General features: G+C 42.3%; 1 long non-coding RNA gene across 1 annotated transcript; it reads right to left on the reverse strand.

Moving 5' to 3' along the window:
* Positions 1-22,758: 22,758 nt before the first annotated feature.
* LOC120575186 lies at positions 22,759-31,027 on the reverse strand. Its single transcript, XR_005641960.1, has 3 exons — positions 30,880-31,027; positions 29,621-29,683; positions 22,759-23,042 (listed from the first exon to the last, which is right to left on the reverse strand). It is a non-coding gene; the product is annotated as an uncharacterized LOC120575186 (long non-coding RNA).
* Between the last annotated feature and the right edge of the window lie 41,062 nt (positions 31,028-72,089).

Raw genomic sequence — 72,089 nt, forward strand, 5'->3', positions numbered from 1 at the left:
CCGCCGCAGTGTGACGGGGGGTTGCGTATCTGTCCAATTTGAGTTTTCTGTGCACATGTTCCACCAAAACAAGTTCCTTCCCAAGGCTATTTTGCAGAGGCACCGCGGCTTTTCTCCGGTGCTTAGCACCGCCCATGACGACTGTGATTGGATTAAAGAAATGCCAATAAACCAGAGCATGTTTTCCTCCCATCCCTGAATGCTATGTGGACTAGCCAGACTCTCCTCCAGCACGCTTTGGAGAAGGTTCTGGCAAAGCAAGACTAAGTCGGTCTCAACTTTTTGCTGCAGGCCCGCAGCGTTTTTTTGCATGTCCCCCCTTGCGGCAAACCCTGCCACGGCCTAAACGCACAACCCCTGCTCAAAATGAATGTTAAGACCTGACACAGACTTGAGTGTCATACTAGCATGTTGTCAAAAGAGCAAGAATGCACATGGTACTGCAACCAGCAGTTCAGCAGCTACTCAGATGAGATGAGAACTCAACATTCTTACCACGACATTCCACAGACATAACTTATCATATTTCCACTCAGAGCCACCTCCGAGCTCCAAAGTTCCAAAATGTCACCCTACTTGCTTTTCTGCCTGCTATAAAGGATAGGATTTCAAACTGTGTGTGTGTGTGTGTGTGTGTAAGTGCACACATGTGCCCATGTGGGAGTGTATGTATGAATCTGTGTGCATGCGTCGAGGCAGCAAGATCAAAGCTGCAGGCGTGGCACACAGAGTTTGAAGATCTTGACATGCCTGTTGTACCTGCCATGTTGACAGTTTTTGTCTGGGAGTCAGTTTTTCTAAGAAGATCAATTTAGGCTCTAAGATTTATTGCGTGATAATTAAATATGAAGCATTTTGTTATGTCATGTAGGAACACACATGAGTACAACTTTTTTTTTGCACTGAGAGTACATGGGCTGGTTTCTCACATGTTGTTGGCTCCTCCCATAGTGTAAGCCAAAGCAACAGGAATGTTTTGAATCACATGATTTTCCATTGAAAAACAAAAAAATGTAAATAATAAAAGAGTGAGTCAAGTAACTGCCCGGTCATTTGAGCTATGTTGATACAACAATTAAGCAATCCTCATATTTCTACAGTAGCAATTTTAAATGGATGTCAGGAAAACTGGTGATAATCAGTATATACTGCATCTTTGGTGTTTGTTTAGTAAAAGTTTTCTCTACTGATATACTGATGATGGCATTCCCTACATCAGTCCCACAATGAGCTTTCCTTAGTATGTGCCGTTTCTGTGTCTGTAGCTATTGAGGAGGAGAGAGGGGGCAAGGTGGAGGGTGGGGGTGTGGCCTTGACCAACTACCACTTTGCTCGTTTGAAAGCCATGATGTCTCTCTTTCTCTCACGGGACAGAGACAATAATAAGTAAAGTACGCTTGCAGAGAGGAGCTACAAAGGTAAAACCAACACATCTTTACGGCATCTGCGTCTGTTTCTTTGAGCCGGAGACATGTAATATAACCTGTTGAGGATACAAGAAATGGGTGCACCATTGTCTGTGTGGGTGTCATGACATCACCCAGGCTCTTCCCGGTCTTTTCCGAGTACTCAGTGGGGAAACTGGTTGTGAGACGAGCTTTCAAAAGCACAGATCAAAGGAGGAGGTGTGTTACAAATGAGGTGAATTACAGTGTAGGAAAGAGATAACCGGTGTGGCGACTGCACTCCTGCCAAAGAACCTTTCTCATAAACCTCTTCAAAGGTGGAAGAGAGGTTGATGCAACATCTAAAAATGTTCCACTGTGTGTTTACGTAAGCAGCTCTGTTGTTACCTTGTATGTCCAGCTTTAGCGGAGGATTATAATATGTCCTCGGTGGATTTAGAATTTTTTTTTTAAAGTCAAGACTCAGACAAACCTTTCAAAGCCTCTTCAAAAACGCATGGTCACAAAAGTAAAACTTAGAATAGCAAGAAGTTGGTGGAAGGTTTTTGACCCTGCAGCGGTGATAGCTAAATGTATGAAAGCAGCTTGGCAATGGTTTCAGACCCATTCTTTAGGCAGCCTCAAAAAGGTTGCTTATTTTTTTTATTTATTTTTTTTGTCCCTTTGGAATCTGAATGATATTTCAGTCAAAAGGCGAGAGCAAAAGCCTGTGGTTGTGTGGGTGAAATTCGGATACCATCCAATGTTCAAAGCCTTGAAATACATATGCCACACAATGTTAAAGCATTCCTTTTCACAATTTACAATGCATAAACATGATGGTTTACAGAGGCCCAGGGTGATTATTTGCACAGAGGTCTAGTTTCAGCTATTTCAGGTTTTCCTTGAGGCTGCCCCACCACGCCGCCTCACAAAGTGATTCTTGAAAGTGTTAAACCACAGCCCCCAGCCTCGGTGAACACCAAACACTGACTGTTTACACTTCAAATATCCAACACAGATTGACCAGACAGCACAAGCTACATAAAGCAACTCACGCCTGTATGAAAAGACAACAAACTCTTTGGGCTTTTATGTTTTTTTATACCATAACTCTAATATGACAGCATTTCACACATTTCAGATTTTTATGAATGAGAGAGGACTCCATGATATATAAAGATATCAACAAGTCCCCCAAACCATGTAACGATATGGGTCGTTTGTTCCCTACCCTCTGATACTCGAATACTTTAAAAGCGCCCCCCCGCCCTTGCGGTGGCAGAAAAACAACCTTGTATTTAGACCAGAGAACGCCAGGTGCGGTTGTGAACGTAAAGGTCGCGATTTTAAACATGTCTTTAACGTTGTGAAATGGTTGCAGTTTGGTTATGTGGTATGGTTAGGATCCAGGACTTTTGAAAATTTTAACATCGACAACTTCTCAGTCCCTCCCCCCTTTCTCCGCTAAAGCCCAAAACTGTCTCCTAAGCCCCTACCCCCCACAAGGGAGAATGAATGTGTGTGCATGAGCAGTGATTGACACACGGTTAGACACCAAAAAAAGAAAAAAAACGCCACAGTCGCAGTTTGGTTATGTTAAGGCACCAAAACTACTTAGTTTAGTTAAGTAAAAAAAACTTGGCACTTAATTCTATTTTCAAACAGAACACTTTAACGGCTTTTCGCGTAATACCGTTCGTTCACCGGTTTTTCGGTTTTGACCGATCAACACCCTTACTGCATCACCGTTTAAAAAAATCTATAATCATTGTTCGTCATCGTAATACGTAACATCAAGAATACAATCTTTCTGTCTGTATCATATAAACGTAAAACCTAAAAATCCATAAGGAATCCATTGGTAATGCTCTCTGTCCCTCTGTTACATCAAGATATCTGAATGAAATGTCTCTCAATACTCACGGACTGTAGAGTGTGTAGAGCTGCAGTTTATTGTGTGTTCATGTTAAATAAAAAATACATTAATGTAACTGCTTTGGGGTCAGTTCTTCATGTAAACATTGATACTTTTAAGAATGCGGCAGGTTAGAGAGAACTTAGTATAGTAACTGAAATGTTCCTAACCTAATTGATATCAAATCGAAAACAAAATCAAATTGGGTATGAAATCGATTCGCGACCTTGTGAATCGGAATCAAATCGATTTGAAAAATCACTGACGATACCCAGCCCTAGTACAAACTACTGGGAGCGTTTTCCAGGGGAGGACGGTCTCAGAGGTATGCACCACTCCTGCGATCTCATGACAGCAATACATTGTTTCTCATAAAAGAGATCACATAAAGCACACAGTCTGTAAATTGAAGTCTGACAAGTTGCACCTTAAAACTCCACGTTGCTCTGGGTCATGTATCCACGGCATCGTCTCTCTGCACATACGGAACATGAACTTACTGTCAGCAGCTCTGATAACACAAGACAGAATGCTCCAATTTCTCATTTTTCAAAAAGTTGTGAAAAACCTAAGCAGAGCAGCATCTCCACAAGGGCCCCACTGATGTATCTTGAAAGACTGTGACTTCTCAGTTTGCATTTGATACGGTGTCTTTTTAGCAGCCACGCGAGAAAAAGCCAGTTATGGGAAAAGCTGCAAAAAGGGAGAGACAGGACGAGCTCCTGGGCCTTCAGAAGTCTTGTCAAAAGCCTTTCCTTTCTCTGCTTTGTCCCACTGATATTCATCTTGCCAGTTGAAAAGTGGAGAGACGGCAAAAACTTCGGGCTTGAAAAGAACTTTTTCAACTTCTAAGAGACGCCGCGCAACAGGACTGAGTATTTGATAAAAAGAAAGAGGGAAAAAAAAAAAAAAAAAAAAACTGAAACAGTAGGAATGGAAGGGACTTTCAGACGGAGAGGCGCGTTAAAGAATCAGATACCGTGTTTGGAAAACGGAGCGACGATGAATATGGCATTGTCCCCTGGTGAGAAGAGGAACCAGGCACATGTTCATTCTGACGTGCTTTGTGTGCACACATCCCTAAATCAATTTGACATATCCCAATCAACATATACAGTACTTCTCTATATTCTCAGCCTGAGTGTGTGTGTGTGTGTGTGTGTGTGTGTGTGTGTGTGTGTGTGGTCGTTTATGTACCAGCTCTAACCGTCAGCGACACCCTGTGAGACAGGAATCTTCTCAGAACTGTCATCCTGCAGGGCGCTGTTAAAAGAAAACTTTAATAAAGTTTGATCACTATTTATTTCATCTCTAAAGATGAATAAAGCATTGTCCTCTGGTGAGAAGAGGAACCAGGCACATGCAGAGTGTGTTGATTCTGACGTACTTTGTGTGCACACGTCCCTAAAATCAATTTGACATATAAACATATACAGTACTTAATAATTAACTTTCTCTATATTCTCAGCCCGAACGTGCCTGAGTGAGTGTGTGTGTGTGTGTGTGTGTGTGTGTGAGAGTGTGTGTGTGTGTGTCTGAGACGCAGATAGATAGAAAGAGAGATTGTGTGTGTGTGTGTGTGTGTGTGTGTGTAGTTGTGTGAGAGACACAGATTGATAGAAAGAGAGAGATTGTGGGTGTGTCTCTGAGATGCACACAGATAGAAAGAGAGATTTTGTGTGTGTGTGTGTATGTGTGTGTGTGTGTGTGTGTGTGTGTGTGTGTGGTCGTTTATGTACCAGCTCTAACCGTCAGCGACACCCTGTGAGACAGGAATCTTTTCAGAACTGTCATCCTGCAGGGCGCTGTTAAAAGAAAACTTTAATAAAGTTTGATCACTATTTATTTCATCTCTAAAGATCCCTTTCAAAATGTGCCGAGCAAAAACTTTCACGCCACATTTTTTCATTTTTTTTCCCCTTCTTTTTTACCCCAGCTCTACTCGTCTCTGAGAGGAACCGCTGACTTCATCAGCGCACCTTCGAGAGTTTGACGAAAATGAACGCTAAGCTCTGGAATCCTTCCTTTCTTTCGCTCAGCGGCAAAATGAATAAATGATATTCCTGCCTTTAATCGACGCACTCAGCCATAACAAAGAGACTTTGAGACACTTTGAGGACACCTAACGATCACAAGCATCAGGAGGTGCTTTTTCGTTTTTGTTTTTTTTTCGTCGACGGACAGGCAGATCAAAAAGTGAGCCCCTTAAACGCTTCTTCCCACTTCAGAATAATCTCGCCTTCTGCCTCTTTCAAGCACAAAGTGGGAAGAGAGAACGATCGTCTCATCTTTACTCTCTTCGCCGGTTTCAAAGTTATTTTGCCCGTGATGAAGCGCTCCGTATTGACGACTTCGAAGGTGCCTCGTCGCTTGAAAGAAGTGACATTTTTATCTATATATAGTGTTGGAGTGTGCTTCAATTTAACTTTGTCTGGCGCGGAGCATGTCTGGTGTTGATGTGGCTGACAGCTGCTGGTTGAAAGACATGGTGGAGAAGAGTACTGAAGATTCAAATGAAGTTTTGCCATGACGACAGGGGCTTGATGTATGCTAATCAATCGATGGGGTAGAAAATATGCTTGCTGGTGGAGAGAGAAAAAGTGAAGAAGAAGAAAAAAAAAACAACAACACTGTGAGTGACAGAAACTTGTCAGACACCGAGATATCAAAAAAAGTCACAAAGTTCGCGCCGCCGCACAAGAGCCCCAAATCGCATGTGGTATACGCTACAAACGGTTCCACTAGAAACGCATCGCATTTGATGTAAAGGAAAAAGAAATTGGGACAATTCTGGTGTGGCAGCAAGCAAGATTCTTCTTTTTTTTCTTTTTTCTTTTTGACAAGGGAGGGGGGGCGAGCTTTGTCTCAGTGACACCTAACGGTGAATTCCTGAGAAAATTCTCTGTCTAGGTCTGTCTGAGCCTCTTCTATCCTTCAAAGGCCACGGGCTATAGGATGTTGAATTTACATCACAAAAGACCCTGAACTGTCTCAGCAAGTGAAGGTATAACAGACGATCAAACAGACCCATCGCATCAAATATATCAGACATCAATATCTAATGGAACAGATTGTGAAAGATGGACAAGACATCTGCTTTAAAAACACATTGAGCCAGGGCTAAAAATATTCTTTCGCTACAGTTTATCAGATGTCGTTTAGAAGCTTGGTAATGACGTCGCAGCCAGATGCTTACAAGTCAATCTCCAGGCGACCTGACTCTGAGAATTTGGGTTAAGAAACCACAACAACGTGAGCTGCTGCTGTTTATTTTAGCTTTTTAGCTCGGCAGCTGGAGCGTTCATAACGCAGTCCTGAAAACGATCCATTCCAGATGTGGATCCCTATGGAATTCCAGGAAACGCACTCCCATCTTTACTCATCTGTTCACCATCCACATGTATGACTCATATGTGTCAAAAACAACAGGTAAAGGCGGCTGAGACAGCAAATTCATCCCCAGCGAATAATCGCAAAGACACGCTTAGACACTCTTAACTCCTTTCGTTTTCATCTCTTAAATGTGGATTTATCAAAGTTATTTCTGGGCTCTCCTCTATATGGAGGGTTTTAATTGCATGGGGTTAAGCCTCTACATGTAAAGATTAAATCATGCGCCTCTGTGTTAACACAATTAAGACAAAACAAAGATGGGAGCGTCACACAAATGTTCAAGCCTGCAGAGGAGATTGAAAAAGGGCCTTTTTGGTTGGATGTCAGAGCCAGCGGGGCTCTTCATACTAACGCATTCTCATGAACGGGTTCATATGTTATCGTACGGAAACTTATGCACAACAAGTCGTATGATATCATAGGATTTTACTACGACGGCGGCGGCCATTCGTGTGACGACCGGTCACGTGACAGTTAAGTGTAGTGGTCTTTACAGTTAAATCTAGCCGAGAAAAGGGGACTGTGAGCTGGCCGCAGAGCACTGTGAGGTTACGGTCGTTTCAGAGGCTGTTACAGTTGAGTTTAGCCGACAAAAGGTGACGACAGACGACAGTTAAGTTTAGGCACCAAAACGACTAGTTAAGATTAGGAAAAAGATTGTGGTTTAGGTTAAAACACCAGTCTCTTAAGTAGTACTCCCGGGTAGGGTTGGGTATCGTTTGTTGTTTTTCCGATACCGGTGCTAAAACGCTACTTTTAAAAACGGTGCCGGTGCCTGAACCGATACTTAAAAAAAAATAAGGTAATAGGGAATAGGGTGTTTTACAATAACTTTGAATGCACCACGAGGCTTACTAGTTTCAAGTGAACGCACCGTCTGTGTGGTTTTTCCGAAAAAGGCAGCTGCACACTGCTTAACGTTATGCTGTTGGAATCCTCTACAGTGAAATACAGACACACTTTACACCGTTTAGCTGTCAGCATTGTAACCGTGTTTAATCCAGCTGCTAGCTAACGGTAAGTGAGGCACCGAAATCCACGTTGTGATTCGGTCCGGTAGATACCGGTCGTTTAAGCACCGGGTTTCGGTCCCCCAACACTACTCCCGGGACACAAACATGGTTTCCTGGGTGAAAGTCTTCTGTTTTCCCCTTAGCTTCTTCCGGGACACAAACTCCGCTCACCCGCTGGAAAGCTCTGTGTTATAGGACCTACCCATCCACCCGGGGTATCCACTCCGTATGCAGACCACGGCCCTCTTATACAGCAGCAGTCAGTGTGGTGCATACAGTAATAACTATGTGGAATACATACAGATTACAGTGCATTACTTTTTGTATATATTTGTACGAATGGTTCATGAGAACAAGACTGCACATACTAACAATCATGTCTGGCTCGGATTCACACATACAGAATAGATGTGTTCATGTTAGCACACACACACACACACACATACACACACACACACACACACACACACACACACACACACACACACACAAAGCTATGTTATCACCAAATGTGATACCTGTGAAACGATTAACATCAGGGTATTTATTCAAATCTAGACATCAAACACATTCTTTCTTCTTTTTTATCTCCACAGATCACAGAAGTTACTGTCAGGGGAGAAAGGCGCCTTCCGATCAAGTCGGCGTCCAGCGTGGCTGGCCAAACAAGGCTCGCGCTTTCAGCCCCCCCCCCCCCGCCGCTGTCTTTCATCATTTACAGAGGGAGCGTGCCGCTCCAGAGCCGTCCTCGGCCAGAACAAGGCCGCTTACTGTCAGGCGGACAATGGACAGTAGAGCTGGAGGTGGCAGTGGACTCATTGTGAAGCATGATGTCACCGACATCAGACCCTGACACTGCCAGACACCAAGCAGAGGGTCAGCGGGTCAAGATGGTGAAATGGTAACAGTGACGCAGGGCTGTAGGGTTGAGGGGGCTGAGGGGACATGAGTGGAGTTGTGTGTGTGTGTGTGTGTGTGTGTGTGTGTGTGTGTGTGTGTGTGTGTGTGTGTGTGTGTGTGTGTGTGTGTGTGTGTGCGCACATGTGTTCATGGTACAGCTGAAAGAAATCCACACTCTTAGCAAAAATACAAGCAGTCATGCATGGAAACAGGAGGAATGAAAGAGATCCAGACCAGAGAGACAGCAGCTGAGCGTTTGAACTAGTGCATTGTGGGGATGCCATCTGATGGTGAACTCTGCATAGGCACATTGTGTCAGTGCACAGCAACTATGTTGTCACCCTATTTAACTCTCACAAAGGCAGTTAACCCTTCCAACCAGGAGTTAGACGCAGTATTCACCACTCCACACCAATGTTCCATCTATGAGCAACGCCCTAGCATACCAGGTTCAAGCTTCTGCTTTTGTCACGTGAACAACAATACAGAAGTAGTCGTTGGCAATGGAAATCTTAGGTCTCAGGCACCTCCAACAATGCTCATTCAATAACTTAAAGGCCCAGTGTGTAACACGTTTAGTTGTTCATTATCAAAATCTGTGTTACCCGTTCACAAACTTTTTTTTTTTACCTTTTTCATGAATATTTACCTCCACCATCAATTCCAAGTATTCCTTTTGGCTTGAAATTTTACATTTGCATTCTCATGAACTGGGGTAGACGCTCCATATTCATGCTCCATCTTGAAATACGTTAGCCGGTAAGGGACATACAGGACATACTGCTCCGCCTTTCACGTTTTCTCTGTCACATGATAAACTCTCAGGTGCTGCTAATGCTGCTAATGGGTATCATAGCTTCCCGGCCCCGGCAAGTTTGAAGAAGGAAACATGGAGGACCACATGTATTCAAAATCCAAATTTCAGGAACAGGAGTCTTCTTCTTTGCCCAGAAAAAGAAAAAGGAGATAGAAAAGAGCAAGAGACCGGCTTTTTGAAGCGTGAAGGCTAGCGTAGCTGTAATACCTACTTTGATCTGCGTGGTGCGAGAGAGTTGATTGTGATATATGATCTCAACGCTAGATGGGAGAAATTCTTACACATTGGACCTTTAAACTTAAACTTAAAAAACACAAAAGTAAAAGCCAAATCTGATTCTAAGGCAAAACAAATAGTGCAAGTTAAGATATAGGGCTAAAATATGAAATGAGTAAAATCTCAAAAATAATATATATATATATATATATATATATATATATATATATATATATATATATATATATATACGCATTAATTATTTTTTAATCGCATGCCGCCATTTATTAATTTATTTTCACTTCACTCAGCTTCGCGTCGTGCCTAACAGGCTACTATTTTGACCCTTTGCCGCACTTTGCCATACTTCCTCGTAACACATCCTGCTGCTGCAGGAATAGCAACGCGGATTTTGGTGCCTCATTCCAGTGCCACTGATATGCCTGCGCTGCTCTCTGATGCTCTGAAACAGACGTTACAGGCAACAGAAACATTGCTGCACGTGACGCTAGTTAACACTACACTCAACAGCAGCTAACGTTAGCCTACCACTAGCTAGTAGCTGGAACGGTGTAAAGTGTGTCTGTATTTCACTGTAGAGGATTCCGACACTGGGATGTAACAATCTGCAGCTGCTGTTCAATGAAACTGGCCTCATGGTGCATTCAAAGTTATTGTTAAATGCCCTTTTCCCATCTGGTGGTTGATTTTGTAGTTCAACAGCTATTTACTAGTGAAATAAGTTATTGTTATAGTTATTAAATTATTATTAAATCATTTACTTTTGACCATATGGCCGTAGCAATAAACAAGGCGTTCTTTAATGTCACCAACTGTTGTTTAGTACCCTTCTTTTTTTTTACTTTCTTAAAAAGACTCGGTTCAGGCACCGTTAAGGCACCGGTACCATTTTAAAAGTACCGCTTTAGCACCGGTATCCAAACCACACAAAACCCAACCCTAATATTGACTCTAGATTCAAATGTATGACTATATTCACACATTTTTCTTTTGTTTACAGTAAATAAATAAATAATAAAAAAATACAAATCTTAAAATCAAGTTCATAAAGTAACTTTCTTTGCATTCATTTGATTCCCAATCAAGATACACTGGTAAGAATTGCTTTCCATTGTTAATATGTATTATGTAATATTCTAAAATGCAAAATAATAGAATTTTAATCATGTGATAAAACAATAATATATATATACTTATTTAACTAACTAACTAACCCTTTATTTGTATAGCACCTTTAAAAACAATAGTTTACAAAGTACTTTGACAGAGGGAACAAAAGCACATACAAATCAACACACATACCCATATGTACACATCATTGGAAACATCGTGGAACAGTGGAACATCGTGGATATAGACAACAAAGTGATTCAAAAGAAGTCACTGATTCAGCAAACCTTATATACATATATATATATATATATATATATATATATATATATATATATATATATATATATATATATATATATATTTTGTAGGTAAAGTAACATGTGATGAGTTCAGAGCACTGTGGGATAAAAAGGTATAACAAAGCTGTTCCTGAGCCTGGTGGTGAAGGACCGGACACTTCAGTACGGTCAGACCGGCTCAGCAGGCAGAACAGTTTGTGGCTGCTACTAATCAATCACTCAAACCCTTTCACGCATTAATTTACTCATAAATGTCAACACATAGTTTTGTTTGCTGGCTCCACCGTGGCCTATCAGGTGTAATAACCTCGACCTTTATAGCCTGTACTAGGCTGCAGGATGAGTTTTACATGTATTAGTTCCTTTCCCAGTTTGTCTCAGATAATAATAATAATAATAATAATAATAATAATAATGATAATAATAATAATGATTTTATTCATATAGCACTTAGAGCATTAAGCACTAAGATGACAAGGTTTACAGGACATGAATTAGGAATCAGAAACCCATGTAAGCCTCCCCTCCACCCCATGACATACAACAATTACATGAGATTCACACATTTCAAGCAGCACTTCATAAAACAGTGACAGTGTATGACAGAATATCAATAACAGACACATGTATGGAAATGCATCTAAAAATACTAAAATGATAATACAAATCAAGCATAATTTATATACGTAATGACCAAATAAAACCATTAAAAAAGGGAGCAAAAAGAGGAAATGTGCAGTGCTGTGAGAATGGAAAAGAAGACATAGTTAAGTGTAGGCCATCTTGTAAAAAGGAGTTTTTAGATAACACAATTGAATCATGATTTAAGACTTTGAGAGGTACATTGAACAGTTTTAGAGATTTCACGAAAGAGCACAGCAGGGTACAATGAAAGTGTCGGATCTTCTTAAAGGACCACAAAAAGCATTTTAAATCTGACTATGAAGGCCCTGGCCTCAGATGTGGGCCCCCTAGTGGCACTTGACTGTACTTTAGCTGTCATTTTAGGAGGCAGGAGAGCTGCTGACATGAAATAATTTACCACTGTGGACGTTTCATTCCACAGGAGCGATTTAACCCTTGTGTTGTCTTCCCATCGACCATGTACTTGTTGTCCTCCCTGTTTTGCCTATTTAAAAAGCATAACGTATAAATGATCACCAAATTCTATTTTACACCTTCAAGCCAACTTCATTTTCAACTGATCACCACTAGTTTTACAATTATTTTGTTATTAGAATTTATAGTCAATAAACCTCATTTACTGCCTTTATTCCTCATTTTGGAGTCAAATATGCAGAAATTATGATTTATTTTCACTACAGTAAGGACCTTATGAATATATTTTGATGGATTATCACAGACTGGTATATGTCATTGTATAGTCAGGACACTGTTTTGAAACTGTTTGTTTTATTATTTTGAATGGCAGCACATATTTCCGATGAAGAAACTTTGAAAACGGATTAAATTTGACCAGGGGACAACACAAGGGGTTAAGAGCTATCCTAGTTACCCTTTGCAGCTTAAAGAGTTAAATAAGATGTGACATTAGTTGCTATGCTGCCTAAGGTACTTCAACTATGGAGACATTACATGTGTGGGAACATCAAAACACTTTGTAATTGTGGCTAATCCTGGACTAAGATTATTTCTAATGGGAAATCTTCAGTGGAGATGCTGCGACTCAATTTCCATCTGGGATTATTTAACTCTTTCATTCACAGGCTTACATCTCAGTGTGGATAATCAGCCTTCATTGCCTTGACTTGCCATTCAAATTGTTTTTTATATACGATATGTATGGTGTAAACACACACACCCACCCACGAACACACACACACACACACACACACACACACACACACACACACACACACACACACACACACACACACACACACACACACACACTTATTTATCTACTGTAATGTGGTGATACTGTAACCTTGCTGGATGCAGCCTAGTGTGAATTGGAGATGTGTTCTTTGCTTTTTTGCTTTTTTTGAAGGGAACATGAGGCCTAGGACGCCCATGTAGGTCAAAAACAAATCCTGCGCCTCAAGCTGGGAAGCCAGAAAACTTCTTTGAGCATCTGAGGGAAAGGAGCAGGAGCACCGAGTTTCTTCCAGGTGCTGCTTTTCACAGTGGTAATCCTGCCACGGCGTGACTGTGATTTTTACAGAAAATCTCTCCAAACAGAGCCCAGATGGTGGGAGGTAGAAGCACACACATACATGGAAAACACAGTCATTCACAGACGCAGAGACACACACACACACACACACACACACACACACACACACACACAGGAGTACACTTGCGCTTATGAAGTACAAAGCTTGCACACACACACTCAGACTTAAGGTGAGAACTCACTTGTTGCTCCTGGGTGGTCTCTGTGTAAAGATAAGGGCAGGCAGGAATAAAGGCTGTTACGTTGAGGCACAAGTTTGGGATTGTTCTGTTATGTTCCTCTTTTATACACAAGTGGAATGTCTGTGGCAGAGTACGAGCTCGTTGCTTTCTAAGTTTAGCTCCGATTACAGAGGGCTTTCTTAATGACAACGAGTCAGGACTGGAGCTATACAAACCTCCTCCTCCTCCTCCTCAGCTCTATTTCTCCACTCATCAGCTCTGTTTGCCGAGGAGTTCTACAGTACGTGTCCTAATACAGGAGACACCTCTGCTTTGTAGCGGTGTTGGTCAGGCATGAAGATCCTGACAGTGGTTAGCATGTGGAGGATGTGGATATGGAGGACGTTTTGAAATGAAGAGATAAAAGAGTTAATCTTCTACCGTTTCTAAACCGATTCCCTCCATAGCTCCCTATTTATGTACAAGGAAAGAAAGAAAGAAAGAAAGAAAGAAAGAAAAAACTTGCTCCATCTCTCGCAGCCTTTCTCCATCTCTCCCTTTCTGTTTCATGTGGTTACTGGAACAACAATGTACATTCTGAGTGCTAGGCCTTTGATGTCGTTGCATTCACCGAGCCGTCTTAAACCGGAGGAGAAAAAAAAGAGAGGGCGAGAAAAAGACGCAGGAGATGTTCTGTGGAGTGCTTTCTCTCTCTCTCTCTCTCTCTTTCTCGCTCTCCCTCTTTCCATCTCGCTCTCTCCCTGGCAAGGCATCTGACATCTCCCGGCAAAAGACAAATTCGGTTTCGCCTGTTAAGTCGTCAGTCAAAGCTGCGCAAGAGGTTTTTTTTTTTTTTTTTTTTCCTCTTTCTTGCTCTCTCTCTTTCTGCCTCTTTCTCTCTCGCTCTGTCTTTGCTTCACTTCCGTGGATGCGGTGTTGTGAAGGCCGCTTACACGCTTTTCAAACAATAACAGTTCACCCCCACCCCCCCCCACCGCAAGTTTCCTCTCTGCCAGAACCCTACACATGCCAGCACATCCTTTAGAGAGCCTTGAACCGACAACAAACGCTAAGCATTTTAACCGCCGAGAGAAAAAGAGGGGCCCATCCGCAAGCCCCTGTGTAATTAAACTAGATCTAATACTGTTATATGTTTCTCTTAGTGAGAGGGAACGTTTCAGGGGCCTCTTTCTCACAGCAGTGAATAGATGTTTCCAGGTCAACACAATGCCCTGCACAGAGAGGAATAGAGCTATAGGAAAGGGACTTTTTCAGGCCTCAGAGAGTGAGATGTGCACTGTAGCGCTAAGCTCAAAGAATCCACCAAACTACCATGATGAACTTAACCCCTCTATTTGAGCTTCAACTTGCTGAGCTTACAATCACAGCAGTGACATGCACCTAAAGGTTAAGGCTGACAATATTTTATATTTTCTTGCAGCCAATAAATCCCATGATAACACCAACATCTGTCTTATGCTACGTTTACACGTGGCCGGCTATTTTCATAAACGGACATTTCAATCCCTCCGTTTTCAAAAATAACATCGTGCACAGCTGTCAGTTCTCAGAAAAGTGTTCGTTTACACGTCCCCGTGTATATATGCCGTCAATGCCGTCAAGAGCATGCCAAACCTGTAGGTGGCAGTGTAACGAGAAGCTAAACGAGTTAGCCAATCAGAATCCCGAAAATAGCAACAACAGCAACTAATCACTTCCTCTCTCTTCTCTTCCTCACTTCTTCGGCTGCCTAAACCTCCGGTTGTCTCAGTCTACATGCAAACGTGCATGCAAAGTTTTCCCAAATCTCCACTCTGGCCGGAGTTTATAGAAAGAATCGTTTTCAGAGGTGAATTCTCAGTTTGCGTGTAAACGAAGGGCACAAACCAAGGGAAATGTCTCCGGTTTTCAAACTAACCATGTACGTGTAAACGGGGTAATAGTCAGCGCTGTTGCTCTGGGCAGTTTTCTGTTTTCTCCTGTGTTTCCCTTCCCTCTTGTGCGTCTGTACTTTGTCTGTTTGTGGGCGCCAGCTTTTGTTCTGGGCTTCTGGCAGAGTGACACACCTGGCGATCATCGCCAATCGATGCACCTGACGATCATCGCCAATCAACGCACCTGAGAGTCTTTTCCAATCAACCCTCCTGCTTAAAGACTCCTGTTTTCAAGACAGAGGACGGCCAATTACTTCATGCCCTATGGGCCTGCGATAAGGTTTGGGAATTTTGGGACCGGGATACATGATAACCTATGTCGGATTGCAGGGAGCCAAGTTCCATTCAGCCCAAGATTATTTGTTCTGGGAGATGGGTCAATCCTAAGCGGGAAGGATAAGCACATAAGAAGAGATTTCCACTTTTGAGCAAAGTTGAAATTTTGAACGTCAAGCACTTTCTGCACCAATTTATGGTGCAAATATGGGTTTCACTGGCCAGTTTTGATTGGTTGTAACCCCATCCCGCCTGTAAATTACGCCTTTGACTAGACTCATCCTTTACGTAACGCTTGCTTTCTCCAATAGGTTAAAACTAGCCTCACGGTGAGCCAGTTCTTCTCTAGCACACACAGTATCACTCCACAGTGAAAGATTCCTGTCATGATGCTAATTGTACTTGACTTAGTTTTACCACCAGGACCTTTTGCAGCTCTCTGTTACATAGAAGAGACAGCCTGGAGTTCCTGAAAGCCAACATTCTTCCAGTGCCTCTGTCCATCACCTTGGCAGAAACTCATCACATCTCAATCTCTCTCTCCGCTGTGGTAGTCCGTTAGCCGTGGGTTCACCTCCACCATGGCCTTGCTTCTTTTTCTCAAGGCAGGAGGAGGACATGAAAGAGACAATCAAACATGAGGCATCAGAGCTGTCACTGGTGCCTGCAGAATGCAAAGTGTTATCAGAAATACAGCTGATCCTGATCCTCTGGTGCTCTGTCCTTCCCACAGGCAAAGTTATCCTTTCAACTCACTGTGGCTTTCAATAACACACAAACAAAAACATAACGCCGGTGTCGTCAAATTCAGAAATGGCTGTTTGAATATTCAGACTTGCGAATACTGCTAATAGTGTGATATCTAAAATGTGTTCCGAGTACAGCTGATAAGTGAAAAGAGTTTAAAATTCCAACACAAAGAAAACAAAAGGAAACGGACATCGGCCGAAAAGACATGCATCCGGTGGAATTTTCTGCGGCACCGGAGCAAGCCCTGAAGTGGAACATCGTGGATATAGACTAAGAACGCTTTAACCAGCAGCCGCAAATTGGGCAGCAATGTAACCCTCAGGGGCAAAAGTGATCGCCAATGTACGTCCACTAAAAGTGCTGTTTTTGCCACTGACAGACTTATATAGTTATTATTAGTGTCTGACTAAATTATGGTGAAGTCTTGAACGTCTAAAATCTCGTGAGGTGGCTTTCCGGAAGACAGGGGTGTGGAACCATGGATGTTTATATTGTGGAACGTGAACGGGGAGAGAGGAGTTCCGGGGATAACTTTAACGTTTTGGAGTACAGAGTGTAGTTTTGTGTTATCTAAGGGTCTTTTCACACCTGAAAGTCCAAACCAAGGTCCATTTTTTTGTTACATTGTATACATTTGATCTGGTAAGTTTTGGTTTCACATTGCAGTTATGCAAGCACACTAAAGAACTATACACAACATATCTACGTCCTGTCGTCATCACATATGTGAGCCATGTCTCCGGATACTTGGAATTGATTGGTTTGTGGACGGGTTTCCCCGTCCTGTGGTATCCTCTCTCTGGTGTCGGAATTCTTGTGATTGTTTCCAACTGTGACCAGAGATGGCAAAAGTACTCACTTCCCGTACTTAAGTAGTACAGATACTTGTGTTAAAAAATACTCTGGTAAAAGTAGAAGTACTGATTTAACTTCTTTACTTAAGTAAAAGTAACAAAGTACAGGCTTTGAAATGTACTTAAAGTATAAAAGTAAAAGTAGCCTTGCGAATGACAACCACTTTTTATGCAAAGCTACCTGGACCACACACGTTACTAGAGTGCAAGATGAGAAACTTCAGTGGACATAAAAACCAGGCTGTTTATATGCCATTGTCTACATTTTAAATGGATGTCTGCCAAACATCACATATATGATTATTTTGACAGAGACTGGGACTCCAGCTTAATAAGATTCTGACTGAGTAGCAAGATATGAATTCAAATGTGATTCTGTGAGAATTCACAGATCCAGTTTCTCTTTTTTAATCGTCCCCTTAACATTTAAAGGAATCTACATGTATGTGTGTGTGCTCAAATATAGAAAGAAAATAAAGGATACAATATGAATTACTAAACATAGATTAATTAAGAAGTTCCCCATACTTTTAGAGTTACACAGCACATTGGCCAGGAGTCATACTTGATGCCTCCTAGCCTATCTCAAACATCTCTCTCAGATAAGGCCAGGGATGATTGGGAATGTCTTGCTGCTTGTCTGCCTAATCTCTGGGATCTCTGTTTTCTTCATTTTCAATCATGTCGCCGTCCATACTACTAGTGCTAACGTTACCGCCATCAAGCTGCAATGATTTGCTGCAAATGAATGCAGAATGCGGCCGAATCTGTCGAGTCGTCTTGTAGTGGTGCGTTATATATAAGTATATCCCCATCCAATTAGATTGAATTCGGTATAAAAATAATAACGGTAACTCCAGTGAAATTATTTGAAACTTGCTAGTGAGGATTAGATTAGGACCGTATTTAAAGCTGATGCTGGTTTCAAACTTCGCCCCCCCCCAGGTGTGTCTGTAAAACACGGACAGAGACAACTTCTCTCTTTTGATGCTTTACAAGCAACGTGAAACTTAGCTAACAGGTGAAGAACACAAACAACTAAATCACTAGCTAACCTACTTTAACTGTACATGAACAGACCAATACAACAACAGGCTTACATGAACTGACAACATAAGTTATACTACTTACAGTTCTCAAGGACGCACACATACGATCTCAACTGATTATCCTCCGGACAGCAGTCTCTCTTTCTTTTTTCTCACTTTTTTCTGTGTGGCGCACGCGCCCGCTCGCGGTGTGAGGCGCGTGTGCGCGCTATTCTCCGACATTACGACCTCTTGTAAAAAACTAAAGTAACGAGCCAATTTTAAAAATGTAAGGAGTAGAAAGTACCGATATTCGTGTTAAAATGTAAGGAGTAAAAGTAAAAAGTCGCAACAAAAAAAAATAGTAAAGTAAAGTAGAAATATCCGAAAAATCTACTTAAGTACATCTCTGACTGTGACTGCTGCTCTCCCCGTGCTAATGCAGCTCTTTTTGTTTTGTTGCATTGTTGAGAAGCAAGACACGGGAACTTTACTTAGGTTATGAGGAGCTGCAGCATCTATTCAGAGACAAACTGAAACCTACACTATACATTTACTACCACTTAACAAGTGAACTGCTAATTTATTCTCTGCTCTGATAACCGACAGTTGTCTGCTCTGAGTGATAACATGCCTGCCAGAACTGCCTCTATTTGGTCCAAAAGTCTGACCATCCAAAAAATGCTTTCACACTTGAAGCAAACCGCACCATGGTTCAGTTTGATCCGGACCGAGACTACCTCTTTTGGTCTGACCAAATTTTGGCTGTTTGGTCCGGACCACGGTCCGGGGGAGCTTTCACACCTGCAATTGTGGTACGGATCAAACTGAAAAGTCAGAAAGTCCAAACGAGGTAGGTGTGAAAGCCCCCTTAAAGACTTTCAACTGCACATTTCTGAATTCTGCCAACAAAATGTCGAGCTTCCCTTTGCGCAGCTTCCATAGACGTTACCTTTGGATACGGACAGGTTGAAGTTGAGGCTAGCTGTGCTACAGCTACAAACGGATCCTAACACTCCGGTCCATACACTGCACCTTTTAGACCATCAGGTCTGCAGTGAACATTTTTTTGTGGGGATGACTACTGCCAGCCAAAGAGGAGAAGAAATCCTATACCAAAGCACAGTACTATTAGCTAAAGCTACTGTGTTGACCTGGCATCAGTAAGTTACAAAGGAACTCAATGCACCAAAAGGAAACTTCTCCGTCTTCCCATCAGACACTTAACAACACTCTTGACAGTTTGAGGCAAAAACAAGCATTCTAGTGGACGTACGTTAACGGACGCTATTTGGTACCTAATTGGTTTACATTGTAGCCTAGTTTGTGGCTTGATACGTCAAAACTTTGATCAATACTGGCCCAATTACAAAGATTGTTTTGTTCACATTAGTCACTTAGACACAAATGCGGGGGGAAAATAGGCTACAGGTTGAAAAATACCAAAATTACACTTTAAAGCCCCCCTACAGGCCTGCAATTTTAGTACAGTATATACTTGTTAATTTCACCTATAGAAGCATCCAAGTCAACACTTCTATGTGACAATCCACTGAGCTGAAGTTGTTCACAGTGCAGTCAGCCTATAGCCGCTTTGATTCGCTGAACACAGTGGTACTATTGTCACAATAAAGGGGATGTGTGAGGATGTGCAGAGAGAATACCCAGAAGCCTCAAATACCCCACTGTCATTGCACATGAAAGGGCCCACCAGGCCAAATCACTTTATCAGCCCAAACAGCCTCTCTTATTGTGGGATGCCTCTCAGACGGTGGCTGCTGAGATGTCACACCACTAATTGAGAGTCACAACAAGGGCCCTTGTTTGGCCCGCTCCACCGGTTGTGTACAGCTACTGTAATCACCACAATAATTTGGCTCCCTGAAACATCAAATGGCATGTTGGAAGCTGCAGGAATTTGCATTGCACCCTTTGATCTGGGAAATTTAAACAAAGCGAGCTCTCACTCTGTGAGGGGTGTGAAGGTTACAACGTCCTGGCCTCCCTTGTCTGCCTGTCATTCCTGCCTCCCTCTAAACCACCTCTATTGTCGTTATTATTTTGGTTACAAAAGCAACGGACCGATATATATAACCCAGATTTGACCAAGGGGCTTGTTTATCTATTACACAAACGGAGACAGACATAATTTTGGCGACATACAAGCATCAGTCTATAGCTTTTAGTGATGGGGGTTTACATTTCACAGGAAAAGTAAGGTTTGAGTCTGTAAGTCAATGTGGATTTCTGAACATCAATGCATCGGTGGATTTAAGATAATAGATTATGATGATTAAGATATTATGGTTTATATGTATACTATATATATTTAAGTTTTTATTTAAGTGTCTTCAATCTGCATTCTATGTAATTTTCAGCAGGGGGTGACTCCACATGGTTGGAAAAGGAACTCTATAAGAAGAAAAATTACCTTACTTCTGCCTTGATTTATTACCTCAATAAACATTTTCATAACGAGTTTATGGTCTCAATCGCTAGTTTCAAGTCTTCATCAATACAGAATGACGTTCATTTTTTTAATTATGGTCCCATTTATTTAAAAAATGACAAAAGCAGGGGGGTGCTTTAGGGCATGGCTAAGGCTTAGCAATGCTAACCATGGAACTGTGTACTATAAAACAGTCGTGAACTTGTTTTTGGGAGTTGTCCATGTTTTCGTCTTAAACTTTTACCTTCTCACTGTGTTCACTTTATCAATGTTGGTTGGAACATTTTGGTCGCCTGAAAATGTCTAGTGTCCTGCCAACCAAGCTAGCTAGTTAGCTGGTAACTTAAGGGAAAGTTTGCAGATTTTCTGTACTGCCGTAGCCTACATGCAGATGAACGGCGCCAGTACCTGGAGGTCTGCTTTTACCCGCCGGTAAATCTCCACTGAATGACCGGCTTTAGAAGGGTTGAAAATCGACAATTGTCACCCTTTAGCGTTTAGCTTAGCGCTGCACCATAGCAACCATAAACAACACTGGCTTGGCTGCGTCATCCTCCCCAGCTCTGCCCTCTCATTGAAAATTGTCAGGTACGGTTCCAAAAAACCAAGATGGCGACATCCAAATTGCCAAACTCGAGGCTTCAAAACGGCAGTCCACAAACCAACGGGTGATGCCGCTTCTGATACGTCCTTTTTTTGTTTACAGTCTATGGATAAAGCCACACAATGCTAGCATACCGATGTTGTTAGCATGCAAACATTCGCAAATAAACACTAAAAACAAAGTGCAGCTGAAACTGTTGGGAATGTCACTAGTTAGGTAGATATTTAATCAAGTGTTACTAACAAGTAAGGGGATCACCAAAATTATTACATTTAGTAGATGTTGAAATATTTCACAGGTCAAAGCGTAACTCTCCCCAAAATGCATCCTAGGGTATTTTTGTGAATGTACGTGAGTCAAACTTTAGTTTAAAAGCATATTTAGGACCGAATAGCCACTTTTAAGATTCACCGTATTCTCGTTTTTGGGTCAAATGGCCTTTTGAAAGGGAGTGGTAGGGGCACTCTCATGCTAGTCTCAAAATAGCTATTTTTGAAATACTAAGAAGGCTCGACACAACATGAAACTTTGCTTCAAGTATCACCAGCGGTTCTACACCTTAACGCAAGCATTGACAACATTGTTTGTGTACACAGATTTACTAAAAAGATTCTGTACTAATTATGCTTTTAAACTAAGGTTTGACTCACATACATTCACAAAAATACCCTAGGATGCATTTTGGCGAGAGTTACGCTTTAAGTGAAAACCTTGACCTGGTGGTGGCGCAAGAGGAAAAGTCAGAAGATTGACAAACTCAATAGCATTCATCCTCTGGGCACCGTGAAGACCTGTGCAAATGTTCATGGCAATCCATTTAATAGTTACTGAGTTATTTCAGCCTGGACCAAAGACACTGCACACCAACATCCCTGAAAAGTCATTGATATGTGATACATCAGATAAGAGAAATAATCCAGCATGTTTGAGTAGACTATTTTATCACCATGGTTGCCTTCTTTTCTTCATGGGCTGACCCGTTTTCAACCTCATTTGGCGCACAATTTGGGCACTGAAACAACTAGCCTACTGGGCTACAGAAATTCCACACAGAGGCAGATAAAACACATCCAGCCTCATCTACATTCCTTATCTGCTTCCCAACCAGCTAAACCCACCGAGGAGGAACACTTGACACTGATTTCACATCATTGTCTGTGAGCGACCTCATCCTTTCCTCTTCTCCCTCTGTGGTCCCCTCAGTGAGATCTGTAAGCTCACTCAGCCGTGCGTACTGACGTCTAATCAACAGCAATTAACCCTGGCCTCGTCCACGGCCTGCTGAGCTAAGAGATAATGAAGACACCACTGTGGGTTTTCTTTTTTTTTCACACCCTGCTTTTGTCACCCGGATGTTTCCCTCATGGCTGACTGACAATGGAATGTGATCAGCCGACTCAGGGAAAGTGTACCCTCGATATCGCTGTGGCTGCTGGGTCAGCGCGAGCAACGCTGTGATGTAGGAAATAAGATACCGTGCAAAGTGCGAGGCTGTTTTGATTTTTAGTGTGGGTTTTGTGCAGCGTAAGGATGTTATATACGGTACATGGGAAGATAGGAGCCAGTGCGGCTGGTGTGCGACAGACCTTGTTTTGGGTGTTTTTAATTCCATTTCTCATTCCTTGTTGCTGAGATAATAGGGTTCCTGGCCAATCCTTCCTTCCGCTGCATCTTTGGTTTTCGCTCCTATCGCACTGCAAGACTGTAGGCCGACCTAGAAAACAAATAAGCACAGGGCACATCCACACAGTGTTAAGGTCTTTTGTTTGAGACAAAGGTATTTTGCATAGCAGAGATAGCGAGCAGATCTCAGATGGGGATTTGGAAACCACCTTGTAATCTTTTAGCAGAAGGACGATTCAACTGTCAGTCAATCTCCCCTGTGAAAAGCAGTCGGGCTAGTTGGAGGCTTCGATGCAAAAATAGCAAGGGAGATAGAGGACACCCCTGCTCTTCCCCCACAACTGACCTTTGAAGAAAAATGTCTACATCAAATACTCTGAATTATCTATTCAAATGCCTGGAAACAATCTTTAGACAATGACACATCAATCATACACTCCCTGAGACGGGGATTGTTGTTTATATAAATGCTGTCCATCTGGAGGAGAGATCTCAGCAACGTTACATCTCTGTTTCTGTGGGGAGATGGCAGAAAAAAGAAATGAAGGAAGTTCATAGAAAAACTTAAAATTCTGCTTCTTTTTTTCCCCCTCTCTTCTATTTTTTTCTTTCTCAAATCCCAGCGTGAATGTGTCGGCGAGCTCGTGGTATGCACCAAGATGAAAAGTAGAGGCCATCCCTTTGAAATCCTCCTCAAGTCAAAATTACCATTTTATTTCAACTCCAGCCAGGAAACGGAGTGCGGGGCCACTGCTAACTGCTTTGGGCATATCGTTATTTATTGTGTGTAAACTTTGGAGGAACATTGTTGCCTGGGAAAATGTGCTGTGTGGGTGGTGGAAGTGAGCAGTTGGAGCAACCACAAAGGGAGAGATCAGGCCTATTTTCTCTGTAGGAGGAACACATAAAAGTGAAAATAATGCCCATTATTACAGAAAAACAACATCAGACTTCTTTGCTCATAATTTTCTAACAGCCAAGAAGTTACTACTGAAGCTAAACAACCAACCAGTTGACCCTATTTAGGTAACTGCATTATCATTTTTGTTCTGCTCTTTTAATTAGTAGGCTGTCTACGTTAAGTGGGCCATTATTGAGTTGGAACTAACTGCTTTTTTTTTTTCCATAAAGGTCACATTAAGTCTGTCATGTTGTTTTATTTAGTTAGCTTTATTTACCTCTACACGGCAGGGGGTTAGCGTTACCTGAACTACATACAGTGGACCTACTCACAGAAAGCTATGCTTTTCACACACAGTGACACACAGTGATACTTTGATTAAGTCTTTTAAAAAGCAACTCCAAATCAAACGATTATCAAATTATTGTCTTTAACTTGAGCCAGATAAAGGGCCAGGAACATGGCATCATTCCAAATCTTCACTCATGTCCTATTCCTGATATCAGTAGTGTATCTTGTAGTGTATTGTATTATTGGTCTTTTGCAGTCTATATCAACGACGTTCCACTTCCGGAATTGCTCCGGTGCCACCGGAAATGCACTGGAGCTGTTTTCGGCCGGATGTCTTGTTACCTTCCGCTTCCGTGTGTTGGCATTTTAAACTCCGGTGGATTTCTGAGGACTATGGTTAACTGCTCCTCAGATCTCTGCAGGGTAAATCCAGACAGCTAGCTAGACTATCTGTCCAATCTGAGTTTTCTGTTGTACGACTAAAACTACTTTTGAACGTACACACGTTCCACCAAAACAAGTTCCTTCCCGAGGCTATTTTGCAGCAGCAACGTGGATCTGTCCGGTGGTTAGCGACGCTTGTGATTGGGTTAAAGAGATGCCAAAAAACCAGAGTACGTTTTTCTCCCATCCCAGAATGCTGTGTGGACTAGCCAGACCCTCCTGCGCAGCGCTGTGGAGGTAGGTCTGGCAAAGCGAGACTAAGGCCACATGTACACTATTATGTTTTCATTTTCAAGCAGCATTTTGAGACAAAAATGATCACCGTCCACAAAAAAGGTTTTAGCTCTGTAGTCAAATTAATCTCTGTATTAATATGTCTGACAACACATATCACATGACCATTCGCATTGGACACTGGGCATGTGCGTGCCGGTGGAAAGAGGAAGCAGATTGTCTGACGTTACTCTGCGGTTAAAAACCATGGATGAATATGTTTAGTTTGGAGAAAGAACAACATTGGCGATAGGTAAGTTACTGATATGCAAGCCTGCCTAACCGGTAAGACTGACTGACGTGCGTTGTCGTTTTCAAAGGTCTCTGTTTGTGCCCGTCCAGACTACAAAGCAACCCCGCCGTTTCCAAACCAAAACGGGGGCAGCAGTGTTTCCACATGTCTCTGTTTTAGGGGCTCTGAAACGATGGAGCAGTATGGACGTGAGGCGCAAACGTAGCAAAAGATATTCGTTTTTAAACCAAAATGTAGTAGTGTAGATGTAGCCTCAATGTATTTGTTGCAGTTATGTCGCCTGGTAACCATTAGATTATATAAAGGTTCATTCACAATAATAATACCACTCACCCCTTGTCAGCTTGAGAGGTGGCAGTAATACGTACGTTTGTAGGTTTCTCCTTTAAAATGGGTTCTAATAGTGATACGTTTTGACAATGGAATAAAAAGTCGCAAAATAATTCCTTAAATATTTTAACTCTACTCATGTTGACAGATCACAGCGTCAAATGAATGCCAATGTTGCTCTGTGGCTTTTGGATGTATAAATGCGCATTTGTTAGCTAACATGTTAGCCATCAACTTTACAAGGTAATATGATATGTGTTAACAGCTTGATCTGCTGCCCCCTAGTGATCAGAAAATCAACGAATGCAGCTTTAAAGTTTGGATGACTCCGTATCACTTTAATCATTTGTAATTGCGATTGACAGAGGCTTCATACCGGATTAAATTCACATTGCAGTTGGCTGCTAGCTGCTTTACCATAGAGCAAGAGGTTAATGTCAAAAAGAGAGATGGAGATTTAGACATTTGCATAACGCATATTAACGTTCCAGACTGTCCTCCCCTGATAAATGCTCCCATAGGTCGTTTGGTCAAGCAGCAATTATGTCTCATATTTATGTTGATAGTGGTGGCGCCCTCTAGTGGTAGGAATTATGACTGAGCAAAGCAGGAAGTAAGGTGATGAAGTTTAAGAGCACAGAAGGTGGTAGGTTGGGATGGTTGATGGGTCAAACAAACACAGGACTTTCATCCATGAGCCCGGGGTTCAAGTCCCGTTTAAAAATTAACCGTAAACAGCGAGTTTTCTTTTAAAAATTACTTTACAAACGGAGCAATGTAACGTTCAGCGTCACATGCGTAACAGGAGGTCTGACTTGAACCCAAACCACAATGTTTTTATAAACTTAACTAAATAGTTTTGGTACTTAAAAGTCCCATGACATGGTGCTCTTTGGATGCTTTTATATAGGCCTTAGTGGTCCCCTAATACTGTATCTGAAGTCTCTTTTATATAGGCCTTAGTGGTCCCCTAATACTGTATCTGAAGTCTCTTTTATATAGGCCTTAGTGGTCCCCTAATACTGTATCTGAAGTCTCTTTTATATAGGCCTTAGTGGTCCCCTAATACTGTATCTGAAGTCTCTTTTATACAGACCTTAGTGGTCCCCTAATACTGTATCTGAAGTCTCTTTTATATAGACCTAAGTGGTCCCCTAATACTCTATCTGAAGTCTCTTTTATACAGACCTTAGTGGTCCCCTAATACTGTATCTGAAGTCTCTTTTATATAGGCCTTAGTGGTCCCCTAATACTGCATCTGAAATCTCTTTTATATAGACCTTAGTGGTCCCCTAATACTGTATCTGAAGTCTCTTTTATACAGACCTTAGTGGTCCCCTAATACTGTATCTGAAGTCTCTTTTATATAGACCTTAGTGGTCCCCTAATACTGTATCTGAAGTCTCTTTTATATAGGTCTTAGTTGTCCCCTAATACTGTATCTGAAGTCTCTTTTATATAGACCTTAGTGGTCCCCTAATATTGTATCTGAAGTCTCTTTTATATAGACCTTAGGTGGCCCCCTAATACTGTATCTGAAGTCTCTTTTATATAGACCTTAGTGGTCCCCTAATACTGTATCTGAAGTCTCTTTTATACAGGCCTTAGTGGTCCCCTAATACTGTATCTGAAGTCTCTTTTATATAGACCTTAGTGGTCCCCTAATACTGTATCTGAAGTCTCTTTTATATAGACCTTAGTGGTCCCCTAATACTGTATCTGAAGTCTCTTTTATATAGACCTTAGTGGTCCCCTAATACTGTATCTGAAGTATCTTTTATATAGACCTTAGTGGTCCCCTAATACTGTATCTGAAGTCTCTTTTATACAGGCCTTAGTGGTCCCCTAATACTGTATCTGAAGTCTCTTTTATATAGACCTTAGTGGTCCCCTAATACTGTATCTGAAGTCTCTTTTATATAGACCATAGTGGTCCCCTAATACTGTATCTGAAGTCTCTTTTATATAGACCTTAGTGGTCCCTAATACTGTATCTGAAGTCTCTTTTATATAGGCCTTAGTGGTCCCCTAATACTGTATCTGAAGTCTCTTTTATATAGGCCTTAGTGGTCCCCTAATACTGTATCTGAAGTCTCTTTTATACAGGCCTTAGTGGTCCCCTAATACTGTATCTGAAGTCTCTTTTATATAGACCTTAGTGGTCCCCTAATACTGTATCTGAAGTCTCTTTTATATAGACCTTAGTGGTCCCTAATACTGTATCTGAAGTCTCTTTTATACAGGCCTTAGTGGTCCCCTAATACTGTATCTGAAGTCTCTTTTATACAGGCCTTAGTGGTCCCCTAATACTGTATCTGAAGTCTCTTTTATACAGGCCTTAGTGGTCCTCTAATACTGTATCTGAAATCTCTATAGTCTATAGTGCATGGAATGATAAAATCCGAGCCGGCTACAGGCACCGCCAGAGGACGGTCCTTTCAGGGGCCGTGGTAGTGGAGTTTAGCCAAAAAAAGTGAGCGTCAATGCGGTGATGACGGTTAAGTTTAGACACCAAAACGACTCGTTAAGTTTAGGAAAAAGATGGTGGTTAAAACACTCCCAAGTAACGAACGAGCGTTTCCAGGGTGAAGGTATTTTGTTTTCGTCGGGAAGTGAATTCCGCTCCCCGGCTTGAAAGCGCTGTGTTTTATGTCGACACCACATTGTGCCATTTCATTATTTTCCATTGGATATTGAAGTTCATAAAAAAAGTGTTTTGGCATGGCCAGGGTGGCACTATATCCATGGTATTGCAAGGGGGATTTAATTATTGCATGTTTTGTTGTGCCTTATCAAAAAATCCCCTGGATATGGGGGATGCCAAAACGCTTGTGGGTCATACTTCCTGCCACCGCTAGGGGCGCTAATTTTTGAAACGCTCCTGAAATGGTTGTATTAGAAGGTAGGAATAAACAACCTATATCGTCGTATGGTTTGGAGGACTTTATGCTTCTTCTTTTCAGGTTATCCACAGATTAAACACATACGTCGTCCAGAAATGAACACACATACTGTGTGGCAGTTAACATGAAGAAGAATATGATTCATACCATCATTTATACTGTCAATGTTGTGTTGTTCTTCCCTCACGTAACGGCTGTTATCATGTGTTTAATAGAATTAAGAGCACAAGGAGAGGGCGTGGACAGAGCCCAGTTGATTCATGACCAGCGGGGAAGCAGCAGAGCTTTGTTGACTGTGTTCTCGTCTAACAAAAAAGTACATCTAATCTTAAACATATGGCTGAAGCCGGGGATTCATGCATGACAGCATGCAGAGTGTGGAAAAACACTGCTTTTGTGTTTTTTTTCTCAGCCAAAAATTGACGTCTGCTCCTTTAAGTCCTGCATGCTTTTTGCTGGTTTCAGACATTTGAATCAGACACTACCAAAACCCCTTTTTTTTAAGTCGACGATTGTGCCATGTCATTTTTTAACTCAAATTAACTCACTTACTTTTGGTCAAATATTTCACTGCTGCACTTTTCTGCAAGTTGGTAAGGATAGTAAGAGTAGATAAACGAATGGAAAAATCGGAAAACAAAAAATGACAGGAGCTTGTTACAGAAAGCAACAAAATGCAAACTGTTTGGTTGATTCCACAGGTATAGCATGTCCATACAATATGGGTCCAAATACTCACCAGGCTGTATTGGTGTATACTGTGTGCTCTTTTGTCAATACTTTTCAACTTCCCCAGCTGTAATACAGATTAGAACTGTATTGGACATTTTATATATATGTTTTTTTACCTGCAAAGTGAGCAACAAAGGTTCTCACTACGGCCTTTTTCACAACACTTGTTATACAAATCTTACCGAAGCTAATCACAATTTGTCTGCAATGAAAGAGTCCCGCAATCCTCTTCTGCCTCAGTAACATCTTGGCTGTCCTCAGAGAAAATTCTGCAAACGTGTCAGTCGAAGGAGTTGAGAAGCAAGCTGGGTGTTGCATATATATTTGGACTACGAGGGCTTGTTCATTTGTTTTATCTATCCCACTTTTTGTGTCCTCCGCCTCAATTTATTTGTACTGGCCTCAGCGACATCGGACTTGGCTGTAACGCGTATATATTTAAACAAGGACTGCTGAGGGTAGAGGGAAGTGTTTGACTAAACTCTAGTCGGGTCTCCTCAAACATTTAAACACGGTTCTGTCCGTGGGGGCAAGATGTTTACCTCAGCTGGTTCAGTTCCCGCTGGACACGCAGGCCGCCAGTCTCTCACTCTCAGATCTGCACTCTGGAACAGAAGAGAAGAACACGGGAAGTCAGAGAAGAAGAGTGTGCGACGGGCAGTGTTGTAATCAAGTACTTGAAAGCAGTACTTGAGTAAAAGTACCAGAAAATGACTTTTGTAGAAGTTAAAGTCACCATTTAGAATAGTACTTGAGTCTTAACCCTTGTGTTGTCTTCCATTCGACCATGTACTTTTCGTCCTGAAAATCTACACTTTTTCTGACGTTTTTGTCTCTTTTATTGACACTTTTGTCTTTTTATTTATCTTTTTTTTTACATTTACCACTTCTTTTCACTACTATTTATAAAAACCACTAACACCAACTTATTACCAGTTTTACACTCATTTTTGGAATTCCTGGTCAGTACACCTCATTTATAGGAAATTATACCTAATTCTTGAGTTAAAAAAGCAGAAATTATGAATTATTTAGACTCTTATTAAAGGAAGGATAATTACAGAAGGGTAAATGTCAATGTTCAGTCTGGTTTAGATTTTCTTTTTTTTTTCAAATGCTAATTAATTTGATTTAAAACCCCCCATAAGTCAATGAAAGTAGAGATCCTATCTTTTGTTGTACTTGCGAAGCGCGATGTATGGAATCATCCAAATGAGGTATAGAAACCCATATTTCTGATATAGACATTTTGAAAAAACGGGTCAAATTTGACCCGACGACAACGCAAGGGTTAAAGTAGCTGATATTTACTGTACTTGCAAGTAACTTTCTGATATTAAATGTACCTAATTATTTGAAATAAAAGTAAAAAAACAACTTTGATTATGAAGTCCGACATCGACAAAGAAACTTCTACTCCAACGTACAAACACATTTCTTGCAAGTGAAGAGTAACGAAGATGCTTAGAGGACACATACCGGAGTAAAACTATACTTTTTATTTAGGAAATGTATAATTAATTAAGTAATTATGTAATTGTTAATGTAAAAGAAATATGAATAACGAAGTAAAGTAGGCAGTAGATATGTGAAAATTATACTTAAGTACAGTAACTTAAGTAAGTAAGTAAGTATTTGTACAACCCTGGTGATAGGCGTAGAAAAGAACAAAGACAGGGCAGTTGCAGGAAGTAAACGAACCAACGGAGAGAAACACAAGCGTGTGAAACAAAAGGGAGTCGGTCACACACGACCAGATCATGTGACAGGAAGCACATGCTCTGATACTTTAGCCACTGACCTCTCGTACACAGGAGTGGGGGGGGGGCTCTGCAGGCCCCATCTGCACGGCCTATCCCTGGCTGTGTGCAGCGTGCAGCACCTGGCCCCACGCCAGCGCCCAACGGCCCTTTGTGGTGGCCGGAGTGGCCGGTCGGGGTCTTCCTTTGATCCCGGGCCAAGTATTCATCTGTGAAGTAAGAGGAAGAGCAAAAAAAAAAAAAAAAAGAGAGAGGGAAAAAAAAAAACAGAAAAAAAGAGGGAGGGGGGGTGGAGAAAAAATAGTCAACCTCTGCTGCCAATTATTGGAAAAACATCAAGGTCTTTTCTGTCCGTGTAAAGAGAAAGAAGAGAAACGAGGGAAGGGGAGGTAGAAGAAGAGATGGCGTTTGATGGCTTGGCTCAGAGTTAGTTGGGGGATTGAGGCGAGGCAGAAGCTGACCTGCAGGAGGTGATTACAGGTGGAGAGAGGTATTTGTCTGGCTGCTAAGACTCTAACGTTTTATGGTGTTTTTCTTTTCTTTTCTTTTTTTCCTGTGTTTTTTTTTTAAATCTTCGCCTCTCTCACTATCTCTCTCAGCCTCCCTCTCTTGCTCTTGTTGCTGCCATCCTTATCTGTGCCTTTCTGTCCGTTACCACCGTGTGCTGCTGAACCAGTTCACAAATAAAGGTCATTTCTTTGTCTCTGCTGAGGTGTTTCTATCTCTGTCCATCTGTCTGTCCATATCTCTTCAACCTTCACCATGCAACACACACACACACACACACACACACACACACACACACACTGTATATATACAGTCAAAGATTCTCCATAATTAAAGAGCGCTTTACACGCTGAGCCAAACGGTACACACTTTCCTAAATGGGCGTGGCCTTGTATGAAACTACAAGACCAAGTAAGTCGTGTGGATGGATGAAAAGTTATATTCGTGTAATTTATTCATATTTTTTTGTTGCTAAGATTATCTATTTACACAGCTAAAAGACACATTTAGCACTACCCGAGTTAGTTTCGTTAGGGCGTTTGCGAACGTTAGTTGACGTTAGCTTAAATCTGCGTCGTCAGATCTCGCGAGAGTTTGTTCCTGAGACAGAAACAGGTCTATCTGTTTCTATGAAAATTACCATTTCAGTGTAGTGAAGAATGGGTCCAATATTTAGTTTGGTGACTTTGGGGGCGAAAGAATCGCTCATAATCTGTGTTCACATTCACGTCTCCAATTGGAATCAATACACTCAGGACCTGCCGCTAGTTTCCTAAAGAGGCGTGGCAGTGGAGAAACCCACATGACACAGATACAGGAAGTTACTCTGAGTTGGGGCGTCTCGGTTCTAAACTGTCACTGATACAGTATATAAACACACACACATTATATGTCACCAGAGCAGGAAGCGAGCCTGAATGACAGCCGGTACACTGCAGAAGCATGTCAGACAAATGACGGGGATGTGATGACAACAAACAGAGGAGAGGATTACAGTGTTGTCAGTAAGCAAGACACATTTTTAAAGCCCGTGAAGAGCAGAAATAATCACATAAATGATGCAGGTTACACTTCCACAGGAACTCTAACTTGGCCTAACAAGCTCAAGGTGCTTTCTTTTATTCCTTTTTTTCTTATTCAGGCAAGAGTTTGGCTATTATATAGCACTTAGACCTGCTTTATAATAAATAAAAAAGACATGTAAATGTCACTTTTTACAATATGGGACTTTTAAGGATCATTTTGGTTTGGTTCCATCTCAAAATCCCATACTCCTATAAAAATCTTATACCTTAAAGGATCATTTCCAGTTTATTAGTTTATTAGGATTTTCATTTCTATTGCATAATGACACTGTACCCACCAAGGTAATTGCTGAGATCCTGGAACACAGTCACAATCAGACTGAAAACAGGCAGTAACAGATTAGATAGCCAGATTATCTAAGCCTGGCCGATACACTTGAGGTCAACATGATATTAATATTTAAAAGTTAATGAACCAATATTTTCTTTTTTGAACATAAACACCTAATTTAGAGCAAACATTTGATAAGGATTCCCTAAATTGGGTTATTAAAATATTGTGACAGAATGCTGTTTTTTTGGGAATGTGGATCTTTTAAGATCAATTTGAGGAGTGCCTATGGTTAGCATTTTCCAACTTTTATCCTGTCATGCTGTGTTGGACTCACACTGGTCTTGGTCTTCACTCGGTCTTGCCCTGCCTTGGTCTTGTTCTTGGGCTTGACTCGGTCTCGCCCTGCCTTGGACTTGTTCTTGGTGTTGAATTCGGTTTTACCCCCTACCGCTTCGGGATCTTCCGTTCCGTTCTTGCCTTGCCTTGGTATTGGTCTTGATTCATTGCCTTGTTTATTTCTTGCGTTGCCTTGTTCTTATTCGTGGTATTGACTCGGTCTCCCCCTGCCCTGGTCGTGGTCTTGACTCGGTCTCGCCCTGCCTTGGTCTTGTTCTTGTCTCGGTCTCAACCCCACAAAGTCTTGGTCTTGTCTCTGTCTCAATGCTCTCTGGTCTCGGTGATGACTTGCTCTTTGTTTAGGTGGTCTTGACTACAACACTGAACACCCATGCTATGAGATGACTTGAAGTATTTCCAGCAAAAAATAAATGCAAACATGTTCATAAATATAGTATATGTCATGTACACAGACAAACTACATCCTAACAGCAGTGCAGTTGCTTTAATACGAATGTTGTGGTCAGGCATTTGGTATAAGGAGCCTAAACCCTGTTCATGTGCATCACTCGCCTCCTCTCCTCTGCCTCCGTCCTGGTGGACAAAGAAACCGAACAGACAATAGAGCACGCATTGATCACCAAGGACAAGTTTCTATCACTCTCTCTCCCTCGGCCTCTCCCTCTCCCTCCGTCTGTCTCTGTGATTTTCCTTTCATGGCTGTTTTTCCTGCTGTCTCCCGAGACCTTCTCCGTCGACGAGAGAAAACACAAACTGAACATTAAAACCCCCCGCGGCCCTTTAAACACTTGTCATTTGTCCTTTGTACAAATCATGGCGAGAGTTGCTATAGAGACTGCTTTTTTTTCTGTTTTCTTTTCACCAATTCTTGTTTCATCAACTTTGCTTGTGAGACAGAGAGAAAAAGGGAGAGAGAGAGAGAGAGAGAGAAAGAGAGAGAGAGAGAAAACCACAGTCAATTATGAGTATGGGGGAATGATCAAAAACGAGCCGTTTAAAAATCCAATTTGCCACGGGGGTGTAAGACGAGAGATGAGTGAAGGACAGTCAATGTACTGCGGATCTCTGTGGGCATATTGACCAACATACAGCTTTTTTTTTTCTCTGAGAGAAGACAGATGAAAGGAACGAGAGTTTGCTTGGATGTGCAGTCCACAGTTTGATCATGACGGATTCATGATTATATTTTTCTACAGTTTTTATTTATTTTTATTTTTTGCAGCATGCTCTTACTGTAACATCGTCCGTAACGTGTAAGTATCTTTCCTGTGTCATGTTTCTGCATCTTTTGTCATTGTTTAAGGTTATGTACTGTCTATGAATGCCTGTGTGAGTGTGTGTTCATTAGACTCCCTGTACCTGCGTCCAGCCATGGGCGTTTAATCCAGCGAGCAGGCGGGGGCATTATCACACACCAGCATCACTAATCCCCATGGAATGAAACACCGACACTTTGATGTCTGCCAAAGAGCACTGCTGTAGTATTTGGAGGCAAGGCGGCGCATCACGTACAAACCATAATTAACAATCTATAGCTGGACTGGAGCCAGGCAGAGCGGTGGAGGTGCAAGGAGGGCGGAAGAAGAGAGAAAAGGAGAGAAAAAGGAGAAGGAGAGAAAGACACTGGTTGTATAGAGCCAGAGGCAGCATGGTGCAGCTTGAAAGGATGTGCTGTGTGTGTGTGTGTGTGTGTGTGTGTGTGTGTGTGTGTGTCCTATAAAAATCCTATACCTTAAAGGATCATTTCCAGCTTATTAGAAATACTTACTTTTTAAAATTTCTATTGCATAATGACACTGTACCCACCAAGGTAATTGCTGAGATCCTGGAACACAGTCACAATCAGACTGAAAACAGGCAGTTACAGATTAGATAGCCAAATTATCTAAGCCTGGCCGATACACTTGAGGTCAACATGATATTAATATTTAAAAGTTAATGAACCAATATTTGTTTTTTGAACATAAACACCTAATTTAGAGCAAACATTTGATAAGGATTCCCTAAATTGGGTTATTAAAATATTGTGACAGAATGCTGTATTGAGCAGGAAAGTTGTCAGTGCCCTATGATCACTGTGTACCTGTGACACACACATCTTATTTCTGTTCTGCAATTTCTTCTCATCAGCGGACATATGCACAATACCAAAATATGTATGTGTGTGTGTGTGTGTGTGTGTGTGTGTGAAAGAGAGAATGTATATGGGGGTTGAGGTCAGTGGTGGAATGTAACATAAGTACATCTACTCAAGTAGGCCTTAAGTACACTTTTGAGGTATTTGTACTTAAGTATTTTCTTAATTATTATAGAATTAATATTTCTATTACATGCTACTTCTACTTCACCACATTTTGGAAGCCAGTATTGTACTTTTTACTCCACTACATTTATTTGATAACATTAGCTACTAGTTACTTTACAAATTCTGATTATTAATACAAAATATCAATCTAATAAGTAAGGGATCATTTAGAGCGAGCCCTCATTATTGCGAATTAGAACCCCGACAGGGTTATGCAGGACTCAAATCCATCTGAAGGGGTTCAATTCGCAATAATGAGCGGCTCGCTCTGCATTATCCAGCTTAATATTACACGGCTACTCATACTGTTACCCGCTGATGATGCCTGCATCACGATCGGGACAGTTAACTTTACTGCTTTACTTTGAGCCAGTGGTGGAGCGGTGGGGGGGGGGGTGCTCTGGCTTCTGGTGTTCCAGCCCTTAATGTTTTCTCAAAATCCCTGAATTTAGGCCGACTTTACCGTATTTCGGAGGCTGTTGCGGGCTATGTTTTAAAGCTAAAGTGAAGCTAGATATTGGTATCATATGCAACTAAATAGCGCTCCAAAGTTAGGTTAAATTTTGGTGAGGGAAAATCTGGCAAGGTCATTTTCAAAGGAGTCCCTCAACCTCTCACCTCCCTGAATAAAAATGGGATCTATGGGTACTCACAAGTCCCCCCTTTACAGACACACATACTTTATGATAATCCTCGCAGGCAACAATAACAAATGGTTTACAGATTTTAAAGGCATTCTATTAACAAATTGCTTAAAAAATTAGTGCATATAGATTCAAGATTCAATACTTTATTGACATGCAACTAAGTTGCTAGGTCAATTTGGTGCAGTGTGCTCATTACAAAAGACAAAGCATTCATAGTAAGACAGTCAATACCCATTAAAAACATATGTAGACAACCCCCACCCCCCCCGCCCCCGTGCCTCCCACTGATAAATGCATACCATTAAACCCATAAAAAGTGCCAGTGCTGAAGGGCACCCTACAAGTCAGTGCAGTCACGAGTTATAAAGTGTCAGTGTATTGTATAGCTACCATGAATGGGAACAAAATGCCCCCGAAATGAGCATGCCCCCAGGCCCCCTTAGGCTTGGGCTGAGCCCCGAGTATTTACAACATCTGGCTCCGCCCCTGCTTTGAGCACGCCAGTCGCCCTGGTGAGTGAGCTTACCACGATGGAGCTAATGCTCTATTTGCACTGTGCCCATTAGCGCTGTTAGCGATCCCTGTCCCCCCGTCTCTCTCCCTTTGTGATCCGCTGATCAGCCGTACAAGCTCCATATGAGCACAAATATTGATTTAAAAAACATTTTATTGATTTTAAAATGGTCTGCCAGAGTCTATAATCAGAACTTTGTCCCTGTCAACTGGTCTGTTATACTTAGCAACAATCAGTTATACAGAAATAGCAGACTGCAGAATGCCGTAATTGACCAATCAGAATCAAGTATTCAACCAAGCCGTGGAAAAAATTATTATTATCATATAGATTAAGCTGCCCGGCAGTATATAAAGTATCTGAAATTAGCCCAAGATTTACCAGCTGCTTTATCAGTAACGCCTACGCATGAATGCATCACTAATATTATTATATACAGTACAGGCCAAAAGTTTGGACACACCTTCTCATTCAATGTGTTTCTTTATTTTCATGACTATTTACATTGTAGATTCTCACTGAAGGCATCAAAACTATGAATGAACACATATGGAATTATGTACTTAACAAAAAAGTGTGAAATAACTGAAAACATCTTATATTTTAGATTCTTCAAAGTAGCCACCCTTTGCTTTTTTTGATAACTCTGCAAACCCTTGGTGTTCTCTCAATGAGCTTCATGAGGTAGTCACCTGAAATGGTTTTCACTTCACAGGTGTGCTTTGTCAGGGTTAATTAGTGGATTTTTTTCCCTTATTAATAAAAAAGCAAAGGGTGGCTACTTTGAAGAATCTTAAATATAAGACATGTTTTCAGTTATTTCACACTTTTTTGTTAAGTACATAATTCCTTATGTGTTCATTCATAGTTTTGATGCCTTCAGTGAGAATCTACAATGTAAATAGTCATGAAAATAAAAAGGAAACGCATTGAATGAGAAGGTGTGTCCAAACTTTTGGCCTGTACTGTAGGCTATATATATATATATATATATATATATATATATATATATATATATATATATATATATATATATATTAATTGAAATGGGCCATTCTATTCTGCATAATGAGTACTTCTGGGACTTTAAGTATATTTTGATACTTTTACTTAGGTAAGATTTTAAAATGCATGAGTTCTACACTTTGGTATTGCTACTTTTACTTTTAGGTACTGTTAGGGCACTCCCTCATACTCTGCTTCTGACTGGCTAGTAGTCCTTACCTAGGTACTGCAAATGTGCGACTCCCAACAGAGGTCTCACTCTGTAGCTAAAACAGAGAGCTCAACACACAGGGTGAAAAGAGGAGCTGCAGCAATGTGCAGTACAACAAAAATATGGTGTTTTTTGAAAATTAAACCACATAAACCTATTCTGGTACAACCTCTAAATACAATTAAGAACCTGAAAAGGAGCATAATGTGAGCACTTTAAGTAAAAGTACTTGTTCCCCCCTGGTCGATGGAGCTTGAATATATACCAGCAAACACACTAATGTGGAATCCGTGGACAAGTGTTTCTTCAGTGATCAATGCTGGACTCACACTGACACACTCACATGCTGTAACAACAGTGTCGTTGTCTTAGTAACAACCTGCCGGGAGCCCAAAGAACACAGCGTGGTAAAGGAAGTACTGGACAACAAAATGAAGCCGTATGAAAAATTCAGGCCCTCCAACGCCAACACACATACAAAAAAAAACACACACACACACACAAAGCAAGATTCCTCATGCCACCTACACACATTCTGGTGAGAAAATGTCTCACTGCGTGCCAGTGTTCATCCCAACACGTGTGTGTGTGTGTGTGTGTGTGTGTGTGTGTGTGTGTGTGCATCCGTGTTGCACAGACTATAACACATACACCTCGTGTAAGAGGATAAAACACCAAAAACCAAAGACTTTCATCAAAGCAAGTGAGAGAGGATGTCAGAGATTTTTTCTAAAGATGAAAGCCAGGGATATTCTCTCATTTCGGCTCATCTCCCCCTCTCTCTCTTTCAAAATCCTTGAAATATCATCCATGTTTCTACGACAAAGAGAAAGAGAGGAAAGAGAGAAGGAAAGAGTGAGAGAGAGAGAGAGAGAGAGAGAGAGAGAGAGAGAGAGAGAGAGAGAGAGAGAGAGAAAGAAGGGGGTGGGGGGGTAAAAGTTATTTACGTCCCACACTGTGTTATGTGGTCTGTCACTTCTTATTTTCTCCAAGGGCTGTCCAACTGGAAGACTTCAGTCAACTCTCTCCAAGCCTGTATTTGCTGAGGTAATTACAAAGTGACAGCTTCAAATCCTCTGACACACACACACACACACGCGCCACACACACACACACACACACACACACACACACACACACACACACACACACACACACACACACACACACACACACACAGCCAACTATGGGTAAATATGGTAATACGGCTCTGTAGCCTTTCAGATTCTGAGCTCAGTTAGGTAAAACCTGAGATGTGCATCTCTCGTTTCATTCAATCAACAGCTAACATAACTGCATACATGTAGATGACCTTTCCCCATGTGCACTCAGCAGAATCCCAAAAAGTATTCAATGATTAATAATCCTAATAATTATATAAGATGGGGAGGGAATTGAGTCGATGAAGCGAAAGGCATTTTAGTTGGCTATCTGCGTTCCCCATAAAACATGTGTGGGATGCAAACACACACACCCACTCACACATACACACACATACACGTCTACCTCCCATATTCACTTAGAGGTGATTGTAAGAACATCTTTGATCTTTTTTTTCCCTTTCTTCTTCAAGGAGATGCATTGCCTGTACACATAATCCATGACAGACATAATGTGATTTGGTAGTATCTCTAAATGGCAGGGAAAAGCAGCTGACAGAAATTAATAAGTTACCGCAGCAATGACGGGAACTGGAAGAGGAGGGGTTGGGAGGAGATGGTGGAGGCGGTGGGCTAACCTGGCAGCGAAACACACAGATCATCAAATTATCTTTTGAGGCGTATCGTCATGGTAAAAGTCGCATGCAACCTGCCCTATCTGCAGCTGCACACAGCGCTGGTCTGTCGTCTCCAGTTTGGATCATTACTCCAAAAAATGAGGTAGAAGTCACAGGCTCTATGTGGGGACCTCTTTGCCTTTTTTTTGTCAGTTCAGGCCAGATCTGCACAAGGAGGGCTTCAGATCGGCTCTTTGAACTCACCATGAGGCCTCATGATTGAAATTGGAATGCTGCCCATAGGCTCTGAGACAGGAGTCACTGCTATGCAAACACGTGCATGGGTGCATAGCTACGTGTTTTAAAGACTTTCACTCTGCCATTTTTATGCAGAGACCTTTTGCTTTTTTTGGTGACCAATTGCAAACTGTATTGACCGAGGTGACGCAGGCCTGTGCTATTACAGAAACGTCCTATCTTAAGTCTGCAGTTGACATAGAAAGTGTCTAAGATAGGATTTTTGCCCAATCAGGTATTACAGAAGCAAATCCTAACTGACTTTAGGAATCCTATCTTATCTTACTTCATCCTAGCTTATCCCTATCCCCGGTAGGAAATCCTAAATACTCATCGGCAGTCAATGCGGGGCTTACAGTAATAAATATGTGAAATACATAAGAATTACAATCACTTTTCGTATCTTCAGTATATGTTCGAATGGTTCATGAGAACAACCTGTCCAGTTAGCGACGGAGAGCGTAAGTAGTCACTACAACTTCCAGCATCACATATTTCATAAGGATACATGAATGAATTTTGATGTGCCACATTCTGTTCTGACTGGGCATTACATCTAGACGTAGTCCACCTCGAAATTTGTAATATGAATGTCAAGTGTTGTAGTACTCGAGATCAGTCTTTTTTGAAGGTCTCAGTCTCGTCTCGGAATCTGCAGCCAGACTTGCGAGCTGGAAAAACCAAACTCTGGTCAGGCCAATCACATCGTGTATAGAGTCGGTGGGCGGGGCTTATGGCTGCTGCTGCTGGGAACAGAGGTCTTCTGGAAGACTTGGAGTTAAGCTTTTCTTTGAGAAAAGAACAAAGAACGGCACTGAAGTCATTCTTAAAAAAGGAAGATGTGTTCGGAGTTTTGCCGACCGGATACGGCAAAAGTTGAATCTATCAACTAGCTTCTCTACCTTCTTCGTTGCTCTGCCTGGTTGTAGCGCTATCCTATTACGTGCAGAGGGAATTTGAAAGACAAAAGTTTATCCCGCCCCTCGGATTGAGCCCTGCCAGTGGTGAGTTCCCAGACCCAACATCTTGATGTGGGTCTGGCTTGTCAGGCTATGGGACTCGCCCTGGTCTGGTCTTGGTTATGACTTGGTCTCAGTTTAGGTGGTCTTGACTACAACATTGATGAATGTATTTTTTTTTTTTTTTTTTTCAATGTATGGACAGTGAAACCATATCCAAGTTCTACCTGAACAAGGTTGTCTGACATCGGTTCCAGTTGAACTGTGGTACAGTCTGTGTGCAGTCACAAAGTAATCCATGCTCCCACTGGAAGAAATCTAATTTGCCCATGTCACTGCATCATCATTATTGACACTTGTGTAGATGATAAGCAGAGAATGGCTTTCAAGACGGTAGACGATGTCACTCCTTTGCTGACCATCCGGCTCGATACAGTCCCATCAGCCATGATCATGTGTTTCCACCCACCCCTACATTGTTCTCCATTTTTATTGCATAGACCATCCTTGTTTCCAGGCAACAGTGGTAAACAGCTGCACTATGATAGGAAACTTATTACGTAAATGTGCCACAAAAAACAGTAAACAAGTGTGAAAACAGAGCAGCGTGGTTACAGCATGTGTGGGCACGTTTACATGCACAAACGTGCATGTGCAAGGAGGTAAGCTGCTGTGTGTGTTCCTGCACAAGTCACATCATCTGGATTTGATTTGCGGTCTGATATGTATAGAAGAATGTGTCTTCTATACGTATCAGACCGCAAATAAATAATATCAGACCGCAAAATTTAAAAAAACTAATCATATGCCAAACTTTATCTAATTTAATGAAGTGCACAAATGTTACTTCGCTATCAAATAGCCACAGGGAAGGGAAAGGATTTTTAAGGTGGCAGATTTGTCCATGGCCAGTGGGGAGAAGTGGGCCAGATGTAGCTTTATGGGTTGCTGTTGGCTTAGATATGTGTGTGAGAGCCTGAAAGACAGACAGACAGACAGACAGACAGACAGACAGACAGAGAGAGGGATCAGTGATGGAAAGCAGAAAGAGAGAGTATGAGGGAAGGAGGTATGTCATGCTTTCCAAACAACTCAGCAAGACTCTGATTTATTTGGCAACTGCTAGATGGCGGTCTGAGTACAAGAGGCCACCTACACCAGTGTCTGACCTCCGACCTGCTCCATCTTCAGGAATGAACTCAGCTGTCCTTTGCTAAATCTACACCCAGACAGGAGGGATGAGCTGTTATTGGGTAGAACACACACAGGCAACCATACCCACAAACACACACATGCTTGCATTTAGGCCACAGCAAACACACGTACAAGTGCGTGTGTGTGTGTGTGTGTGTGTGTGTGTGTGTGTGTGTGTGTGTATGTACCCAAACACCCATATGTGAATGCCAGTGGTGGGAGAAATATCCTTTACTTAAGTAAAAGTACTAATACCGCACAGTAAAGAATACTCTGTTACAAGTGAAAGTCCTGCATTGAAAATGTTACTTAAATAAAAGTATGTAAGTATGACCAGGATAATGTTCTTAAAGTATTAAAAGTTAAAATCCTCCCATTTTAGAAACTGGAAACGATCCAAACAGTTCTGTCAATCAGCTGAGTGTTTAATGGTCTAATCATTTCAGCTGGACTTGTAGGCCGTTATATTGTTAGGTAGTTTAATGTATAATAAAACATATTTTATGAACTACTTTGTACATGTGTTTTGTGAGCAAATATTTTAATTTGTAAAGTAATTAGTAACCAAAGCTGTCTGATGAATGTAGTGGAGCAAAAATTACAATATTTTTCTCTGAGACGTAGTGGAGTAGAAGTAGAAAGTGGTATGAAAAGACTCAAGTGAAGTACAAGTACCTCAAATTTGTACTCAAGTGCAGTATTTGACTAAATCAAACATTCTATCACTGGTGAATGCAGCACATGGACATCGTCCAATAGAAAAAGATGAAGAAGAGGAGAGGAGATATCATTGGGCCAATTTTACATTTACATTGTTTTTACTGTGTTTCTACTCTTAAGTATTTCTCTATAAAATGAAATAGTCATATATAAATAATCAAAAAGTTGGAATAAAACATTCATTATAGTCATTATGTATTAGTTTAACACTTCAAAACTTAATCAGGACTGTGTAGGTGTGGTGCTAAACTCTGACTGGTGCACAGAAGTATGTGACATCACCTTTTGACAAATGAGCCCCGCCTACTTCAACTCAGTGAGAAAAGGAAAGAAAAAAACAGAAATACAAAAAAATCTATTGTGAATATAATTACCAAAACATTTCGAACTTTTGCAGGAAATAGTGTATTCTTCTAGGATCCAATTGCCCGTAGTAAAAAGCTGATTGAGAAAATTCTGATTTTTCAGGGCCTTTGAAAGATTAGTTCACCCAAATTACATAAACACAAAAATGTATTGCTTTAATCAACTCAAGTAGTATTTAGCCATGCAGACAGTTCTGGTTTTATTTGGACAAGTTTTGAGACATCTGTCACTGAGATGTGTTCAGCTGTGGGGGCGGGGCTTCAGGGCTTCACTGCTCTTAGGCCACGTCCACACGTACCAAAACCATCTTACCCACCCACCCCCCCGTCTTCCCTGGCATTGTTTCAAGAATGTTTGCGTCCAAATGGATCCATTTGTAAATGACTCAACACGCTACTTCATATTCCAGGCCTATAGGTGGCGCTGTTTCTGACAGTAGAAGAAGAAACCAAACAGCCCTAGTAACCCTAAAAGTCAGGACACACCAGCCAGACAGCCGACCGTCGACAGAAAAGCCAGTCGAAATGATCAGTCTCCCCGAGTTGGTCCAAAAAGTGCCACAGAACCCACCAAAGAGACGAGACGTAATACGCCTCCATAACAGCAGGCAGTGCTAATCTGTATTGTTGCCCAAAAAAATTAAAATTAAAATGAAAAATGATTGGACGAACGCGTCACGTGGGTTTGTTTTCTCCGGAAATTCAAAGCCAGACTGTCATGGCGGCCGTTCAGAATACGATCTCATATTGTACTAAAATAGTTCACTGAAACATGTTTCTGAAAACATTTGAAGAGAGAAATAGGCCGTGCAGTTGCTTAATCTGTCTTCATTTCAGATCAACAAAGGTCAGTTTAAAAGATTTTCGTCAGATTTTGAGAGAATCTAGTCACGCTCATTCCGCTCGCCATTTCCGGGTGAGTCCTGACTGCCCTGCCGCCAACTGAACATGTCAGGTCGGCCAAAATGAAGGCCGACAGCCCCCCAGACTGACGACGGCATGGGACACTCCGAACAGATTTGAGTCACGATTTTCGGCCCTGTGTGTCCCAGGCTTTACAGGCTCAGTATCTTCTCCAGCAGGAACACAAGCACGTCGTCCGCCATTGTTGTTGTTATGAGACGTCGTCGCGGGGTAAGAGCTCGAAGGCTAGAGGTCAAGGGGTGTGGCGATGACATCATCGATACACAAGTATGCGGCTTCACCGTCCAAACGAAGACGCGAGGGCAGCGTTTTTTAGAATTTTTTCACCCTGGGACCAGGTTTCAAAAATAGTGAGGCAGTGCGTTTACAGGATTCTTTTGGACGATCGGCCAAAACGACGCAAAATGTGCGTTTACACCAAAAAGTGTTTCCGTGTGGATGGCACCTTAGTCAAGCATGTCGTCCACCAGCAATTAGCCTATTTGGAAATAAATACCTCTGCTACTGTAAGTGTAGTCTCGCTTTGCCAGACCTCGCTTTGCCAGGGTCTGGCTAGTCCACACAGCATTCCGGGATGGGAGAAAAAGGTGCTCTGGTTTATTGGCATGTCTTTAAACCAGTCACAGTTGTCATTTGCTGTGCTAAGCGACGGACCGAGCAATGGTGCCTCTTCAAAATAGTCTTGGGAAGGAACTTGTTTTGGTGGAACATGTCTACGTTCAAAAGTAGTTTTAGTCGTGCAACAGAAAACTCAGATTGGACAGATAGTCTAGCTAGCTGTCTGGATTTACCCTGCAGAGATCTGAGGAGCAGTTAACCATAGTCACAAATCTACCGGAGTTTAATTTCAATTCAATTCAATTCAATTTTATTTATAGTATCAAATCATAACATAAGTTATCTCGAGACACTTTACAGATAGAGTAGGTCTAGACCACACTCTATAATTTACATTTGTAAATTGGCATTATTTAAAATGCCAACACAAAGGAAGCCCAAGATCCAACGGAGCAATCCTGGAAGTGGAACGTCAAGGATATAGACTACTGTAAGTGTAGTCCACTGTGTGTGTTTCTGATGGAAACATGCTGGATATACAAACTCTAACTCAAATTGTGTAAGTTTGCCAACTAACTTATAACATTAATAACATTACCGCCGGCAAATTACCTCAGCTAATTAAATCCACGCTTTCACATTACTTTACAACCGCGGCGATTCTGTCAATGCAAGCGACTAATTTTAATTACACCTGTTTGGAAATAGTACCTCCTCTGAGGATTATTCAGAGCAACAGGAACATAGTTTCTGATAAAAGACAAGTTGCAGGTGGCTTTTTAAAAAGTCAATTTACAATGCTTGCATTTCAAACTAAATCGTATTCATCTCATTCTAATGAGGTGGAGGCTGAAATCTCAAAGATGTCTGAGACATCTGAGAACCTGGACCAAAGCTCTGCATGGATAGATCCCGCCAGAGGCAAGTGAGAAAATACGTATGTAAAAATGATAATTTGGGTGAAATGACACTTTGATGTGTTTTAGGCCCTGTCCTACTTTTATCTTCCATCCCTCCTTCTCCCCTTTCCCCATACAGATGGTTCTGTGCTGAGACCTTGGACAGATACACACACTCGTATACACACACTCACACGTCCATCTGCTTGCACTTAGACTGTCGTAACTCTCATTCTCTGTCTCACACACTCTTTTCTTCTCTCTCTCTCTCTCTCTCTCTCTCTCTCTCTCGCTCTCTTGCTCTCTCCGGCTCTCATCTCTTCCTCCCTTTGTCGTCCCTATTGTTGTTTCCATGCCTTTGAAACTTAAAAATATCCCACCCCGATTGTTTCTGTACATTTTGTTACCATGGTGATTGCCGTGTAGAGCAAGCAAAAGCAGTGTGTTTGTGTATGTACGCATGTATAATGTGGGTTTGTGTGCCAGTAGCAGTGCTATCAGCCAAGCACCGAGGCTAAAGCTATTTTCCAAGGAAACAACAACCAGAAGGAGAAACACCCATCATCCCCTTTCTTAGGTTGTCCTTCCCGCCTTTTTTCTCCTCTTCTAATCTCTCATTCTCCATCTTTTTTTTCTGGTCCCTCCTCATTCTCCTTCATCCCTATCTTTTTCCAATGCCCCATTCCTCTCTCTCTCTCGCCCTTCCATCTTCCAGCCCCTCCCTCTCCGCGCCAACCTTCAAACGCCCTCCATCGCCCTCCTGCACCCCATGGCAACAGCCGAGAGAGGGAGCGAGGAGGAGAAAGACAGAGGGAGATTGACAGGAGGAGACTGAGAAGGTCTTGTGGGAGTTGTACTGTACAGTATGTGGTAGTGATCAGGCTGTTCTCATGAACCATTCCTCCATGTACAAACCCCAATTCTAGTGAAGTTGGGACGTTGTGTGAAATGTAAATAAAAACAGAATACAATGATTTGCATATCCTTTCCAACCTATGTATATTCAATTGAATACACTACGAAGACAAGATATGTAATGTTCAAACGGAAAAACATTGAATTGATGTCCTGCAACACGTTCCGAAAAAGCTGGGACTCAAAAAACACCTGTTGGGAACATTCCACAGGTGAACAGGTCAATTGGTCATGATTGGATATAAAAGGAGTATCCCCAAAAGCAGATGGGGCGGGTTTCACCACTTTTTGAACAACTTCGTTGAGAAAATAGTCCAACAGTTTAAGACCAAGGTTTACCAACATACAATTGCAAAGAATTTAGGGATTTCATCATGTACAGTCCATAATATCATCAGAAGAGTTAGAGAATCTGGATAATTCTCTGCACGTATATGGCAAGGTTGAAAACCAACATTGAATGCCCGTGACCTTCGATCCCACTGCATTAAAAACCGACATCATTATGTAAAGGATATTACCACGTGGGCTCAGGAACACTTTGGAAAACCATTGTCAGTTAACACAGTTGGTCGCTACATCTACAAGTGTAAGTTAAAACTCTACCATGCAAACCAAAAGCCATATATCAACAACACCCAGAAGCGCCGCCGGCTTCTCTTGACTGACGCAAAGTGGAAAAGTGGGCTGTGGTCTGACATTTCAAATTGTTTTATTGAAATCATGGACGTCATGTCCTCCGGGCCAAAGAGGAAAAGGACCATCCAGGTTGTTGACAGCGCAAAGTTCAAAAGCCAGCATCTGTGATGGTATGGGGGGGTGTTAGTGCCCATGGCATTGGTAACCTGCACATCTGTGAAGGCACCATTAATGCTGAAAGGTACATGCAGGTACAACATATGGTGCCACCCAAGCAAAGTCTTTTTCAGGGACATCCCTGCTTATTTCAGCAAGACAATGCTAAGACACATTCTGCACGAGTTACAACAGCGTGGCTTCGTAGTAAAAGAGTGCGGGTACTAGACTGGCCTGCCTGCTTCCAGACCTGTCTCCTTTTGAAAATGTGTAGCGCATTATTAAGCGCAAAATACAACAACGGAGACCCCGGACTGTTGAGCGACTGAAGTCGTACATCAAGCAAGAATGGGAAAGAATTCAAAATGAGTGAATATTTGCAAAAAAAAAATAAGTTTGAACATTAAATATCTTGTCTTTGTAGTGTATTCAATTGAATATAGGTTGAAAATGATTTGCAAATCATTGTATTCTGTTTTTATTTACGTTTTACACAACGTCCCAACTTCATTGGAATGGGGGTTTGTAGTTACAAAAAGTAAACCACCGTAATCAAATGTATTCCACATCTTTTTTAAGAGCGCTCACAGGGCTTTCAACCCAGGGAGCGGAGTTTGCGTCCCGGGGTAAACACGATATTTCACAAGACACAAGATTTTCACCAAGGAAACGTGTCAGTGTCCCGGGAGTAGGGCTGGTTACCGAACTTCCATACTTTTTAGGCACCGACCAAATTATCTCCTTAGTATCGAGAATTGAAAAATGCCTCGTCATTCAATATCAAATTTCAATACCAAGGAGTAAATCTCATCAGCGTCAGTGAGTCAATAAGCAGGCAGCATGCTGGTCTGTCTAAGGTTACACGTCGTAGCTGGATGCAGGAAAAACTTTGTAATGTTATAATTTATTTTCTTAGTATAAAAGTAACGGTATCAGTGCCGGTATCAGACCACAATCTTTTCTTTATCTCTTATCTCTATCATTTTCGCATGACGCTCACCTTTAATCGGCTAAACTTAACTGAAACACCCGCTCAAAGTCAAAATTTCCGGCTAAACTCAACTAGCAACGGCCTCTGAAACGACCATAACCTCACGGTGCTCTGAAGCTGGCTCCCAGTGACCTACTGTCAGCTTAATTGACCTGTAAAGTCTGCTAAACTTATCGGTCGTCACGTGACGACCATCATACAAATGGGTGTGCATAAGTTTTCGTACAATATCATATGGACCTGTTCATGAGAATGTGTTGCAGGAAGTGATACTGAATGAATGGCCGGACTCATCTGGCCCCGCACATTGCACCTGCACTGACAGCATCACTATAGTCAGCTTATACCTCATCACCACCAGCAGCCTGGGAAACCAACACACACACACACACACACACACACACACACACGCACACACACACACACACACACACACGCACACACTCATTCCTTCTCTAATCGTTGGCTTTTTCTGTGTGTTTATTTGTGTGTTTGTGATGAACAGGGATTCATATTTTATGTTTTGATGACGTCTCGCCTTGAAATATGCGCATGTGTAACTATTTGGCGAAGCATTTGCACAAATGCCCCCAGTAAATATGTGCACACGCTCAGTGATGGATAGATTGATTTCAATTTGTGTGTATTCTTGTGTGTCATCAAATTAGAATCATATCATTCTACCATACGATGTCCCCTGCTGTTCTGTGCACATGGAATTATGCTCATATGCGGCTCTCTCTGTGTTTGTGTTTGTTTAAAGCCATGCGAGAGTTCATTTCTGCTGATCAAGGGAGCAATAGGCTCTTTTAATCTCTGGGTGGTCCCTATGTGCATCCACAACCCTGGGCTGAAAAAAGTGGATCTCAGCAGCCTATTACACTTAGCCAGGGATTACTGAAACCACAATATGATATTGATTGATATATTTCTTCCTGCTTTCAGTCTGTTAGGTGATAATATACAACCAGAGGGAGTTTTTTTTTTTTTAAATGGATAACAAAGTGCTGAAACAGTAAGGGAGAGAGAGGCATCTGCCAAAATACAGGATCTGATGTTACTGCCCTATGGTGAAATGCCTACACAGACGCCTGGCTCAGCTGTTAAAGGATCATTCTTTGTTATTACAACGTGGCGTGGGTCCCATAATAATTTGACAGTTTGAGTATTAATCCCTCCATTAGCCCGTGTCTATACCGCAAGTGTGTCTGATGCATTTTTTACTCGCATATTTCACCAATAGATACGCTCTCATTTTGATCTATGCAGGCAGACCTGGGTCTCACAGGCGTAAACACAACCTGAAGCATTTATTTACATCATTTTTATTTTTTTATTTCTTCGACAATACCACACAGTGAGGTTGATGCCCAACACTACAATTAACACTATAAAAAATCAATACAATAAAACACTACAATTTTCTATCCGCTGCTGTATCTTTTTACAGACGTGCTCTATGTGAGGAGTCCATGATAGATTATGATCTATCATGGACTCCCAGATATTACAATGTTGATGTGTGCGGTGACTCTGATCCAAAACAGTTGCTTTGCGAGCCGTAAAAACCAAAACCAAGAGCACAAAGACACTAAGGGTCCTATATTGCACCCGGCGCGGCGCAGCGCAAAGCCCGACGCAAGTGTCTTTGCTGGTTTAAGACTGACCCAGTTGTCAGTTTCCCGTCCAGCGCCCACGTCGTTTAAATAGTAAATGCACCTGCGCCCATCTTTGCGCCCATGGGGGTGCTGGTCTTACAGGGAGGTGTGTTCAGCTGCATTCTTGGCGTATTGCTATCTTGAGGCAGCGGGAAGTCATCGCGCCATTGACCACCAAAAACCTGGTCTAAAGTCAATAGCGCAGCATTTCATTGTTATTTTAACAGCAAATTAGTAAAATGCGCCTAGGTTCGTGCACAGCGCGCGCACACTATGCTTGTTACACACACACACACACACACAGGGAAGCGCAGCAGCACACAAACATGCAAAAGATTACAAATAAAAATATTAGGGTGCAAATCCACCATCATAACAGCAATGCGCCAAGATACAAACACGCCTGGCTTTTAAAGGGAATGGGAGATGACACTCTGATTGGTTTATAGCATGTTACGCCCCAAACACATCTATGAATTAATGAAGACACTAAGTACAACCCTTTTGAACCATGCGCAAAAGTGGATTTGGACACGCCCTGCGCTTCACGCCGTGCGCTTAGATCGTTAAAATAGGGCCCTAAGATGCTTTGAGGTCTTTCGCAATAAACTTCCCTTACTGTTAACATTAAAATATTGATGAGTGTAGCTTTAAAAAAAAAAAAGTCTGGATAGGGTGTGAAACAGAAAAATGTGGCCACACCTGTTTTGTGTACACAGAGAGAGAAAACCAGGTTCCTAACTGTAGAGAGGTAGAGAGGGATAAAGTAGCTCTGTGTTGTCACTCCCAGCTTGCCAGTCCCATTTAAGACAGTGGATGGTGAGCGTATTCTGATAAGCTTCTTCCAGTAAGTCTTGTGTTTCCGTGGCTGGTAATTACCTCTCCTGGACACTGACCAGGGTGAAACATAAATCCTGTGTGGACTGGAAGGATGATGGCTTTAGCTAGTGGCAGATGTGACACACACATGCGTACGCACACACACACACACACACACACACACACACACACACACACACACACACACACACAGGAGCTTTCTCCTTAGCTACCTGATAAAGGCCTTTCAGCCAAATAAAGTCTCCAGCCTGAAATATATGTACCCACAGCAGATGTAATGTATCCTCATTCTTTGCTTCTCTAATACTTGTAGCACTGTGCAGCTGTTGGGTCTGATCACTTCTGATACTGCCTCTCTCTCCTCCACCTTCCCAATCCCTTCAAACAAACTTGTGTTAATGAAAATACATTCCTGGGTTTGGCGGATTTTGCAGTTTTTCCTCCCACTGTCATCTCTACTTCTCTGTCCAGGTTTTTTTTTTTTTTTTTTTGGAGTAGAAAAGTGCTGAAGCTCCAGTGGCACCCATTTTAAGAAGTGCTGACGCCAGAGTGCTGAGCATTTCTGTGTGCACTGAATGAGGAATGCATCTCCAACCGGCTTAAAGAGAGAGGCAGAGAGAGAGGGGTCGAGGTAGCGAGGGGAGAGGTAGGTAGAAAGGATGGGGGAGAAAGGTAGAAGTGAAGAAGTAAAAGAAGATAGAGAGTGGTAGAGAGAAATACATGAAAGAAAAGAAAGACAAAGACAAATGCAGCAAGTGTACGACCAAAAATATCATAAAAAAAAAACATATCCAGGCACTCAAGGTTACAAAATGTAAAAGGCCTTAAATTTATTAGAAGTACACCTTTTAAAATTCTACTTTTAAATGTCTTGCCAACCTTTTTATTTTTATATCCAACCCTGAGTGCCTGGATATGGGTTTCTATGACTTTTTTGGTCATAACTCTTCCGCCTCTCCATGAACTGTATTCCCTTCCATGAGCACCAGTGTTTAAAAGGATAACAGAAGTGCTCCTGCCACTTTTTTTTTTATTACATGCACCCAGTGTTGGGTGTAACGCGTTACAGTAACATAACTGCTTTTTCTGGTAAAAAGTAGTGTAACGCGCTACTACTGAAAATGTGGTAACGAAACGTAGTTCCTTTTTTCAACTCAGCGCAACGTTACTTTTCCCAGGGACAGATTTGACAGCGACACTGCCTTCTCAAAAGCTCCACACGGTACGTGACAGAGGCTGGTAGTCAATCATGGCAAGCGAGAAGCAGCCAAAGCTAACTTTTGAGAGTTTTGAGCTTCGTGGCTTTTTGCTGGACGGCTGGCGCTCTGAGCCAGGCAGACACAAAGCTGACAACCTCACATATGGATGCGGTGGAGGTGGGCTCATACATACACGCAGCGGACCGCTGTGGACTTGTGTTGGTTGCACGGACACGCAAGGATTTCCCGAAAAGAGGGTGTCTACGACAATGTGCGGACCATCGTGGCTGCGCGACCTGTACAAGTTGATACAGACATTACATACACAGATACACTAACACCGTTTAGTGCCGATGTGCATTCAACCCGCGCTGGACTCGTTCATAATGAAGTGAGTCCAGTGAATGAGTAGAGAATCCATTCTGCAGTGCAGTGGAGTTCAGACGCTTCACAGATAAACCATAGATAGGCTTTATGGTCAAAGATACTTTTTGTATGATTAACTTCAGTCTCTGCCAGAGACGCCTGCTTTTAAAAGTAACGTAAAAATAACGAGTAAGGTAAAAAGTTACTTTCCATAGGGTGTAACTAAGTAAAGTAACGGATTACTTTTTTAAGAAGTAATGAGTAACAAGCAATTACTACTTTTTAAAAGTAACTTCCCCAACACTGCATGCACCATATGTATTGCACCATTATCATCAATGCAGCTCTGCCATGTAAACAGTCAAGAACTCCCCTGTTCTCAACACCAGGGCAACAGCAGACTATTTCCAGACACTGGTCTTCAGCAGAACATAGACCTTCCGATTATTGCAAGCATGTAGAGTGGCAGGTCATATTTATTTGGTCATTGTTATGCACTCCCCCTTGTTTTTCCTTTTTTCGGCATGTCTTGACAACAACATCAGCCAACATCGTAGTTTCTTTCTGCTTCACTCCGATCCACTCTTAAAACCCCGGCAAAACCAGTTTGTTGGCATAGCTACACGTAAGTGTCGACTTAAAATGACATTTAGGCGGATACGTTGGTCTGGTCTGGACTGTTGGTCTGATTGGTTAGGGAAAATGTAATCCCCCTCCCAGACGGATATCAGTTAGATTAGAGGCAATATCAGATAGAAGATAGAAACTGAGTGTACCCACATTACTTGACAGCATTATTGTCAGTGTTGGCTTAGGTTGGGCGATTGGAGGAATATATTGGCTATCGGCCTTTGGCTGGGCCCATCGCCGGTTGTTTTTTTGGGGCAATTTCTGGGTGCGAGTGAGAACTAAAGCCAGCAGTGGAAAACAAGAAACCGGTATATTTTCACATGCTTAGGATTTAATTAGACCAAGCCGGAGTTGCTGATTGTTGGAACAGTAGAAAGACTAACCAAGACAGGTTTGATGAGTGTTATTTTGTTTCTGTCCAGGTTTGCTGACTTGTGTTTTTGCCTTAAGTTAACAAGGCAATCTTAGTCTGGTGTAAAAAACATCTCACACAATTGACTGGAAAGTCCCACACGCAAAAAAAACATGTTCTAACAAATTATTTCACTTTTAAGAGACTGATCTCTAGCAACACAGCAAACACAGAGATTAAAGGGTTTTACCTTACAACATCCTAAGAACATCCTTATGGTGATTTCATGCAACTTTCTAGGGCATCCTAAGATAAAAATTTGAGGGAAGCCTTAGCCTAAGTGGTTTCTTGCAACCAGTCACTGATATCAGGCAAGGTTGTTCCATCAAGGCCAAGAAAAAAACACTCTGAATCCTTTGTTTCAGAATGCTCCATAGAAAGAAAACGTTTATAAAAAGTGAATCTCATATTTGGTTGACAGATGGTGACAAAATGGTGGGGGCCGAATCAACCCACAGACATTCCCATACCACAATATTCCACAGCAGATGATGCCTGACACACACATGTGCTCCATGAGGACAGTGGCTTTGATGGAAAGCATCACCGCCACACAGCCATGATCATTATTTCCTGCACATCCTTATTTACCTTACATACATATGTGATGCATTTATAATTACTGATATCATGGACTGTGAGTGAACCCTTCCTTAAATATGCTGAAAAACCATGTGAATGCACCTAGTGGGTAATTTGATTTAAATGCAGAAAAATAAAACGTCACATCATCGGCCAACTGGCAACGATAAGCCTTCTGGTTGGGTAATCTGAGGAGTGACAGCAGCTACGGAAATAGCGACACGTCGGGCCAAACCACAGCTCTGTCACAGTCCCTCACCCTCTACAAGCTCCACATCCATCCATCCATCCTTCCATGCATGCATCGGCACTTCCAAGGATCGTTGGAGGTAAGCCTGACAGGCCAGAGGTCTGTCAGCAACCACGAGGATGGCATGAGGATAAGACAGGGGGGAGCCTTCGTTGCTAAGACAGGTCACAATAATTGAAACAAGTTTCACGAAAAGGGGAATAGTGTGTGTGGGTCAGTATAAAAAAATCACTTTGAAATGAAAACACGGACATGTACTGAAAAAACATGAGCAGTTGGAGTAAAAAAAAAATACAAAACTAAATACATGTATCAAATGAAGAGCCACATGCTCATAAGAGGCACTTGCAGTACAGACTTCATACATGCAAAAAGACGAATGCAAACACAAATGAATGCAAACACAAACTTGCAATGAGTCCTATGGGGGCTTTGTGATTTAATGAATGGGAAAGGAGAGGACACTGAACATCACTTGGTGTCTCTCACTGTTGACTGAGGTCTATAGTGTCTGCCTAGAGAGTGAAGAGTCCCCTGCTTCTCCAGCTGTCCCTTGTCATCCTGCAGCGTCCTTGCCTCTCCACTTCAGGCAGCTCTGTGCCCCCTGGGAGCCCCGGGCACTGCCAGCTGAGCCACCTTGTTCGACAGCTCTCTCTCCCATGGCTTACCGCCGACGCCTCGCTTTGTACCCTGGAACAGACAGGAAGAACACATCACCCCTGAAGATAAGCATAGGATCATTTCATCACAGGGAGCACAGGTGACAACGCTGGTCGGAGACAAGTAGATATATATATATTCTATTATTCACAGTGCAGCAAAGGCATCAGATCTCCCTGGCGATCGCTACAGAGACTGGTGTCACAGTCAGGCGACATCAAAAAGACAAGGGCTCGGTGACAGCCGCCGACTACGCCGCCATCGAGGTAATTCCCAGGTGCCCCGGCAAGGGTCCCTACTCTGGAGGCACCAGTGGGATCAGGAAAGGTCACCCAGCAACACGGGTCAAAGCTTTGATCCAATCTGAGGGAAACTCCAGCAGGTTTATTTATGAGTGAGAGGGTAGAGGGAAATGGTTGGCTGTCATTTTGTATTTCAGAGGCAAAACATGGAGTCAAAGGGAAGCAGGCAGCAGCAGCCCCATCATCATTATTTAATACACAGCTCGCTTTAGATGCTTTGAGACTAAAACACGGCGTAGGACCCATGATTATCGTTATTATTAAACTGCATATTTTATGAGGGCCCTCCTGATTAGAAAGTCAATTGGCGGTTATGTATTCACGCAGGCAGTGAAAAGCCACTGAGAGAGTGACCCCTGGAGCTTGACCTCGCACGCTTTGAACTTTTTCTCCTCAGTAACCCCCTCCCCCCTGTCTATTTCTTTCTCCCTCTCTTTCTGCCTGCACTTGCTCTCTGGGAATGAATGCTTTGGTCCGGGCCGTCCAGCTGCATAAGTAAACCACATTACATTTTAGGAATGTAAATAGCAGAAAGTGCTTTTGTGAAAAATTCATTGTATGCTCCCGGCTGGACCACATAATCATTTAGAGAGCATGTTTAAATACCTCTTAGGATTATGGAGGAATGCACACAATTTCCCCTTTCAATGTCCTAACCGGTCATTTGGTCTGGAGATAGGAGGTCACAAAGACAAGAGTGGGAAACGATAGAAATGCTGCGCGCCATGGCAATGAACCGTGGTGATCTGTTCAAGAGTTCCAACTGCTCTTAGGACCCCAAAACAAGAGCCCTCGTCTCCTACTGGAGTATCCTATACGTCCACAGAGCGAGTGCTCCAGGCTGACACAGCTGCAGACGTGCTATGATATCATTACATTTGAATACAATTCGTCAGGGGTTTCAAGACACAATTTGTCAGGACTGTCAGCGGAATGCTGCGTCATCATTGGCTCCCTCATTGGCTAAACAGACACGTTAAGCTTGGAAACATACATGGGTTTGTGCATGTCAAATTCAATTCCCGCCAAGATCACTCTGATAAACGCATGATACGCTGAGCTGTGTATATTTTCGCAAAGATCAAGTGTATACTGCACACCACATCTGCCATATGTGGAAGCATGGCTGAGCTCAGATCGCTGCCATCGCTCATCACGTCCTCCTCTCTGCGAACTTCACACAGACAGGGCTGACTTCCTGTCTGTCTGGAAGATTGCCTGTCTCAGGGGGAAGGGGACATGTCTCTGGAATGACACGACTCCTGTGAGTGTGTGTGTGTGTGTGTGTGTGTGTGTGTCTGTGTGTCTGTCTATCTACGGTAAAATATGCAATGACTCTGCTTTGCCAAATGCAATCAATTTCATTTCAGAAACATCGAGCTCAATCTCTTCTCATGTCCTCAACCATATATCCTGTTGTTATGTAGACTAACAAAGGTACACACTCTGAATCCCTCCCCCATGATCAAATGCAACAACACTGACAACCAAACATCTCCTCAACCAACACACAACATCCCCAAAGGTAGGCTGATATGCTATGAGTGACTATGTGGATATCTGTGATCTCTTTCTCTGTCAAACATCAGTGTCTTCTCTCCAATACTAGAGATTGGTGAGAAGACACAAAAACGCACTCAAACAATAAACCATGTTATTGGGGTGATTGAGGAATAATATAATTAATGACGAACATGCAGCAGGACAAAGATGCTCTCTAAAGACTAGCCTGCTGTCCCCCAAGGGAGAGAATGGGGCTTCAATTAACTGACAGGCGGGCGTATTAGAATTTCTATCATGGACCTCGGTGGGCTCGTGAGATGCAGGACTACAATGCTTTGAAAACCAGTGTGGTTTCCCCATCAAACACGTCCTCTAGGTCCTTTGATCTGCTGGGTGGTATGTGTCCTTGGAGATACGTGTCTACTTCCTCCAAGCTCTTTGTTGCCAGCACCTCATTTCCCTGCTCTGAGTTTTAGTGCTGCAGCAACAGCCGGCTCAGCTGCATTCACTCTCAGAAGAGAAACAGCACATCCACATCACGGGACACCAGGTGATTTTAAACATGCATGATGAATGCACTAGTGTGTGTTGTGTGTGTGTGTGTGTGTGTGTGTGTGTGTGTGTGTGTGTGTATGTATGTATGTATGTATGTGTGTGTGTGTGTGCGCACTGCAACAGCATGCAGCTCATGAAAACAGGTGATATGACCATCTCTGGACTGAACATACAGCTACTTATCTGTATCTTTGGAGGTATAAACAAATGCAAAATCTCCTTTTTAAATAAGCCGAGTAAAAATAAGTTCGAATAAAAATGCAGTTTGCAATATTTCCTGCCCAGGTAGCTAGCCTTTTGCTAATAGGCCTACCACTAACTTAGCCTTGGTTCCAGACCTCTGAATTGCCACCCGAATCTCTAAATTTGTTTAGCATTTCATATAGGTTTAATGTTGTGCTCACTGACAGCTTCTAAGGCAGTTGTAGAAACAATCACAACCAATCAGAGTTTTAAATGCTGGATTATAAATGGGGATGTCATCTGTCTTCATAGCTAGCTAGCTGCCTAGCTACATCTGTGAAAAATCGCAAAAGAAACATTTCTACAAAATGGCAACAAAAGTGGACACAGCTGCACAGGTTGCTGTAATTCAGCTTGCAGACCTAATAACTCTTAAATCAACACATTTATCCAGTCTTTGTGAATGATGTTAACTGCATCTTTTGTACTGACTAAAAATCCATATCCAATACTCCATAGGATGGATAGGTCACTCAGTACTGGTTAGTTAGGGCAAAAGAAACAACAACCCAAAACAAACAGCAATTCAGTCTGATAGGCTACCACTAACGCTGCTCGCAAGAAGCAAGTGCTTCAGTACATTGCACAGAGTAAGGCTTATTTTCAAAGGGGCACTCATTTCACACATGAAGTTCAGTTTACTCGTCACGAGGAGTAGTACTCAGCTTGTGAAAACATTTGTATAATGTCTTCTGGGGCTCTGGAAGGACCTTTCCAAAATCTGAAAAAATAATCATGGACAGTCTAGTAAAAGACACGATTGAGTTGCACTATAAAAAATGTATTATCCAACGTTTTTGGTGCGTGACTTTAAAATATCTTAGCTTCTGCTGTTTCACTTTTGACCATTCTTTTTGTTTAAATCTGTCTCTTTTGAATCCCCCAAATGAATAGAGGTGCAATATTAATAATAACTGCATTATTGTACTGGAGTATCTCTGTAATGGGTAGTGTAGCTGTGCTTTAGAAGGTTTTGCAGCCAAAGTTGAACTCAATCGAACATTGACCCCAAATATGATGCCATCCATGATGCGCATCCAATGTTATACCAGCATTGGTAAGGGGTGAAAGTTATGATGGTGCCAAATTCACTCACAGTTTTTGTGTGTATTTGAATTTCCAGAGTTAGATAACCCCACTCTACTTTGGTAAACAAAATCTCAGGAATGGCAAAAACATATATTCCAGTGTAATCTGTAGCATAGTTAGCTGCCCTGTAGAATGGACGCCACTTCATAATACACTCTACATTGAGCAGCTCACACATAATACGCTTACGTATTTGATATAAAAGTGATGTTAGACCTGCTACAATCAACTGTAAAGTATCCAGAGTGATAGCTTATCGGGGCAAAAGCCAAGCGGCCTCTTGCCTGTGTCAGGAACCCCCCCACATGATTACTGACGTCAGCAGGCGTTCTCACCAGCCGGCTCTCCCTTGAACTGCTGGGTCAGTTTCCTGTTAGGCCCTGACACAATATGCACATGAATGCTCCATCTCGCAGCCTTGCCTCCCTGTGAAGTGGTGTTCAGGTTACATTCCTCCCAGCTAAAGCCCTTGGCCCTCCCCAGCTTCAGCAGATCTGTAAACTGTTTACACTTCACTTCCCACACCTGGAAGAGGGCCAAGGCAAAGCTGGAACCAGGCCCACAAGAAGGAACCAACAGATAGGCCCTTAGATTTCAGCAGGAGAGGAGTGATAGTGTCTTGGGCTAGAGTGGAGTATTGACACACCAACACCACCCCACTCTCCTTTTCTCTCTCCTGAACGGAGCGTAAAAGAGGAAGTTTGAACTGGAAACAGATCCTTGTCCACAAAACCAACATGTAGTGTGTTCTCATCCCATAAATATCTCATAATGAAACACTCATGCTTACTTTTATATATGTGTGCATACAGTACATGTGGATGCTTTAAAATAACAAAAGGTTGCATTTGTAAATGGTTATTTTCCTTTCTCGCCTCTCCAGGGTTTCTGCAGGTTTCAAGTCAAATGTAAGATTTTTTACGACCTTTTTAAGACCATTATAAATGGAATTTAAGACCTATATCAAGACATCCAAAAAAGAAAAAGAAAAAAATGTACAAAGGAAATGCAGAATCACAAAATTACATGCAAAGTAAATTTTAAATTAAGTTAATTAAGTGGCAGAACTGGCTGATGGCTGTCCTTTGCTGGAGACCCTTCACAGCGGTTAGATGTTTCTCACTTTTTGCACGAGACTCCAGCGCCTGTACGCCCAACGTTCCCAGTTTAATTGCTTTCCTGCATAAGAAACAGCTGGCTTCAAATACGTTGTTAGCAACTGGCTGTATCCAAGCCTTAAATTCAGTTTTTTCAAGCCAAGTATCGCTAAACTTGCACCTCCCCATAGCTAAAGAATAAAATCTGTTTTATGTCAGTGGGTACAATCCGAAAGAGACTGGCGCCAATAACAAGAAAGCTGATTGGCTGCAATGTAAGTTGCATGTTGGTCTCTTTTGTAGTCCTAATACAGCAAAATTATATTTGGACTAGCAAAAGAAAGAACTACAACACCACATTCTAAAGCACTGCGGGAGCATTTCAGTGCAAATTAGAGGTAGCATTACATGGACGTGTGAAAAGTAAGACCTGTTTGAAATTATTTAAGACCTAGAACACAATGCTTCAGCGAATTTAAGACTTTTTAAGGCCTTAAATTTAGATGCTGAAATGACTTTTTAAGACCCCACGGAAACCCTGCTCTCTTTCTGAATGTGATTAACGTTTAATCACAGTAGCGAGTCCGCCACCGATGCACAGGTGCACCGGCGTACGTCACTGCCCGAGTCCCAATGAAAATATCTAACTCGTGCTATAGTCACACACCCCTTCTGCCATGGCAGTTTCCAAGTCCAATCCCTGACATATTCTGCAAGCGTGATGTAAGCCTAAGACAGAGAGAAATCCTCTGTTCCCCTGGTGCTCACAGTAAAGCTCAAAGAACGAGGAAAACAGGCAACTGAAAGAATGAGGGAGGACCCGCTGTATGCGGTGTGCTTTACGATTGAAAAAAACTGAATCACTCAGTGTAAAGAAGGGCAAGGGAATTCAGATATACACTGCAGGCAAGCACTTAAATAGAATCTAGATTATGGAAGGATACTACGGTATGCATGCAAAAGTGTGCCATGTGAATACCAATTATTATGTTTGATGATTTTATTTACTACAGAAATTATGGAAGAAAGATATTTGCACTCAGCGTACTGAGGGAGAGGGTGGGCAATTAGAGCGAGACCTACATTTTGTGTTATAGTGTACATTAAAGCTTCCACGTAGAGAAAGTCTTCTACAAAACATACTGTAGCCCTTTACCAGGCAGCGAGGGGAGGGGAAACATCCAAATGTAGTGGACTGTCTCAAAGCCATGCTACATAATACAACAGAAAATATGTAAACCACATATACAATACAAGCCTGGCCCAGCCTATTAATTGCCCCTGTGTCCAATTTGCTGTTTTCTTTATATGTGACAGTGGCAAAGAAAGACATTTTCTAAAACTGGAATTAGGAGCGGATGAGAGAGGGAGACACAGAGCAAGAGAGAGAGAGAGAGAGAGAGAGAGAGAGAGAGAGAGAGAGCCCATAGCACCAAACTAGCATGTCCTGCAGTGACATGTATATTGAATACCAATCAGAGGCATGGGTCTTGCCAGCCCCAGCGCAGCACTCATTTCCAATGCACACACTGTAGCTCAATCAGAAGGGCACTGGTGGATAAAAAGGGATCGCTTGCTTGGCTCTCTGAATATTAGCTAATGCCACATTTGCAAGTCTTCAAGAGCAAAGGGAGAGTGGGTGAGTGGGGGGCAAAGAGAGAGATTAGGGAGATATGGAAGGATGGAGAAACAGAGGGATGTGAGAAGGGGAAGATAAAGATAGAAATAGAGTGAGCAAGAGAAGGAGGAGAGAAACAAAAAAAACTGCGCTCTGTTCGGGACCATAGGGGAAAAAAAAAAAAGATTATTTTTTGCAATAAAAAAGAAATGCTGTGAATGGCTTTGTAGTGCACGAGTGATGGAAGTGATGCCTGGATGGGGATTATGCTCTTTTCATCATAAAGCCCCATCTGGTATACTAGCAAGACCACGTCTGCCCAGGCCCCTCGCCCTTTAAAGTGCCGGCTTGGGTTACACATCAATCCAGTTCAATTGCAGCTGTGCCTGGAAAAATAAGGCAGCACAATTCTATGTGGCAAAGCACATGCTAACACACACACACACACACACACACACACACACACACACACAAAGAAATGCTCATCAATTACAACAGAAATGTGCCTACACATGCAAACAGACAGATGGATGAACAGGGAAGCAGACTGAAGGACAGACAGACAGAGATCTCTCACACTCACACACACACACACACACACACACACACACACACACACACACACACACACACACACACACACACACACACACACACACACACACATAAAACCCTCTTGCCTCCATGTGTAAAGTCCCACAGAAACAATGGTAAAACACAAAAAGGACAGCTCTGTTTTTGAAGCATGCCTATTTCTAACTTGAAAGAGCCAACCATAATTAAAACCAATGGGCAGCAATGCGGTATAAATGAATAGCAGAGCGTTCAACAGACCCCTCCTCATCTTTTAACTAAACCACTGGTCCGGTGTCTGACAGATGTTCCAGCTCTATTTGATGTGCGCATACCCATGTGTGTGCGTACGTCTACGAGTCTGTGTGTCTGCGCTGACTGGCAGGACATTATCATTTGTCATTTCCTTCGACTCTTTTTTTGTGGAGATCCATCATAGCCGCTTACATACATAAACCCATCATGGGCTCAGAGTTTTTATAAGAACCAGATTTGCCTCTACGGCAGTAGGCTGCATGTGCAACACATACAGTCACAGATATGAAATACAGTAAGATGTTCTGTACATTTGGTGAGATACTGTGGAGTTACAGTATCACACTATCAAGGGATCTAATTAAAACACATACACACACAGTATGGTCAATCCTTTATCATTTGAACATTCTCCAATTCAACTTGCAATGTACTACATGTACCAACAGATTTCTCTCGACTGCTGCTACATTAACCCTTACATGTGTTTTGGGAATCCAAGAATTGGAATCATTAAAAATTCAAACACTTAGAATATTTAAAAAAAGAGTATTAAGTGATTAATACAAAGTAGGGAGCTGAAAACTACATTAAAAACCGCTCCGCATCTCAATTCCGGACAATAACAAAGATGGATTCAAATCACACTACAACACTAAATCCACCAATCTTTTTCACATTCTCATTCTGTAAAGGAGTAGAAATTTAACTGATGGGTCACATTTCTCCTGCAGATGTGCAATTACTCTTTTTTTATTTCTTAGAAGAGACATCTGCCTTTTAGCCACAAATGATATTAGATGTCACACATTAACTCTGAAGGACGTGATTCACTTTCTAAGCTATGCTGGACCTTTAATTCTCCTGTCTAAATTGGCCGAAGAGGACGGCTCGTCATCATTCGACCGTGTCATCCTCACATTGGGCCTCATTGCTGGAAGAAAGGCCCACCATCATTATCTTCTGATCTGCCTATTCCTAGTCATTCCGAGACCAATAGGAAATGAACAAAGGGGATAATATTACAACTGGATAAAGATAAATGGAACCCAATTTCACTGGAATTGAAGAAAAAGCTTTTGATTCATTTGGAAAAAAAGATAAAACGATAATAAGACATTTAATTTGATTTGTTTGGCATTAAAGGTAGTTTGGGCTCTCCTTTGACCATTCTGGATGAAGAAATTAGTGTAGCTTCTCTTTCAGTGCCTTCAAAATAATGAACAATGGAGAAAAAGAAACAGAGAGAGACTGAGATAGGGAGGGGAGTAACATTATGACTCTATTGAAAATTGTGCTGTTAACAAATTGGTGGGTCTCAGCTGTTTTCTGAGACTTCAGCCTCCAGGTGCATTTGTCTGCCTGTTTGTCTTTCTCTTGCTTCGTTGTAGCGCTCCGTTCAATGCCGGACTTTCAGTTGTATCCTCACAACCCGAATGACAATGCTGCCGGCAAGAGAGAGGTAGTTGACGGGAGAGGAGTGAATAAAAGGAGCCCAAATCACCACTCCCCCTCCTCCCCTGTCAGCCGGTCTGGACAGCCCTGGGGAGATCAAACCTGTTTGCAATCCCGCTCTTTCTCTTCATGTCTGTGTTTACAACCTGACCACATTGCTGCTGTACGCTCTCTCACAGCTCCGTCTGTGGTCTACGTCGCTCTCTATTAAATCAGATGTAGGAAGGTGGGAAAGAAATGTAGGGATGTATTCATTGTCCTTGGCTGACAGCTTCTGAGGGAGACAGTTTCACAGTGCTAGTTTTTTCTTTCTGCATTGCACTGACAAGTGATGGGCAATTAATTTGCACCAATCGCTGCCCCCATCTTCACATGGTCATAATAGGCATTTCCAGCCTGGGGTCTGAGTGAACGCTGAAGTGTCTGCTGTCTATGTCATCAGATGGTTTGTTCTAGTTCTGGTTCCTTCTTGGGAGGAATGCAGGCTAACTGTTAGGAATGACATTTTCCTCGGGAGCAGTCTGGGGGCCTTGTTTCTTTTTCATCCATGCTCGGGTTCTTTTCAAATTCAGTAATTTGCGGAAGGGGACCCCAGCCATAGATCACAGGATCTGGATCTGTGGGGTTGGTGGGCAGGGGGAAACAGCCTTTGGGGTGCAACCCGGGGAACGTCTTCAATGAAAACCGCATGGCTTTTAATGGACAACCTCTGGGTGGTCCAATCAACCTCAGGATGACATTTAGTGACACATGTGTCTCTGGCGATTGATTGCAGCCCACGAAACATCAGCCTATTATCCCTCTTTTTAATTGTGATTTATCTGGACGACAGCAGCAGTTGATTACATGACGCCATGAATGAATTCCAAGCAGGTTGCATTCGGTTTCCCAAGGGCCTTGGTGGCTTCTTTGACATCTTCATCCAGCGAGTTTTTTACGGCATTTAGGCTCTATGGGGAAAAGGAACTTGTAAATACATAAACAAGAATCTAATAAACACTGATGCCATTTGAAAGAAAGGAATAATCCTACATGTAAGCATGACTTCTTTTCCTTGCAACACATCATTCACCAAAGCCTCAAGTTCAGAAAGTAAACAGGACGGCGCAGAGTTCACCACATCTGACCCCAGTCACCAACATGTTACTAATCTGCATCACAAGAACAGCAATCATCTCACTTCAGCGGTTTTCCTGCTTCAAACCCTCTCGCTCTGCAACAATCTGACATCATCGTCCGCAGACTCTCCAGAACATTTGTGGTGTGGCATTTTAAAGCAATGGGAAAACCCCTTCCCTCCGACTCGGAAGCGACCGTGAATAAGCAACTTTTCATTGGGTTAGCTGGTTTTACATGTAAAAGACAAAATGAAATCCACGCCCATTGAGATGCTCAAATGCATGAAATGAGCCTCTTTATGCGAGACAAACATGGATGCGTATATGTAGTAGATAGTAGGCCCTAAATACAGAGATAATCGTTATACAGTCCCATAAAACAATAAAAACAATACTGTGAAAATGTGGTAAACAAGTCTATGATTTAAAAAAAACTCTCTGATTTAATTCCCAAGGTTACTATGAGCAGATGATCCCACTATGGCTGCCATTAGCTTGAATTGTATTTGACTTGGGGTTGCATGAAGGTTGAACAAGTAAAGCATGTTTTCTCTGTGCTCTGGGCAGTGCTGATTGCCATCGCAAAGGACATAATGGTCGAGCAATCAGCTTGCAGGGATGAGCTGCTGCAGGCATCTTTGCCTAAATCCAGTTTCCCGTTATTAAGCTGAAAGATGCAGTATCTGCTCAGGCCAAATGGCCTGGATAGCTCGTATCAAACTGGCTGCCCATGCCATAGAATTATTTCATGTGAGGTGAGAGAATGTTCACTTAATTGGGTTGGATTAAAAATGCTGAGTTGGTAGAAAAAGTGACAGCCGGCCTATGTCTTACTGTAAGCTTGGGATCACTGTGACTGGAGCCAACTTTCACACTCTACAACTCTGAATTCACTGGCTTACCTTCAATATGGAATCAGAAATGGAGGCTTTTGCCACTTTATGCTGAAAACAGGACTGATTGACTATTACCATGTAACTTGGCCTGCTATTATCCCATAAAATACTTCCCAACTATGCGTCTCATGCTTTATCTCATTGGTAGTGGCTGACATTTCCATACACAACACCCAACATTGCATAAAACATTGTCAGTTGGGCTCACTGTCAGTGAGGCCCACACTCAACACATAGGTACATTTCTCTCTATGGTGTGAAATCAATCCTCTGTGATCTAAATGACCCAAACACAGTTAAATAAACAGGTAAGAGACTACAACATAGACAATATTTTTCAGCATGGAATATAGTTTTCACATGCAAATGCAACTCGTCTTAAAAATATATATAATATCATAAACTAGTGGTTCACCAGTGTTTTTACCAACACAATGACCTCAAAGCCGTCCCGCTGGGCTGATCATCTCACTGTGGAGCCGTCATTTGCAAAAAATGTCCAACTAAAGAGAAAAACATGCTGATATCCAGCCAGGAGCTAATAAAGGTGCTTTTGCTATGCTGACAACCTACATTTGATTCCCAAGTTTGAAGAGTCAAAACACAACCCCTATTGGGGGTCAGTCTGTCGAATGGCGTCCCACAGAGACCCCATGATAGAGGGACTGGAGCTGAGCGAGGGAGGGGTAAGAAGAGGTTTGGTGCTCAAATGAACTGCCAAAAGAAATAAATGCAAATCATAATCATCCTATGAACAGGCCCATATTAGGAAAAAAAATGTAATAATAATTGTAGACAGCTACAATTCGATGAGTTGAAATAATAAGCTTAAGAGGGCGATGACCATAATGGCTACCTGCAGTGCCTGAAAAAAAAAAAAAAACAGAGCGCGCCCCCACCAAGCCCTCCATCTTTCATAGAGCTACAAACAGCCTCAGCTTCTCCTTTGGTCAGCCGGCAGCAAAATGAAAAGAAAAATCCTCCCCTGGGTTTGAAATAAAAGGCCTGAACCAAACTAACACCAGGAGAGTTTATCCTTCACTTTGCTACCTGCAGTTTCTGCATATTAGCCTCTCCACATCCCGCAGTGAAATGAATACTAAATTACATTAAAGTTAATGCTACATGACATTTCCCCTCCTTTCACAACATTTCCCTTGCTTTTTGTTGTGGTTCTTGTGGATGTTGCACATTTGTAAAAACCACCTGCAGGAGTGATTTGCCAAAATTGGTAAGGAGCACCTGAAGCTGTCCGATAGCTACAACCAACATCCCAAAACAGCTATAAGCCAAATAAATGGCAATGTTCAATAACTGCATGCCGACAGCAAAAGTAAACAATGCATTACTACTTTGTATTGATAGCAGCAAAGAATCGCGGCTGTACCAGCTTCAAGCATGATGGAGACCCCCTACCTGGTAGCCCCTGTATCCACGACCCCCGCTGTTCGTGTATTGTCGAACCATGGCAGTCCATTGACAGCCTCCCCCGGATTGCCAATTTCCCGTTGGTGGTCCAGGGTTTCGCCTGTCCTTCCTCAGCATTGTGCAACTGGAATAGGTGCGTCCTCCCCTGTTCACGCTGCGGTTGTAGCTCCATGATCTGATTGGACAGCGCTGAGCGAGACTTCATCAGGAGAACATCACTGTCGTCATGACAACTTGCCAATATCCCAACAGGGGTGTGTTTGTGGAAGGGTGGGGTTGCGGGGAGGTTGCTTTCTTGCCTCCGACTGGAACACGACCACGATTCATTTTAAATCATCGTTACCTCACTGCTTGCTTCCCCCTTGCCAGTCCTAGCGGGCTAAGCTAATCCGTCCAGTTTGCGATCTCGGCGAATGTATTGGCCACTCCGCCACAATTTGTGAGTCTACAACCAGCTGTCCCGTCAGGGTTTCTCAGCCCAATGTCTCGCACCACAGGATGCCAAATCAGCTTAAAACGATGGCCATAATCACTATTCCGTCACATTGAGATTCAGTATGCCGATAGAAAATACAAAGACAGACTTCTAACTCTTAACAAAAAAAAGTTTGCTCTTCAAATGTCTTAAGCCAATGTGGCATATTGTTCCACAATAAAAAAAAAATTAACAAAGGGGACTGCAGTTTGTTTGAAACCATGGTAACTTGAGTGAAACTTTTGAGAAAGACAATTTACTGTGTACCCTCAAATGGCCTTTGTCGTTGTACCTCACCACATCTCGCTCACATCCTTCCCATGAAAATCTGAGGACAACTTATGCGAGACTTAAAAGACTATTGTACCAGTTTATCATTCTGCTAACTCAGCATAGGGTTTAGTTCAAAGAGAGAAAACCAAATCCCACAGAATCAGGCTGGAACAGAGCAAAAGAGATCAACAAAAAGCGGAAAGAAGAGAGAAAAGAGGGAGAAAGTGAGAGGAAAGTAAAAGCAAGGCATTATCTTGTTGTCAGCCATGCTATCAGTGGCACAAACAGATGAATGTTTGCCGGGTGAGACACCTGCTGTGCTGCTAGCCTGCTAGCCGGCGATTAGCACTGAGCAGGCGGCTGGTTCCCAGGATTCTTTCCCAGTTACCTCCTGCCGAGCTGGGGACGTTGACCTTGGCCGCTGCTGGAGCTCTCCTCCCCTGCTAGGAGTGAATGGCGGGCTGGGACGGCGGGCCCTAGCCTCCGCACTCCTTTGATTGCTAATCCCCCAAACATTGTGCACCACCCGGCACCCTACCTGGCCTTCCAGCCGGAGGCGGCTTGGTGGTGGCCATTGAAAGCAGGTGATGAATGGGGTATAGCTGCTGGAAGCCAGACTCCCTGGGTAGCAGATGAGCTCTGCAGGCCCACAAAGCTGCTTAAAAACAGTCCAGTGCGGTTCTCATCTGTTTTGGTGGATTTCAGAAGAAAAAAAGGATGCCCCCGCTTAGTCCTTGTTATTTTAAGTTTGAAATAAAATAGCCATATTAAATGAATTGTAGGTTTTCACAAAACGTAAAAATCTCCCACAAGGAGAGAGACTGTGCTATGAGATATCCATCAACAGATTCACGTACAAAACTATTACATTGAAGCACGAGTATGGACACAGAACAGCTGACAACTGAAAAAAAGAACGTAGTACTGTTGCTAACCAGGGAGCAGGCAAACGTTGATCTAGCGTGGTGTGGGACCTCTTAAAGTGACAGTATCCTTTGTTTCTGACCACCACCCAGCGTGGGTTAGAGCTTGAGTGTATACCCGTGTCAACGTGATAGTGTGTCAGTCCTATTAGCCTTTTATTTTGTGTGAAAAAGTCACTGACAGTGCTTTGGCCATTGCGGTGGTGACTATTGCAGGATGTAATCTACGGAAATTCCAAATGACATTCATGAAAAAGCAATTTCCCATGAAAACTTTCAAAAATATTCCTCAGGACAGACTGACAAGCTAGTCTGAAAAGCTAAAAATTGTATAGAATTCACCATGACAAACCAAAACAATGACACTTTTCACAGGGCAATGGCGGTAACACTCGATTCTGCCAATTCAGACTTTCGCCCCCATGGAATGGAATCCCAAATCGTTCCTAAATATATTTTGAAGGCGGCGGCAAAAAAGAAAAAAAAAAAAAAGAAAGAGAAAAAAGAATAAGAGCGATGACATGGAGTGAAAAAATGAAAACACAAACCTTCTCATTGTAACGTCAGCAGCATGTTCAGGAGAGACTGCTGGATGCCAGACTCTTAGGGGGACCGGAGCTGAATTCTATGCCTCTTGTCAGGGAAGCTTGATGTGATTATCGCCCCCTGCTAGGGCTGGGATAGTGAAGTTGTCTGGCGCTGGCAAGGACGCTCAAACAGCACTGCGGGATGCCCTCTCGCTATCCCCACTCCGGGAACATCGCTCCGGACGCAATAGGGGGTGGGAGGCATCCACCATCTTCACTAAAGAGCCTGTGTGTACATGTGGCTGTTTGTGTGCATGTGCGCATGTGTGAATTTACGTAGTGTTGACATTATTGCTGTGCAGTTTCTCACTGTTTTTACTGCTGATGCTATAGAAGCAAATGGTGTGTGTGTGTGTGTGTGTGTGTGTGTGTGGGGGGGGGGTGTTAAGACAAGACGGGCCCCTTTACTGCCCCCCAAAAACTTGTGTTCAAGGCCAAGGTGCTGCTCACTGGCCACTTATGGGCTTATAACTTTTTAATGCATTACGCCTCAGTGTGTGAAACAATTTCAAAGTAGTCCCTAGCGTGTGCACATATTTGTATTTGCCTGTGAGTGAATAAAAATCATTGTTTGGTCCGCCTAAGGAATATCCCCCTCCCCCCTACTCCCCACTGAGGAGTCCGTCGCTCCCGGCTAGTATCGACCGACCCTCTGCTGACTATTGATCTATGAATTTGTACAATATGATAATAACAAAATGTCTTTTTCAGTAGTGGGATTGTGATGTGTCTGTTTAATTTTTTTCATCTTGTGTGTGTGTGTCTCTTTTTACATGCTCGTGCAGCAGCAGTCAAATACAACTGAGAGTGCAACTAAACAGCGATTTTGCACTGAAGAGTGTTTTCCATACGCTGTTGTTTTTCTTGTACTGCTACATATACATATTCACCACTCTTAGCTTAAAGCTATAAAATAATTAGCATTTGACTTAAAAATGATGAGTGCCAAATGTAAACAATGCATAAATAAAACAGAGTGATTAAGGCCTCGGGATAATTAATCTCTATCCTAAGAACATGGTTATGCATGCAGAAAGGAAGACATGTGGCATAAAAAGATAAATCGTATCTCAAAAACAGTGCAGTATGTGACACAGTGACATACATATCTGACTGCTTATGCATTCCTATGTGCTTTGACCACCCAGACATGATATCAAGACAGCAGTGCCTTTTGGGTTATCAGGACATTACTGCAAATTTTCCCCACATTGTACCTCACAGCCACTTTGCTTTCTGTGCTGTCCCCCCGGAGGCATAGGGGGCAAAAACAAGACTTCAAAGCAACTCCAAAATAGTCCTGACACAAACTCATTTCCTCATGTCACATGAAGAGGACTGGCATGCTCGCTAGACTGCTCAGACTCTGGTATGTCTCAGCCTCCTACTCTGCGCTACCTCATAACAAGCGGTGGTGACGGGATGCCATTTTGACAGAGCGATTATGGACAGTCTGACATAGACTTAAAAGGAGCCAGATGGGGGGAGAATTTACAAGGGCCTATCTGTGGGTCACGCTGGGCTCAGATGAGATGAGGAAATGGGAGCTCATTTAAGGGGATGCTATTAGCAGTGAAGGACCACAAATGACTGCAGCTTGGAACTATATTAAGATGAAGCAGGGAAGGATGGGATAGCCTGCACATTCAGCTGTTAAAACTTATTCTTGATGTTTGGACTACAAACCGTGATAGGCTCAGAGGGAGTAGTGTTTGTATTTAAAGCAAAGGTTAAAGGGCCTTTTCACTTACATCAAGTGGGATCCAACAGTGCAGATAGTTTTGGTTTGATGGATTCAGGTTTTGAGATATCTGCTTGTAAAAGCAGATATCTCAAAACCTGCTACACCAATATAATGGATTTGAATGGATATGTATTCGTGCCTAACAGAAAGTAGTTCCTGTAAAATCAGTTTTAATCTGCTAGGTTTGCAGATTATCCGCAATAATCGGGAACTTTTGTTATTTTGTTTTGAGCAGCACAAAAAGACATTTAATTCCTCTGCGTTGTATTTGTAGAAAAGAGCCATTCTATTCAGTTACCCTCTTCCTACTTCCATGGCATGGATCCAGCCATTCTCACCTGACTTCACTTACTCCTAATCAATGGTCTACTCTATAAGTCCTGCCCATTTCCTTTGTTCTGGCTGGCAGCAGCAGGAAGCAGCACGTGAGGGCTCTCTGTCCCTGCGATTCAGATACAAACCTATGGTCGTGCATGATTTTAAAAAAAACATACAACTGTCAAGCCTCATCATCGCCTATCGCTCTAAACGTGTGCATATAGTGACAATAAATGGCTCAAAGGAAAACATCAGTTATCCCTCCTACACGTGATGCTGGAGCTCCTGTGAACCAATCATTGAGATACATTCTACAGTATTGTATGGAGCCCCTAAAGTACAGAAGAAATCACCCCCTGATTCTTTTCATTTACAAACTTGTAATTTTCAGCCCCAACTGACTCTGGCTCAAGTGACATCACTTGAGGCAAGTTCATGCAGCTCCCTCTGGAGCCTCAAAAGACTTTGTACAACTTCTTGCACATATGCAGTAGTACATTCTAAGACCAAACTGGGGCACTACTCTTTACCTCCACCAATGTGTAGCACCCACCTGGTGATACACGGCAGCCTTACGACGTCAAACGCTCACCACACATCAGCTTGGTAGAGGGAAGGGAACATGTTTTTAGTGGAGAAACTAAAATCCGGAGCACCGGGCAAAAACCCCATGCAGACATGGGGGTCAACATGCAAACTCCACACAGAAAGGCCCGGGACAACCAGGGTTCAAAACTCAGTACTTTCTTGCTGTGAGGCCACAGTACCAACCATTGCACCACTGTGCTACTGATCCTGTATATGAAGTCAGCAGCTGTAATGCTGCTCCACATGGACAGTTATTACACGAGGAACTGTTATCTTCACATATGATTTCTTACATTTCACATGTGAACTATCTAAAAATTATACATGTGCCTACATCATGTGAGTTTATGTCCAGTATCCATAGGAACTACATCC

This window comes from Perca fluviatilis, chromosome 1, assembly GCF_010015445.1.
Source record: "Perca fluviatilis chromosome 1, GENO_Pfluv_1.0, whole genome shotgun sequence".
In the NCBI taxonomy this organism is placed as follows: Eukaryota; Metazoa; Chordata; class Actinopteri; order Perciformes; family Percidae; genus Perca; species Perca fluviatilis.